The sequence below is a fragment of the Vicia villosa genome, linkage group LG1 (genome assembly GCF_029867415.1).
Source record: "Vicia villosa cultivar HV-30 ecotype Madison, WI linkage group LG1, Vvil1.0, whole genome shotgun sequence".
NCBI classification, from domain to species: domain Eukaryota; kingdom Viridiplantae; phylum Streptophyta; class Magnoliopsida; order Fabales; family Fabaceae; genus Vicia; species Vicia villosa.
Genome location: NC_081180.1, coordinates 69,546,311 through 69,618,399, shown reverse-complemented (window position 1 = coordinate 69,618,399; position 72,089 = coordinate 69,546,311). Strand labels below are relative to the sequence as shown.

Genomic DNA, 72,089 nt, shown 5'->3' with positions numbered 1-72,089 from the left:
ACCTGTTATGTCCTCTAACATCTCAGCCAAGGTGCATGACACCATAAAGTCTTGTCAATGCAAGGATTAAAATCAACGGTACTGATTTTACGATCATCCAAATTATACATAAGAACATCAAAACTATCCCTAAAATAGATGCAGTTCCCTTCATATCCAATTAATTCTTTAGTTGAAACACAAAAGTTACAGCTTTTGCTCAAAATGAAAGCTCTATCACTCAAGTTTTTCATATCAACCCATTTTCCCCATTCTTCATCCAACTTATAAATTTTGAAACTTTCCACAACATCATCTCGATCGTGCTGTCTTCCAACATAGTTTCTTCTCATGTTTTCACTTTCATAGTATCTATCAACAACATAAAGACTCCCACAAGATTCCACCAAATACTTCTTGTTTCCAAAGCCACACAAAGGAGGTGAAAATTGGATCAACTTCAAGGAAGAAATATCAATCCATGAAATAGTTCCCCATTTATCAGTAACATAAAACTGACCCTTGAACACAATAACATCATCATAGTAGAAATTCTTGTCATCCACAAGATTCCATTTTTGATCTCTGTGTTTCATGATTCCTAATTTACCTTCTTCAAATATATAACAAGAAACACAATCCTCAACACCATTCCAAGGAGAGTTAGGATAGAACACAACTTTGCTTACAGAACTTGAGAAACGTATAGGCTTTTCAACTGTATAAGATTTGCATAGTTGAGTGGCTCTATAATTTAACAAATTCAATGGCATAAGCGAACTGTTGTTAATGCTTAGAGGGTAGGATAATTTTCGATCAGAGATAGGACTCAACAAACTCAAAGGTTGATTCTTTGATTCTAGTACCTTAATCAACCAACCTTTGGAAGAAGAAGAAGAAGATGCTAAATTGGAGTTAGAACTTGCATCAGTTAGTTCAATAAGATAAACGGTTGATTGGTAGAGGTAGCTGTTAAGGGATATGTTGAGGGGCTGAGGTATTTGTAAAGGAAAAGATGGAGAATTTGGAAGAGAAGGAGGAATGGAAGATCGAAATAATTTGCAAACGCTGCGAAATCTAAGGACATCTATGTGATCATCAAGATATTTTCCTATCTTAGGCAATAACTCTGTAGGGAGTTGAGACCAATCTACTTTTTGATCCATGGATGAAGAGTTCAAAGATTTGTTGTGATCTTTTTGGATGTTGGTTTTGTTGAAGAGAGAAATGACATTAGATTGATCTATATGGTTTTGATGTTTGGTGTTTAATAACTATATAGGCTTCTTTATTGGAAGAGTTGTTGGAAAAAGTTGAAGGGTAAAGAGTGTAGAAAATACTAGTGAATTTAAATGAAGAAACAACGGAGATGGAGAAGGAAGAGTAGAACTGTTTTGAGGACTTTCTGCGAAGGAAACTAGGAAATACTATGTTTTAGGAATAGTTGAATTGAAAAGTCTTCTAAGTGGTAATAAAATAATCTGCCCTTGATAATAAATTACTGGCAAAATTAGTCTCATTATCCTTTAACTTTGAATTCTTGTTCGGATTACTATTTTTGTTCATTTTTATTTTATTTTTTATGTTATATTCTATTTGTATTGATAGTTTTTTAACAATACTTTTTTTAAAACAAAAATCAGACATTTTAATATTTGATAATTGTTTGCTAAAACTCAATTCCTCAAATTTTTTTCCATTAACCTCTTTTACTTTAAATCTAAATTCTCAAATCTAAAAAACATAAACCAGATGTACTTAATTTTTCGAAATACCCAAAACAAAACAATAAATCATTTGGTTTCTCCGTTGTTAAATTCGAATAACGGCGCAACCCTCTAAAATATTGGAACGAAATAAAAACGAGGAATGGAACAAGCGTTATTTTAGTGACGTGGATACTAATATATTTAATATAAAAAATATTGTTTATAATAGATTTTTAAAAAAATATTTTTTAAATTATAATATTAAACTAATTAATTTATTGTCTTTTATGTGATGTATTTAAAATATCATATTGTTTTCTAATTATAGGATTAATTATCATTATTATTATTTATTTTTCTTGTAAAAAAATAATTATTTTATTATATTTTGAATAGTCAGAAGTGAAGTAGTCCTATATATACTGCTGGTATGGTACGATGAAAAGGGAGGGGTTTGGAACTTTTAAAACAAAAAGAGAAAGTATTGTTTTTTTAATATTGGGGTTTTTTAACTTTGGAAAATGACAAAATTAACCTCTCAACGGTTGTAAATTTGGAAAAAAGGAAAATCGACCGCTCCGACTTGTTTCATGGCTGCTCTGACGTCGCTCGAACCAAATTTTGCGTCCACGACGATCATATGCACCGTTCCGACAATGGGCGACTCGGTTTTCTTCGCTGCTCCGTTTCGCGTTGAGATCTCTGTCATTCTGACCGAGTTTGACAACATGATTTGTTTCTAATTTTAGATATGATTACGGGTGGCAAATAGGTTCGGCTTGACGAATATGCTCGTTTTTCCAACACTTTTTACAGGCACGGCAAGATTTTAAGTCTACATCCTCTAATGTATCCGTCCCATCCTGCCCCATTTTTTTCAAACTTTTGTGGACGCAGACATTAACACTAATTTTTTCATTTTAAGACATAAAAGATGCAGTGTCCGCAGTCTCGCACTATCCCGCCAGGCCAAGATTTTAGATTAGCATCCTCAACAATGTATGTTCTGCCTCATAATTTTTTTGTGGGTTTTTGCGGCTGAACTTCAACGGTATGGACATGTGAGTTTTCCATGCTCACAATTTATTTGTGGAATTTTTAGCCGAAGTTAAACGATATGGACATGTCTGTTTGCCATCCATAATAATGAACATGTAGTCAATGTCTAGTCATAGAACAATAGTTATGCTTAGTTACAAAATGTAACATAAAAAAAACAACAATGTAACAAAAGCATAACTTAATGACTAACTTTGCAATAGAGGATACGAGAAGAATAAAAAGATTAGTCAAAAAAAGTTAAAATTTAAAGGATCACAAACATAATTTTGTTTAAATTAATGCATTGTGAGGGAGGCTTCTGTCTCAGAGATAAAAAAACACCAGAAATAGCAGCGGACCAATGATTTAGGATCTATACTAGACTTGAACATTGCATTTTAACTCAAAATATCAATGCATTAGAAATAAGTCATCTTACTTAGTATATATTAGAAGAAAATTGTAGGATCTATACTCAGATCTGACATTTGTTATTCAGTAAGCATCAACAGGTTATGAGTGAGCCTAAGAAATCTCATCTAATGACTTCTAACTTCTAAGGCCATGTTTGCGAGTTTGGAGGGAAAAGGGGAGGGAGGACTTTGGAAAATAAGAAGAATTAGGGAAAAGATTAAAAAGATTTTGGGTAGGAGGGTTTTGGAGGGTTTGATTTTACTCAAAACACCAAAAACCCCATAAAATTGGGAATTCAAAAATTGTATTGAAGAAGGGTTTTTGAGGACTTTCATAAATTTTCTAAATATCTTTTTGTTTGTTTTACTATTTTGAAACTTAAAAATTTAGTAATAATAACGACTCTTTTATTATTTTAAACAAAATCATTTTTTCAAAAAATGTCAAATATTTTTTTTATATTTTTTTTAAAATTTCATTTTCGCAAACCTTCCCCTCTCATCCCCTCCAAACTCGCAAACATAGCCTAGGAAAATATTCAAGTACCTAAAGGGAACCATGAGGCTTTACTTGTTATTTCCAAGATGTTATGAAGGAAAAGAATGCAAGATTGATAGGATACTCAGATTCTAACTAGCGTGGTGATAGAATCGACAAAAGGAGCATTCTAGGTTATGTTTTTAAGTACAATGATACACATATTTTCTAGTGTACTAAGAAGCAACCTGTCACAATATTATCATCTTGTAAAACAGAGTATATTGCTGACACATTTGCTTCTTGTCAGGCAATTTGATTTGACTCTTTGATGAAGGAACCGAAATATGAAATGCAAAAGTCATCAATGCTCGTGATTGAAAACAGATCATACATAAATCTAGCAAAGAATCCAATCTCATATAGAACGAACAAGCATACAGAGACTTGTTTCCATTTCATTAGGGAACAATTCAAGAAGGGAATGCTTGAGAAGTTTTGCCCAACCAAAGTGCAACTTGCTGATGGTTTCATAAAGGCATTGAAGAATTGACAAATTTATATTTTTAAGAGAATAATTAGGACTGATGTATGTTTGGGTTTATAGATTAATAGGCGTGTTAGTCCTTAAACATGTTTTACAAGGTTGTTAGCTAGTGGATTAACTAACTAACAAGTTAGATAGTTAGTTAGGTTGGTTGAGATCATTGTTTAACCAACAAGTCTCTTATAAGATGGTTGTAATCTTACTTTGATAGTTCAAATTCAATGCACAAATTACAAGATCATGACCCATCTTTCATCTTTCATTATTTGTGAGTATTCATAAACTTGCTTGCACATCAAGAAATGCAAAGTTGAGCCAATATCAACAACATAAAGACTCCCACAAGATTCCACCAAATGCTTCTTGTTTCCAAAACCACACATAGAAGGTGAAAATTGCATCAATTTCAAACAAAAAAAACATCAATCCATGAAATAATTCCCCAATTTACCAGTAACATAAAACTGACTCTTAAAACACAATAACATCATCATAGTAGAAATTCTTGTCATGTACAAATTTCCATTTTTAGGCGCCAATGTTTCATGAATCCTAATTTACCTTCTTGAAAGATAAACCTAGAAGCAGAATCCATAACACTAAACACTAGTCCAAAGAAAGTATAATTCAAGTGACTAACTAAAGATTTAAAAGTAGTTAAATATATTTTTTGTTAGGAATTTTTGAATATATTAGGGAAAAATTGTTAGTCTAAATTTATAATTGAATACTATTAATACTATATTTTTTATATTATTATAAAAAATAAATTTCAGTAAATAATTTATTTTTTTTCAAATATTTTTTCATTTTTTTATCTACCCGATCAGTCCAACTCAAACAACCCATTGTTTCTCGATTCAGTTTGGTTTGGACTTTATCGCAAATATTTGTAAATCCAATCCAAACCAATCCATTTAATTTTAATCGATTTGGGTATCAGATTCTCTCAAAACCGAATCAAACCAGTCCGCGAACACCCTTATTTAAATTAGTCTAATTTGATTTGAAAAATGACTTATTTGACACGTAAAAAGGATAAAAACACATGTTTAAACTTTAAATTAAGTAAAAGATCCTTGTTTCAGAGATAATTGTTTTTGCTTCTCAATATTTATTTCATTTATTTTCAATGTAAAAATGTTCAAATTGAGGTTATTTAATTTTGCAGCCAATATGATGCTCCATATGACAATTCAGAATAGTGAATATCAATATACCATTTCCTTTTCCAACTCCTTGTCTTTGTGATGAGGTTTGGTCTTCTGAGCTTTTCTAGAGGTTCCATCATCTTCAATGTAAGGAACACATTACTAGCTAATCTTTCAATAAAGAGGCCTATTAGTTTGAGGATTGAATCCTATCAGCATGATGGCACACACTCTAGCTTCTTTCTGTCTTGATTCATGGTCAGTTGAGAATTAATTATTGATACATAAGACTATTTTCTTCTCTGCTTGAGCATAACATGATAACGGTTTTCCTGATAAAAAAGAATGATTTTAGATTTTCTAGTTTGAATGTGTCTAAACAGTTTTAGGTATCACCAGATGCTTGCTCATTCATCCATCTGAATGATATTCCACAAGTAACACATGTGATAGACACAAACGATGTGCATGGGTTAATATCTGATTTATTGGTGTAATTATGCAGCCTAATCACAATTTCAAGCAAAACTGATGTATCTTAAGCTTAACAACAAAGTTAAACACGCGCAGAAAGTAAGAATCGGCTCCATTTCAATTTGTACTGAATGTGAAGCACTCACCATTGATACAAGATTGTAAACAGTTTACAAAACAGAGAAGGAGGCAGAATATTTACTTAAATACAGGGATCAAAGGGAAATTAGAGATTCAAATCTACTGTGATTACCAATAGCGTAAACTATTTACATTATGATTTTGATGAATTAATGTGTTTCAGCATTACCTTGGCAGATTCGTGAGCAAAGTACTTTTGCCTAAGCATCACATATGGGTATCCAACAAATGATAAAACATGTGCAGGCTTTGAAAAAGAAAGTATTTCATACCAAACTTGATTGTTCTCATCAATCTCAATTGAAAAGCGTTCTTCTCCTGCCTGTTGCCAAAATCATAATAAATTTTGAATTGATCAGGTTAGTGTTTTTCAATAACTTTGTGAAAAGTTAAATACACAAACTAATCAAGAATAAACAAAATCAGAAATCATTTTCATAAAGATGGATATACCAGCACCATGCCAGTTTCACTCTATTTGACCAGTTTTGCAAGCTAAATTACTATAAGAAACTCCTAAATGCATGATATAATCTAGCATGAGACAAAAGGTTACTAAAGAGCTATGCTTCATTTCATGTGCTCTCCTTACCAAGATCTCCACATGTTCTCAAATTACATAAAGGGAAAATTTGTTCATTTTACCATGATAGATGCTAAATTGCTAACTCAATTTTATCTTGCCTACTGTGACCACTCACTCCACATATTTGTTAGCATAGTCAAACTCATCAAATAACAAGATGCCTTCAAATTCTCAACCAGACACAAAATTAAGAGAAAAGGAAGAGAAAATCAGCAAGATGAGAGAAAAAGAAGTAACCAGTAAGTGACCCTGAAGAGTTCCACTTCCAAAACCAAAGGAGGCCCCGCGGTTTTTGGTAGTTTTAGTTTCATTTACATACACAACCTGAAGTGGCATCATAAGCCAGGGAAGAAACTCCCTGACACAAATACAAAACTTGGCTCCTTGTTGGATTGGTGTTTTCGGATCAACAAATGCCCAATTCATTCCAAAATGCCTGCGACAAATTTTCCATTAAAACAAGGAAAGCAAAAACTCTCTAAAATGAGTCTGTTTTCGAAGTGAGAAAATATCAGAACATCAATCAACCCTTGAATTTTTCAGTAGCATAAAATCAAGATAACTTCAAATTACTATTTCATAAAAAACAAAGATACTCTTCAAATTAAACCAACTTGGAATACACATTTATTTGGTCTATAGTCTCAAAGGTTATCCCTTAAAAGAAGAGAAGTATTGAGAAACATCGATCAGAAGAAAGAGGAGAGAGGACTTGGAGAAAAGTGTAATTTGTATTTGACTGACTAGTCATTAAAATTGTATGCATCAGAGTAAAAGAGCGACTTACTAGTACTAAGCACTAACAAACAAGTGAATTGACAAACTAGTCATTAAAATTGTATGCATCAGAGAGTAAAAGAGCGACTTACTAGTACTAAGCACTAACAAACAAGTGAATTGACAAACTAGTCATTAAAATTGTATGCATCAAGAGTAAAAGAGCGACTTACTAGTACTAAGCACTAACAAACGGGTGAATTGACAAACTAGTCATTGAAATTATGTGCATCAGAGAGTAAAAGAGCGACTAACTAGTACTAAGCACTAACAAACGAGTGAATTGACTAACTAGCCATTGAAATTGTATGCATCAGAGAGTAAATTAGAGACTAACTAGTACTAAGCACTTATGACGTGACATATTAACTAAATACTTTCTCCGATTACTATTATAAGCAACATTTTTTTCATTTAACAACTATATAGATAATTTACATCAGTTGCGTAATAAACCAAAAAAAAAAATCAATTTTACTTATAGTGATAGGAAGGAGTATGTGGCTTCTCCACGTTGATCACATATCCATACTACTACTAGTATACTACAACACCATAGACTCATTTGCCTATTAAATTCAAGTCTTTAAAGGACTAATTTGCCAACAATTAGTCCATGCCTAATAACAAATTTGCAATTACTACCAAGAAATAGCACGGTGTTTACAACTTCGTGGATCAATTAGTCTATTTACTGACTAACAGATTGGCAACTAATTACACTTCTAATAAGAAGTAGCATGATCATGGTTTTAAATTGCGGTCCACAACTGTAATTGGGGTTACAATATTACTGAAACAATAGTCTCTACAACTGCATCGGACCGCATTAAAAATTGTATCAGACAACTTTGCTCATGTTTCTTCAAGTATTTTCGTTAAATCTCATTTGTTTAGAATTCTTAAAACTCAATTTACTTATGATGTAATGAAAAATCATTACATTAAATATTTTCCAACGATGCATTTCAAATACCTCTAAATCAAAATTCACGCAGCAACGGCCACAATGCGTATCATAACAACTGCATTGACCGCAATCGGAACACCAGCAACCACATCCGCAGTTTAAAACCATGAGCATGATGCATAAACATGTGTTATATATGTCTTGTTCAATTTGACATGCATAAACATACCTCCAAGTTCGGAGAGCAGTCTTGCCCTTTTCAAAAGTATCAACACCAGTACCCATCAGAACTCTAGCATTATTGAGTAAAAAACCATCACTGGAGAACCCTTTATCTTGTTGAAGTGAAGACAAGGATTTGGCAGTAGCTCCTTTATATTTATCATCATAATTGAAAGTACCTGACCTGGTAAATAACGTATCTATAAATGACAGAGAGAAAAATAATAACTCAAATTGAGAATGGGTTGTTAAGATTGAATGAATGGTGTGGCACTTACTTGTTTATGCAAGTGTTTTGATCTTGGGTAGTGGGGCGAACCCAGCTCAAGAAAACCATTCTCTGCTAAGCCTTTTCACAAACACGTCACGGGTTTTGTAATAAAAGGACGGAAGTTAACATTACAAGATAATATATAAAAAAAGTAAAATAAGAAAAAGAAGAAAAACTTTTGCTTGCAAATTATGGTTTGAATACAATGTCTTGGGAGATATTAGTGAGAGAAAATCTCAATCCATTCCTTAAATTTTTTTTTCATCCTGCAAAATTTTATTTATATTTTTGTTTTTTTAAATGTACTTTCGAAAACATTTTTTTTAAAATTTGATTTTTTCCATAGACGTATCTACGGAAGTGTTAAACATAGTAAAATTTGAGAAGATCTCAAATTAATTGAAAAATTTTCAAATTAAATAAAATATTTCGTAGCTACATCAAATAATCAAAGTAGTGCAGTTGAGATTTTTCAATTATTTTGATTTACTATAATTTGATGTTCTGTTTTTATTTAAAAAATTGGGGTTTATGAGTGAAATGTAGTTGATTTGAATGTTTCGTAGGTGCATTTACGGAACACTCTATTTTAATGCTTCTGAAAATGCATCTACTGAAAAAATCAAAATTTTTAAAAAAAATATTTCTTGAGATACATTTACGGAACACTCTATTTTAATGCTTCTGAAAATGCATATATTGAAAAAATCAAAATTTTTTAAAAAAATATTTCTTGAGGTACATTTACAAAAACAGAGAGACAATTTCGATAAATCAATTGTGGGTAAGAGATCTAAGGGATGGGATAAGATATTCTCTTAGTGATATACGAGTTGTTGTTTCGGTCAACGGTGATCTTACGATAGATTTTTCGTCTATGTCATCGTCTTGATCCTACTAAAAAGAAAATTAAAATGTTTATAATATTATTTTACTTAAACTTATTATTAAATTTTTATTATTAAATTAGTAACTAAAAATTAATTTAATTTATATATAAAAATTTCAAATATACATTTTCAAAATTCTAATCTCATACTAAAAAAATTATCTAAATTCTTAAATTTTTGTATTTTTGATTATTTCTTACTCTTAATTCTAGAGTCCCAAATATTTAAATAAAAAGGGAAGTTTAAAAGGTATTTTTTAAAAGAGGTTAAAGAGAATTGTAAGACGGGGTTAGGAGTTGTGTAAAGACTATTTATAGATAAAATTAGGAGTGACTCAATTGAACGCTTTGCTAATGTGATAGAGTAAGGATTATGATTAATTAGAAGTAGAATTTATATTATTGTTATTTAATCAGTAATGTTATTTAGAAAGATTTTAGAACCTTAAAATATTATTGATGTCGACTTTAATTAGTTAATGAGTCTTTAGTTACTATCCACTACTACTATATATGTTCTCGTTGAGAGATGGCAAAATTATCAATTGAATGAAAAAGATGTTATTTTAATTTTATTAGATTTTTTTGTATTGTTCATCCTCTTTTCTATTACAAACCCTAGTTCATAGCTTTGATAGAAATTGTTTCCTATCAAGTTATGCTTTCATTCCTGTACTCAAATCCTCCTGTGGATTACCCTTATCATACACTTTCATATCATCCATGGAGCATTCCTCTTACCTATCCCGCAAACCCCTCTTTTACATCTCTAATCACTTCCTCATTTCCATCTTTTCCAAGGGAAATTTTCTTATCTTATTCCACAAATCCACATGTTACAACCCCATATTTGTATTTTAATCATGGGTATACACCACATCCACCTAATCCATATTCATTATCTCATTATTCATACTACTACAATAATTATCATCAACAACTACAACCAACAAAAACATCCTACACAATTAGAAGAGATTTTGAGAAGCATTTGCAAGTGTCTTAACCCTCTTTTAAGAAAAACTCACAAAAAATTCAAAAACCATTCTCACAAAATCCAAATAAACCAACATCATACTCAAAATCATTTCAACCTTCCCATTTTTCAACCAAAAACCCGAACTTCTAGAACTCACACCCACACCAACACCTTCATCTCTTCCTCCAAATCCCATTTTCGGCAGCCCACTCTACAATAAGAATTGGTGAAACCCTCTTCCAAAACCCCAAACCCCATCCTCAAACGCAATGGTTTATACCTACACCCACCGTCTCTCCCTAATTCACCTTCAATTAAAATCGAAACAAATCTGATCTCAAACATTCGCTTCTCATTTCAATAGATAAGCTAAAAGGTTTCCCCAATTCGGAGCGACGGAGGAATCTCTAAGCAAAGCGTCGATGGCGGTATTCCGAATCGGCACCAATGTTCATCTATACGACGATCCCGAAGACATCACCATCGCCCCTCTCCTCGACAACAGATTCGATTTCGGGACTACAAATACTGAGAACTCTCTCCTTGTACCAGATGATGAAGAGGATTTTAAAAACAACCAAGCCACTTACCTCATCGTAATCGACGATGTCGGTGACGTTTCCGACAAAGCTTCCTCTATTGAATCCTCTCAAGACGATTTGTTTGGTGAAATCGACAAAGCAATCACTCTCAAATGCAGAGAGTTTGTTAAACAAGGTCTTCTCAAACCTAATCACGCCAAAGAGGATATTTCCGAAGTCATTCACAAAGAGCTTCAACCATATGAAGTCGATGATGCCGAAGAAATCGAGCGACTCAAGGGCCTTGCAGTGAATTTTGATGAAACTCCAGGAGATTTCACCGAAGATGATGATTTAGGTTCTAATTCTGATTCTTTATTTGATTTATATTTATCTAGTTTAGTGAAGAGTAAGAAAGTTAAAATAGTTGAACTTAAGTTTCCGATGACTTTGGCTGAGCTTTTAGATGAGAGTAAAATGGTTCCTGTTTCGATTTACGGGAATTTAGAAATTAAAATTAGTGAAATTCAACATGATTCTAGTAGTTTGTTTGTGTATTGTGTTGGCAGTAAAAACGACAGACACATGTTCTTGAGAGAGGATGATAAAAGTGGAGTTGTTACTGTTAAGTTAACACTCATAATCGTTACTTCTCTTTGGAAAACTATTAGCTACAAAACCTTACTTCAATCAAAGTCGAAAGCATCTTATATGGATATGATGAAGGGGAATTATCAGCAGCAGAAAGCTTATAGGTTTACAAAGAAATATGTTCTTCATAGGGAGGAATTAAGGAGATGTCATATGAGCCTCTTGGAAAACTATCAGGAACAGGAGCAGCAGTAGCAACAGGTTCCTCCTATTGCGCTTCATGAGTTTCATAAGGTGGAGGGTCAACAGGAAAAATGTTCCCTCGAGAGGTTAAGTATGAGACACACGGCCTTGTGAAGTTTGAGACACGTGAGAATGTGAAGTCAACACTTCTGCATCGAACGAATTAGCACTAATTTGTGGCCTTCAGCGCACTACCTTTTCCCTACGAACGGAGCATGTTGGGATACACAATTGTGCCTCAATCTGTCTTGGTTTTCAACCATTGTTCGTATAATACAAACTAGGAAATCATATCGAAATCAAAGCAAGTAAAATATGGAGATGCATCTCCGTAAAACATGAAAGGTAAAATCTGAAGATGCATCTCTGTAAAAGTGTGCGATTGCAGAAAACGCAGAAAATCCCCTAAACACTAATAAATGTGAATGCATGTATACACAAACTACCTATTTTTTAATGTAACTACAAACTAATACATTTTAAGCAACCTATTTTTATCCAAAATATGCATAACAACTCAAAAAAAGAAAAAATAAGAAACTTACCAATTGAGAGTTGTAGTGCGAAAGCTTGAATAGAGTGAATAAAATATACTGAGATTGATTGCAATAAGGTAGAAATAGTGTTGAAATTTGAAAAATGACGCACCTAATCTTGCTCACGAGCTCTTTAAAAGGTTTTGTTAAAATGTAACAAATGAAGAAAGAAGTGGAAAGAGTCTAACGCGAGTTATTTTAATTAAAACACATCGGAGAGATGTCTCCATAGCTCGAGCGTGAAAATCATAAGTTTTAAAATAAAAGTTATTATGGAAATGCATTTGAAAAATATTTTTTGGGCAAAATAGATTGGCTTACTCACTATAGTGTTCAACATGTTAAATTTAAATGCTACCGAAGATGTAGATCGGAAATATAAAAACTTTTGTGACTTTTCATCGCGGGTAACTTGTACCCATAAGATGGATAAAAGTAATCCCAAACATAGCCTAAATGTATGGTAAGGGGGTGAAGTTTGTGTCAAGTAATTAAGCTTACAATCCAAATAAGAAAATGCTTCTAAAACACAGTGTACCCTTCAGGAGCAAAACATCTCCCCACGTTTTCCGTTTCCTGAATTCTGACATTTCAAAACCAAACATGTTGCCCACAAACAAACTCTCCCATTTCTTTACGCCACTTCCTCCCATAGCGTAAATTAATCAATCACATCAACACAGATACACAATAAAATATTTCATATACACCTACCTTTATATATAATTAATTAAATAGAAGAGATAATTAGTTCAATTTATACAAAAAATTATAATTAATTAATATAATTACATCAAATCACAATTTTAATTATAAATAAAACTAATTATCTATGCACGTTCAATGTCCATATATACAAATACAATTCACATTCCAAACTAAAAGTAAACAAGCCAAAGTAAAATGGTTGAATACCGAAAATGGTTGAGAAACGTTCGAAGAAAAATCCTAAGATCATCCAACAGAGACATAACTCTCCCTCCTCGTATAAGTGTTTGTACAAATCAAAGCGAACAACCAATACTTGAAAATGAATCAACCACCGTCACAACCACCAACAGGGAAGGTTTTATCAGATTACCATCACCACCGCCAATTAATTCTTCATCAACCAAATTATTCACTAAGGAAGACTTTGCAGCAATTAAGATTCAAGCTCATTTCAGGGGTCATCTCGTAAGTAACAGTTATTGATATTTTGTAAATTTTGTACTATATAAACTTTGCTAGAATAATTTGAAAAAAATATATGAATTAAATGTCGGATACTGACATTTAAACACACATTTTTTTCAGAGTTGTGGCTACGAATAGTATCATGTTAATTTTAATTAACTTGATTTGTTATGGTTGAATTGAACAGGCAAGACGAGCACATAAGGCGTTGAAAAGTTTAGTGAAACTGCAAGCATTGGTTCGTGGGGTGTGCGTGAGGAGACAATCGCGTATAGCAATGCAGTGTATGCATGCACTTGTTCGTTTACAAGTTAGGGTTCGTGCAAGGCAATTGCTTGGTACCTTTGATCATACTCAATAATTTACTATACTAATCGGTAAGATAATGATTTTCCTCATATCTCATTTGTAGATTATCAAAAGTTAAAAGAGATGGGATGATAAAATAAATAGTTATAGAAGGAAACGAGTGTAAAATTGTAAGATAACAATTTTGATTTGTTTGAGGTGGAAGAACCAGTAATTTTAGGACTGATGATGTATTTGCTAAGGTTCTTTTGTGGATGTTGTTTATGTTATTTATTTATTTATTTTTTGCAAATGGTTATTTGACCAATTCTGATTTATTCAAATAGGTATGTATGTTTATGAGTTTGGAAGTTGGAAGAATATTAATTTGAGGGGTGCTATGCTTACACCCAACTTTGACACCGTAATGTTACACCGTATTCTATTATGTGAGTATGGTTTTCAAATTTTGTACAAACACATGTTTCAAGATGCAAATAAAATATTAAAAAATTAAGAAACAAGGCACTTTATACGGTGTAGTGTAAAGTTTTGTGTAAGCTTAGCATTTCACTATTAATTTGGTAGTAACCAAATTTGACTATGGTTGCTCTTGCTCCTTCCAATAACAATAATAATATAACATATGCAGATTATTTAATGACTCATATATCATCTTGTGGCACTCATCTTGAGGTGGTATTTATTTAATGACTCATCTTGTGGTACTCATCTTGAGGTGGTATTTTGAGGAGTGATATATAATAAACGGTTCAGTTATAGATGTTTAGCTTTGAGATGATTTTTGTGACCTGAATTTGAAACGGTTGGAAATCTTGGTATGATTAAAATTTGGAGTAGGAATTGGAATTATTTATTTATTTTAAATGGATAATAAATAAGCCCGAGTAAGAATGAATTTGAAATGATTCATTTTAGTCTCATATGGGAAGAAATACAAATATTAGTAGTATATATATTCCCACTTGATCAAATGATGAAGACACAACACCAAGCCATCTATACACAGTCGCGCCACCGCCGTATGGCCGCCTCCGTGCGTCCAATATAGATGAATTAATTTTTGGAATCCGAATTTAAGTGGAAATAAATTATTTATTAATTGATTTTGTGGAAAATAATTATTTATTAGTTGATTTCGTGGAAATTAATTAATATTAATAAACATTTATGACGTGCCACTAATCAAAACCTAGTTTTGACTGAGTTTGCCCTACCCTTCAAGAATGAGCCAGAGTCTGACTTGCTGACCAAGCAAAAACGACATGTAAAGGGCCTGGAATTTTCAACTCTCTCCCACGATTTTTGCTCCACTTAGTTGAGCCTATTCCATATAAATAGAGTTTTTCAATTCGTTGCAAACCACTTCATATTTCTGAACCTTTCGAAATCTCTCTTCTCCCTCATTTTCTTCATCTCAAATTATTTTTCTGTTTTATTTTTCGAGTGGCTTATCGCGCCATTAACTACTGGATTATTTCCGGATACCACGACTGATTTAAATATCATCTAAAGGTGTATTTCTTTGAACGATTCATTACAGTGCAGGTGGCAATCATACTTTTGAACGAGTTATTTTATATTAAAGACGTCATCGAAACTCGACTACATTGCATAATTGTTGGCAGTACGAAAAAAAGTCTTAAAGAAAGCGACCTAGTACGCGATTCGTCCCAGTAATTTTCTTTGTGGAAATTTATTAAAAAAACTTAGAACAACGATTTTAAGATGTTGCTTTAACTGCCATGACTAATGAGGAAATGATCGGTACTACTACGGCCACTGCTGTCTCTGGAAAACCGTTTAAGTTTGAAAGTTCTCACTTCAAACATTGGCAAGCTAAGATGAAAATTTTCTTAACTTTAAAGAATGTTGTCCACGTTTTAACTAAGGATATCCTTGTTGCTCCTTCTAGATTAACCGAACAAACTAATGGTAACAACACTGTGAATTCAGAAGGAGTTGTTAACTCAACTGAATTAGACTCTACTGCAAAAGCTAAAGCTGCAACAGATGATTTACAACTCAAGAAAGAAATCTCCCTATGGCAAGAGCATGACTATCTCTGCAAAAATCACATTCTGAACAGTCTTGTTGATGATCTTTATGATTACTACAGTAATTGTAAGACTGCTAAACAGGTATGAGAAGCTCTATAAAAGAAATATGATACTGAAAAAACAGGTGCAAAAAATATGTTTGTCAACCGCTACTTGAACTATAAGATGGTGGATGAAAGGTCTGTGGAAACTCAAAGCCACGAAATTCAAAAAATTGCTCATGAAATCATAACTGGAGGTAGGCCCTCGATGAACAATTTCAGATTGCTCTTATAATTGACGAACTGCCCCCCCCCCCCCCCCCCCCCCCCCCGGTTGGAAAGTCTTACTTCAACTTAAAACTAAATAATTTTCAATCGAGAGACTAATTACTCGCCTCCAAATTGAAGAGGAATCTCAGAGACAAGATCTGAAAGATGAAATCTTAGTTGTTTCAAACAACAAAAAGAAATTCGGTGTGGTTCTGAAGCCTGTAGGAAAACCATTAAAGAAACAGAACTACAATGCTATGAACCGAATTAAGAATGGGAATCATCTATTTTAATTGTGGAAAGCCAAGTCATATGGCTAAGAGATGTAAGAGCAGGCCTAAACTTGTTGTTGGCTCCAATGCACAAGTTAACCTGACTGATGAGAAATTTATTGTTATGATCACTGGAGTCAACATGGTTGGTAGAAGCGATGGTTGGGTGATCGACACTGACGCCTCTCGTCATGTCTGTTACGATTGTGCTATGTTCAAGACATACACGAATGCTGAAGATAAGAAAGTGTTGTTGGGAGATGGTCACACCACTAATGTTGCTGGAATTGGAGACGTGGAGCTGAAATTTATCTTTGGAAAAACTTTGATCCTGAAGGATTCATGTACGTTCCTGAAATTAGGAAGAATCTTGTTTCTGGTTTTCTTATGAATAAGGCAGAGTTTAATCAAACTATAGGGTCAAGTTCGTACACCATCACTAAGAATGGAATTTTTGTTGGGAAAGGGTACGCCACTGATGGCATGCTTAAGTCGAATGTTTATTTGAATAAAATTTCTACCTCTGTTTACTCTTTATGAGATTTTAATATTTGATATGCTAGACTTTGTCACGTTAATAAGCGAGTTATTTCTAATGCAAGCAGCTTAGGCCTAATCCCTAAATTAAATGTCAATGATTCAAATAAATGTGAATATTGTAGTCAAGCTAAAATAACTAAGACTTCACATATATCAATTATAAAAGAATCATATCTCCTAGATCTTATACACTATGATATATGTGAGTTAGATGAAACTTTAACGAGAATTAGTAAATATTATTTTATCACTTTTGTTGACGATTGTTCTAATCATACTTGTGTATTCTTAATGAAGAAAAAAGTGAAGCGCTTGACATGTTTAAGATGTATGTAACTGAAATTGAGAATCAAATTAGTAAGAGGATTAAGAGACTTCATAGTGATAGGGGAATTGAATACGATTCTGGGTTATTTAGTGATTTTTATAAATAAAAAACATGGAATTTTACATGAAACGGATGCTCCATATTCACCCTAAATGAATGGTAAAGCATAAAGAAAGAATATAACTTTTACTAAACTTGTTGTTGCAATTATGGTAAAGCTTAAATGAACTAGGTCAATCAAGAAACTCTCTCTTTCTCACATAATTACATCGTTGTTGGTATCATTTGTTACAACAAAATAGTGTGGTGAGCATGGATCAAGATGTCGTCAACGAAATATGAGATTGAGAAATTCACCGAAGTGAGTGATTTTGATTTATGGAACTTAAAGATACAAGTTCTTCTAGTTCAGTGGGGATTGTAAGAAGAACTGAAAGGCTCAGAGAAGATTAATGCTTTGTAAGAACAAGATTGGTTATGCATCTAGCCTTGAGTTTTGATGATAACTTTATATGGTATCTTTGAGAATAATTGTATACTCTAATGGTTCGTGTCTAGTGTGTAGCTTTTGCTAAACAGGTTCTGACTCTGGTAAGAAGGCGTTTGATATCATCAAGTTCTAAACTCAACACTCTGGAAGAATACCTTTGGTGTGTTACAAAGTTAAGTCAAGATTCTAGAATGCTTCTTATGCAACAGTTCTAAGGAATGTTAGTACAAGAGATTCTAATGCTTTTGCAAGGAAGCTTTGGAGGCCTTCTAAAGCTTTGCTTATATTGTCCCAAGTTCTGAAGATGTTGAAAACAAGGTTCTGCTGAACGAGTTCTGAAGATCTAATGACATTACTTCTAAAGACCAAGTGTTGAAGACTCTGAAGACAAGGTTGTGTTGAACGGGTTCTGAAGACTCCGAAGACTTAGGTTAAGAAGACTCAAATTATGATATTTCTACAACATGCTTCAATAAACATACATCAGAAGCCTCTGAAGAAATAGAAGATAGGGATCAAGAATGGCTCGCGTGAGATAGTGAGTATAAAAGTACAAAGTACACTGTGACCTCAACTTTAATAGGGGGCGTAAGGATAATCCTTTTTGTACTTGTTATCTACCATTCCCACCATGACCATTAGAGACAAAACAAATGGTTTTATCATTCCTATTATACCCTCCAACGAATCTATTTCTCAGCTATAAAAGGAGAACTTAGAAGAATTTGAAATCAACGAATCAATTCTACAAAACTATGCTAAAGCGTTGCAAAAACTCTTTCGGGATATTCTTTGTATAGTTTTGTATTTTTAGCAAGGAGATTTTGTTCATATCTTTCTATCAACACTTTTGTGTTGTTGTACTTAAACACTGTGTAATCTGCTTATTAGAAGCATCTTTGTATACACATCTTTGTAATCAACGATTTTTGACAGGTTCCTTGAGAGACTAGGTGTAGTCGGGATTCTTAAGAAGACTTTTGTTGTGGTCATCATGGATTAGAAATAAGGATCGACTGACTTGTCGGGGTGGTATACAAGGTTGATCAGACTTATTATGGTTGTCTACAGCTTAACAATAAAGATTGATTGTTAGCGTTGTCAACAAGGTTGATCAGATTTATTGTTGTTGTATGTGGCTTGACAATAAGGATCGACAGACTTGTTAGGCTTGTTAACAAGGTTGGTCACATTTATTATGGTTGTCTATAATTGGTTATTTATAGTGGATTAAGTCCTTGTGGATAAGGCAAATCACCCTACGGGGTGGACTGGAGTAACTTAGTTAACAGTGAACCAGAATAAAAATAATTGTGTTCATTTATTTTTATTCACTTGTTAGCTTTTGTGTTTGAGTTGAGAAAAGATTATATTTGGTTCAACCCAATTCAAAACCCCCCATTTCTTGTGTTTCCCGTACCTTCATGCTTCCTTAATGGAGAATGAGAAGGTGTTGATGATCCAGAAATCCCACAGTGCCATCGTATTAAGCCTTGGTCATAAGGCTCTCTGGAAGGTCTTGAAGGAGAAAAACGTTGCAGGTGTGTGACTTAAAATTGAAGGATTATACATGACCAAATCCTTGGTAAGTCGTCTCTACCTGAAGCAAGATATGTATTCATTAAAGATGCGTGAAGACAAAGTCTTGACAGAGCAAGTGGATATGTTTAAGATCTTTAGAATATTGATGTTACCAAGATCAAGCACTTCATATGTTGTGTGCTTTACCCAAATCTCATGTTCACTTCAAAGAAACTATCTTGTATGGAAGAGAGTCTCTAACCTATGAAGAAGTTTAATCAACCTTGTACTTGAATGACTTAAGCTAAAGAAAGGAGCAGAAGCCATCATTTGTTGGTGAAAGATTATATGTAAAAGGAAAATTCTCGAAGAAGTATGGTAAGTTTGGGAAGAAGAAGTGTAAAGATCAACACAAGTTGAATAGTGTTAATGCTTATGCAATCAGGTGTTATCAATGTAATAAGGAGAGTCATACAAAAAAGGTGTGCCATGAACGCCTGAATAATCATGGAGGTAGGGATAATGGCAACACAACTATTGTGCAAGATGATTTTGAATCATCTAATGTTCTTGTAGTAGTGAAATGAAAGACCTGGGAGTTACCACCAGGATTCTTAGGATTGGCATTTGGAGAGATAGAAAGCATTCGAGATTATGTTTATCTCAAGAGACATCCATAAGGAAGATTCTCGAAAAATTTGTTATGTCGAATTCAAAGTCTGTCGTAACACCAAAGAGCCTATATGAATAGCAATCTATATGGTAGTATAGTAGGTTCTTTAATGTATGATATAGTCTTTACGAGGTTATACATAACCTACTCATTGAGCATTGTAAGCAGGTGTATGGCCTATCCTAGGAAGTCACACTGACAAGCTCTGAAGTGGGTTCTAAGATACATAAAAGGATCTCTGAGTAGGGCATTGGTTTATGGGGGAGCCATAGAATATGGCAAAGCCAAAGCTGAAGGATTTGTTGACTCTGACTATGCATGATATATGGATACGATAAAATCTCTTTCTGGATATGTTTTCACTATGTTTGATACAAAAATCAGTTGAAAAACAACGTTTCAGAAGGTTGTAGCCTTATCAACCATTAAAGCTGAGTATATTTCCTTCATTCAGTATGTAAAGAATAACATTTTTAACCAATCCTATTTTTCTTCTTCTTCTTCCCTCTTCTCTCCCCTTTGTTAACTAAATTGTTTCTCAGCCAATCAAAAAACTCTTTCTTCCTCACATAATTACATGGTTATTGATATCGTTTGTTACGACAGATCTTAATTATGTTAGTTTTTTTAAAGCTAATTTTCAAAATACTTTTATATACAATATCGTTAATGTCTGCAAGTTGATCACTAAAGTTTAAAAAAAATGATGAAATGACTCGAAATTACAAAGAATTTTAATTGGTTTTCTTTAATTAAACCACACTAAAGCAGATACTAGTTGGACCAAGATTATGAGGAAAATCCTGAAACAAAAGAATCATGTTGAAGCTATGCAGCTACAATGAAGACAAATGATGAATACCAGGAAGTTTTCAATGAAGCATGTATATACAACTTTGATTGATGATCAGGCTAGAGTACCGTGGAACAGAATTGTCTGTCATAACATGGCTAGACCTAAAGGCAAGATAATATTTTGGCTTCTTTGCCATGGTAAGCTCCCTACCATGGAAAGACTCAAGCGTTTTGGCATGGTCCACGACAGCATCTGCAGCTTGTGCAGAGCAGCTGAAGAAACTGCATATCACCTATTCTTCAGCTACAGAGTCACTTATGAAATATGGAAGGATATTCTGAATTGGATGACAATACGACATGAACCCTTGAATTTTTTTTTTTGTAATCAAGATTTCATTAAAGAACCAAAAGTTCTACCGAAAAGATTACAAAGAACGGGGCGAACAACAACAAAAACCCCGGAGGAAAATTACAAGCCAAATATAACCTATGAATAATACAAAAAAGGATCATTTGTAAACTCAAAGAAATTATAATTGGTGCGGGTAATTTTCCCGATGATTGACCATCTCCACCAAAGTTCTTTAATGCTCCAAATAATATCGGAAACACTCCAACTATCGTTTCGGAAAATAATGTCATTCCTAACCTTCCAAATAGACCAACAAACCGATAACCACAACGTTCCTTCCGTACCGGCTCTAACTTTGAGCTTTTTGCAAAAAAGAAGCCAAACCGAAAAACTATTTCGAATATCTTCAAACTTGTAATCTTCAAAACCCACCCAACAAGATATATTATTCCATATCACCGAAGACACCGCACATTTAAAAAACAAGTGATTCATAGATTCCCTCTCCAAACCACATAAACAACAAGAATCTAGAGAAGGGATGATAATTCCTCTAGTTAATAAAAGGTCCCTTGTGGGTAATCTATCTAACAAACACCGCCACCCAAAAGCCTTGACTTTAACCGGAACCACCACTTTCCACATCAAAGAATAAACACTATCATACTTATTATAAGGCCCTCTCGGTAAGTGAAAGAAATTAAGAAGATCATAACAACTACGAACCGAGAACATACCGTCCGATTCCGCTAGCCACCGGATGCCGTCCCTTTCGCCCGGCTTCAAGCGCACGCCTTCCAGCTCATGAATGAGCTGCTGCCGCAGCAAGATGGCAGCGCCATTAACATCCGAGTCCGGGATGCCAAGGTCCCCCCACTCCCACGCCTCACCTCTCCAACCTCCCATACCCGCCACGGATACAAACTTAAGCTTCGATATAGAATAAGCCAACGGAAATAACTCCTTGAGACTCCTCCCCTCCTTCCAACAAGAATGCCAAAAGGATGTATTGAATCCATTTCCGATGTCGAACCTACACTTTTCAACAAAAAAGTCATCATAATAAGAATTTTGCAAAGATAGGATATCTTTCCACCACAAAGAATAATAGCTATTCTTGTAACGGTTTTCATCTTTTTTGACAACTTGAATATTGATATCTCCATATCTAGCTTTCAAAACCTTCAACCACAAATCGTCCGCTCCTCTTAAAATTCTCCAACGCCATTTGTTTAGAAGCGCCAAGTTAAAATCCCCTATTCTCCGAACACCGATACCTCCTTTTTCCACCGGTAAACATATAGTCTTCCAACTCACCCAATGCACCTTCCTCTCCTCCCCCACCCCTCCCCAAAGGAATTTACTTTCCATCTTCGAAATCTCCTTTAGAACTTTCTTAGGGTCCTTATAGAAAGAAAGCCAAAAAATAGAAAGACTACTAAGGACCGAATTTAGAAGAGTCAATCTACCTCCAAACGTTAAAAACCGGTTCTTCCAATCCGAGAGTCTATTCTTTATTTTTTTCCAAAATGAAATTCCAAGAAGATAACCTTCTAGGATTGATACCAATCGGAATCCCAAGGAAAGAAAAATGGTTCTCCTCCCTTCCACACGACACGAACGAGGATGCAAAAGCCAAAAAATTCTCATTAACATTTACACCAATAAGCTTACTCTTATGATAATTAATGCCGAGACCCGACACAAGTTCAAAACCACGGAGAATAGCCTTGATTATCCAAACTTGATTCCAACTTCCCTCACCAAACACATGAACCCTTGAATTGACATCGGGAGATAAATTGGCTCATTGGTTATACCAAAGGGAAGGGGTGGAGAGCTTCTATCATGAAGTTAGCAATCATTGAAGACTCATATGGTATATGAATGTATAGAAATGCAATTTGTTTTGATAATGATAGATATAAACACCAAACTATTGAGAAAATTATAGGAAGTATAATTTATAGAGGATGGTAAAATAGAAAGATTAGTTTGTATCTTACAAATCTAATGCTTTAGAGTATAATCGAATTTGGTGGTTGGATTTTTTGAATTAATATATTCTTTGATTTAGTTAAAATAAAATAAAATAAAACCACATTGATCATTTTATTTATTAATGGTAAACAAGTCTTCATATACATTAAGGGGAGGGTGTTAAATAGTATCGGTATAGAGATTAAGGAAGTTTGAAAATTTAACCTCCGTTCTAATATAAGACTAACAATACTATTCAATATTTAGTGTTGTTTATAAAGTGTTAGCTAAAACTCAAATACTTCCAAAATGTTTCAAAGTAAGTTTCCCTTAAAATTATTTCTCTGAAAATAATTGTTGTATTTAATTTTTAATATAATTTTAAATTTTATTTCAATTATATATATTCTAATTAATATTTTTTTTTCATTTTGTATTTTATGTTAATTTTCAATACTAATAATAATAAGAATAATTTGATAAAGATATTTTATGAGAAAAGGGGTGATGCACTGACAGTGTAAAATATTTTTACACTGTCAACCAATCACCACCCATGTATCCAATTAAATCATTTTTTTATTAAAAAAAAACTTAATGACATGGCATATTTATGATTTTCTATTAGATGACATTGTAAAATTATTTTACACTATCAGTGCACTATCTTTTAACTCATATTTTATTTATTTTATATTTAGTTAAGGTGAAATAATTAATCATGACCCTTATTTTAAAACTGAGGAATAATATATTTAATTAAAAAATAGTTTAATTGAAATGGCTGAAAATATTTTTCTTGACTTTTTAGTCATTTTTAATAAAAATATTTGTCAATTTGTACGTGCATTTCATTCAATAAAAAAATAACTGTGGTAGATGAAACAGTGGTGTATTTTTGTATAGGGAAACTGATGCCTTTTCAAGTTTCATGCATTCATATTTCATAGAAACTTGTAGAAGAACCGAATATATGTATAACAACTTTCTCTTAGAAGTAGTGCTAACTCAAATATTTTATTTTTAATTTTAATATTTATTTTAATCATATAAAAATTTGAAAGTAGATTAAATATAAAACAGTGAAATCGATCTACGTGCAATTCATTCAATATAAAAATAATTGTTATGAACATTCAAAAATAAAATAAAAATAAATAATAAGACATTGTGACAAATTAACAAAACCTTTGCGTTTAAGCTTCACTTAGCAAAGATGAAATAGTAGTGAGATATTGGCACGGCTCAATCAAACCCAAAACAAACACCAACACATAGTGGTTTATCATTTGGTCTGAGTGAACCAGGCCAATATCACAATAACTAGTTCAAATACTCCATAACCAATATTCCTTGTTTTCTTTGCATCATGAACTATTTAAGAAGAGAATAGTAAAGAAGCATAGCAAGAACAAGGGAAAGGAAAAGTGTAAGTGTGAGTATGAAATGAGAATATCTTGGTATTTAAGATTTTCACAAGAGGGACTCTGATTCCGTTTCTGTACATAGCATTTAAAACCTCGACTACCAAAGCATAAAGTTGGGACATAGCATTTAAAACCCTAATTCTCCCTCCATTCCTACTTTTTGTTTTTTCCATTTACAACCCTATATAATCTTTTCATTTCTATAACTCAATACTTTTAATTAATCAAATGTGTGTTCGATATTTGACACATCCATATAAAATTATTGTTAATACTAAATATCGTGTTAATTTCAACATGTTCATATTAATATTGTGTCTGGTATCTAAGTATTTTTTTTTATTTGGAGTCGAATTTCTAGTTAAAAAAATTAAATCAACTATTTTGTTAATCAAGAATATGAAGGGCAGAAGTGTAACTAGGGTGAATAGTGGTCATGATGATGGTGATACTTGTTGTGTTGGAGAAACTAGAAAGAGCATCTCAATAAATGAGGGAATCTCTCTCTGAAATAATACAGGCTGCAACATTAATAGGCAAGGTAGTACCCATTAAACTCTCTTCTACGATTGTCAAAACAATTCAGTAAAAAAACTGTCAAAACAGTAAAATAGATAAGAATATACTTAAATATAAGCAAAAATTAAAATATATTTAATTTAAATTTAAACTAAATAATTTTGAGTTTTTTTTATATTTAAAATTGAAGAGACTAAGTGAAAATATTATTTAAATATTTATGAAGATGTAAAATTATAATTAAAGTGAAACAAATTATTTTGCTAAAATATCAGGATGGAGAGAATAATATTGTTTCTCTTGAGATGATAAGTAGAGGCCTGGGTGTGGGGGTTGACCTGAAAAACAATTCTATGAATTAAATGCTTTTTTTATGTTAGCTTAATAAGGTAAAACAGTATCTCTGTCACAATATGAACTCTTGTTTTACATGCACCCATGCTTCAATATGCAGCTTTGTGGTTTGGTTGATATGGAATTTATGTGAACCATTAATAATAGCCAGTACTTTGTTTGAGAAAAATACTACTCCCTCAACTTTATTGTAAATGCTCATTTACAATGTTTATTTTTCTCAATTTATTAATCTTCACTTTATTTTATACAATAAGAGTATCTAATATTAGCAACAATGTCTTTATTTTGGAGCAATAGTTTGAATCTATGTCGTTGATCTTTTGTATGAGGTGTGTGATAAAGGACATAGAATATCAGTCACCTCTCATTGTTGAATAAAAATTGTACGTGATTCACAATATTAGGAGAGCAGTGCAAGTTAGGATATGTTCAGTTAAGCATAAGGTGTATTATATGTGAAAACTTTGTTCATTTCATGCACATGCATAGAAGATGAGCGCATGGTGACATGATCATTCTTGCATAAGTACTTCATGCATTCATTCATATTCATTAACTCATGCATTAGTCTCTATAAATATGAGAGTGCAATATATTGTAAAGTTTTAACATTTTAATCCACAATACTAAATACTAAATGAAGTTCATACTATTGGCTTTGGTTGAAAATATATATGTTGAAGAAATCTTACATTGCTTAGTTTTGTTTACGAAGAGTGAGTCCAAGACTATATATGTATATAGGATTCGAATTTTTCTTTACAAGATGCACCAGTCAAAAGCAATTTTATATTTGACGTTCTTTGTTCTCTTATGCTATTGTATTAGAGTGTTGTGAAATATAGTTAAATATTTGTTTTGGAGGATGTACTATGGGGCCTGGATTAGTTAAGGGTATACAATGTGTTGTAACAGTGTTCACATAGTGTTATTCTCTAGTTGTCTATTGACAACATTTGTGGTTTTTTCTCCGGTTTTGAAGTTTCCACATTAATCTCTTGTGCTGTTATTGTGTTCATCTTTTCTCTCTATGATTTGTTTGTTTTTTTCCAACAACTGGTATCAGAGCCGTGGTTCAGTTTAGTGGGGGAGCGGGAGCTAGATACAGTGTTGGATCCTTTATAGGATGTGAGGGACTCATACTTGTGGGAGGAATGTTGTGTGCAAATGTGAGTGGTTAAAGTCCCATATTGCCTATGAATGGGTGGAATGTTGGATTTATAAGAGAGATGGCTCATTTATCTAACACCTTATGGTTTTCGGTTGACGTGTGGTTTCTTCCTCTCTTGTGGTCCTGGAGCATTAGTTCCATTTGTGCTCCCGACTCTCTCAGACTTCCCAACAACTGGTATCAGAGTTTTTGGTTCGATCCAGGGATAAGTGTTCTTAGTATGCTATGTGGTTGCAGCTTTGTGTGATCTTTCACATCAGAAAAGAAGAGTGGTGTTGTGAAAGAGTTGTTCTGTTGTTGAGCTGTAGTCACAAGTTTCGCTATGTAGTTTGGGCTAGAAAAATTGATGGAAGAATTGTTTTTGACTTATGGAAGATTCTAGTCAAATATGTGTTGATACAATCAAGATTACACAAGATGAAAAATTATGTCGTTGGTTGAAGAGCTTCTTACCAACATGGAAGTTAGACCATAAAGTTTCAACCTGGTTTTCGGCATGTGAAAATTCTTGAAGTGGTTTAATTTCAAGTGAAGTATACTCTTCTTTAAGTGGAGTATAATAGTTTTTAAAACTATGATTGTCGGGGAAGACAATGAAAGTTAATGTATTATTTTCAAACAAGGTGGAGATTGTTGGATTTGGTTGAAAATATATATGTTGAAGAAGTCTTACATTGCTTAGTTTTATGAAGAAAGAGAGAGTCCAAGATTATATATATGATTCAAGTTTTTCTTTACAAGATGCATCAGTCAAAAGCACTTTTATATTTGATTTTCTTTGTTCTCTTATGCTCTTGTATTAGAGTGTTGTGAGATGTAGTTAAATATTTGTTTTGGAGGGTGTGGGTGTACTATGGGCCTGGATTAGTTGAGGGTATATTATGTGTCGTAACAATTATCACATAGTGTTATTCTCTAGTTGTCTATTGATAATAGTTGTTGTTTTTTCTTCGCACGTTAATCTCTTGTGTTGTTATTGTGTTCCTCTTTTTTCTCTATGCTTTGTTTATTTTTTCCCAAAAACTGGTATCAGAGCCATGGTTCGGCTTGGTGGGGGAGCGGGAGCTAAATCCGAAGTTGGATCCTGTTAGAGGATGTGTTGGACTCACACTTGTGGGGAAGAATGTTGTGTGCAAGTGTAAGTGGTTAAAGTCTCATATTGCCTATGAATGGGTGGAATGTTGGATTTATAAGAGAGATGACTCATTTACCTAACACATTAAGGTTTTGGGTTGATATGTGGTGTCTTCCTCTCTTGTGGTCCTGGAGCATTGGTCCCATTGGTGATCCCGACTCTCTCGGACTTCCCAATTGTAACTGTTTTTTGTTACAATTGTCACAACCTCCAAGAACTGCATTTTCATCATCTTCCTTGATATTGCTGCCATGGGTGAATCATCTCCAACTACAAATGTTGGAAGTTTATTTCAACATTCGCTAGCAATTAGCATAAACACTTCTAATTCATCTTTGTCGCGTCACTTTCGTCCAAAATCCTCTATTAAACTTCAACACAACAACTACCTCGTGTGGAATCAATAAGTTGAATGAGTCATTCTCACTTAAAGAGTGCACAAGATCATAGTGAATTATCAAATTCCATAAAAATTCAATTCTGAACAAGATCAGATTAAAGGTAAGGTGTACGGAGAATAAAAAGCTTGGATTGTGTAGGATCAAACTGTGTTTGTATGGCATATCTCTACCAACTATGAATTGTTACGATGAGTGTTATCGTGTAAGCATGCATTTGAAGTGTGGGATAAGATTCACAGGTACTTCAATGCTCATATAAAATTCTGAGTTAGATAACTTCGTGTTGAGTTGAAGTCCATAAAGAAAGGCAACAAATCCATCCCTCAATATTTGCTTCGAGTGAAAGATATTGCAAATTCGCTTCTATTTGTTGGAGATTCAAACACACAGCAAGATCAAATTGATTTTATACTTGATGATTTACAGTAGGAATATAATCTGTTTGGCATGCAAATATATGGAAATTCTAGCCTCTAACTCTTTTTGATGTTGAAGCTCTTCTCTATGTGCAGGAAGTGCAACTTGATAAATCCAGGCAAGAATTGTCTAATGTATCTATAAATATGTCTCACTCAAATCAACAAACATATGGGGTGCGTGAGACTTTGCATGCAACCATGGCTGGGGACTTGAGGGTCGTGGTAGAGGTTGCTCCTCATCGCGTAATAGACCTAATTTTCAGTTGTGTGGCAAATATGGCCATGTTGTTGAATGTTGGCATATGTTTGATGTAGCATTCACTCTATCACATGCTCAGTCTAACCTCTGACTCACAGAACATAGTTATGATGGCATATGCTCATGAATACTTTTACCCTAAGGAACTTGAAAAACGAGTGTGGTTTATTGATTCAGGTGCCTCTCATCATCTTACTCTCTATGCTTATTTCTTGCACACCAAGAAACCATATACAGGTCATAGTCGTGTGTGTGTGTTGCAAATGGCCAGTCCTTAGCCATTAATTGTGTAGGATTTTCTTGTGTGATTCCCAAAAACAATCATATATTTACTCTTGTTCTAAGTGATATACTCTATGTTCTTTGCATAACAAGAAACTTACTTTCAATTTCCAAATTCTCAAAAGACTATGGTGTTGTAATTTAATTTATTATTGATAAACGTTATGTTAAATCTCATGTTTCTTAGCTCACTCTAATTGTAGGCTACCTTGATTCAAGTGCCTTGTATTGCTTTTCACAATTGGTTGTGAAACCTTCAAGGTGTTGTTTTCCGAGTCATTATAGTTATGTTTCTTTGCATAAGCTTGTTAGTTCAATTCGTGTTCTATATCTGATATAAATAAGCCTAGAACTAGTTAATTGTGGCATTATAGGCTAGGTCATGCTCATTTTCCTGCCATTAGGCTTGCTTTTAAACACTCGACATTTCATGCCTTATATTACAAGATACCCAACTATCAGTCTTTTAAAATGTTTGGTTGTTCCTGCTTTCCCTTTACAAGATTTTATAAAAGGAATAAACTAGAATTCAAAAGTCAAAAATATGTATACTTAGGAGTCCCATCCCAACACAAAAGATTCAAGTGTCTTAGCAAAACTGGGAAGGTGTTCATCTCCAAGGATGTTGTCTTTCATGAGCTTCGCTTCCCTTTCCTTACCATGTTTCCATCTGATCACTCAAATTTAGGTCAGGTAACAGATCTCTCTAAATCCATCGTTTTTCCTCATTTGTCTCCTCATCCACTTCCCACTAGAAATCATAAACTCATTGGTTAATAATCTTGACCAACACGTTGTGTAGGATAGTATGCCCTGTTAGACTTGAGACTTCACATACAAGAGGGGGTAAATTACGTGGTTTTGAAAAACTTGGTTTTGAAAACTTTTGGCAAGTCAAATCAAAGTTTAAAAATATTTTCAAAAACTAATCAACAAAAAGTAAATTGTAGAAATTAAATTATTAAGGGAAGAAGAAGAACACCAAGAATTATATAGGTTCAGTCAATAACGACTTAGTCCCGGCCCCAAGAATTAGTCTTGAGAGTTTCCAATAATAGTTGAGAGCTTTTAGTATGAAAGGCTCACGAACCCCCTTATATAAAGAAATCATGGTTGATTTTCAACCAAATATTATAAGACGATAACTATGAGAGTTTGCATTTTTTCTTCATTATATTGCTGAGAGTGAAGTGGAAAATCTTCCTTCCCAATGGTGGATTAAACGGTTAGTCTCCTTTCCGCGAACAAGGACCTTGGAGCGGTTAGTCTTTAAGTTCCAGAATATCTGAGCTTAGTACCTTTGGTTTTACTAGGACAAACCAAATAACCTACAAGATTTTGACCGGGCTGATCTCTAACTTATGAAGATTTTAAGATCAGGCTAATCTTCAACTTATCTTGGTTTTGAACATGCTAACCAAGAACCAATAAATATTTTAACTATGGCAAATCTTTAACCAAAACTTAGAACATATCACGCAATCCCCAAACCCAAGATTTTATTGGTTTTAGCTTTGAACCACAAATAATTCCTAATTGGACAGTATTCGACCAATGTGTATATAAAAGATTCCCTTGATGAATTTTACAATTCTACCCTTTCTAGAATTACAAAATTATCCTCACTCACAAAGAAACTTTTCTCACCAAAGAACTTGGCTATAACATCTAGTGAGAGACATTTACATAAAACTTTAGAGGGAGAGAGTGTGTAAGAGATGGAAGTGTCAAAACATGATTCTAGATGGTTTAAAATAAGAAAAGGAGTCTACATTTATAGGCTTGAGGTTTGCCAAAAAGGAATTTGCAATCAATGCATTTTTCCATTAGCTAATCGATTAGAAGTTAAAAAATTGATTATAAGTTCTCAAAATGAAAGTTTAAGATATATAGTCGTTGTATAGAATAAAGGTTCATTCAAACTAGATTGGGCCTCAAGTTTGTGCATTTCTAATCGATTGGCTATTTGTTCTAATCGATTAGAAAAGTCAAAATTTCACTCATGGCTATTTTCTCTTGATTCATCTAATATAACTTCCATATGTTTTTCAAAGTGTTTTCTTTTGGTAAAGCGTTTTGAAAAAGGTTTTAGTGTGTGTATACTTATAGTCTTATAATTTTATGGAAAAGCGTATTCGCTTACATAAGTTCACTCACTAAATTAGTAGATTAATTCCTTTTCTACAAGCTCTTTGTCAAATACTATCTTTTGAGTTGACACTTCTTGAGATCACTTGAGGCTTTAGACTATTTCTACTTTGTTTGCCTTATTCAGATAGTCAAGTTCATTAAATCATAACACTTTTGTTTGCATATTTAAATGCTTAAGTACTATGCTTGACTTATCATTTGTTGTCCTTGTAGTTGTCATCATTAAAAGCCGATGTCTTGGTTAAAGGTTTATCACTTGTAAAACAAGGTTCCACATTCTCCCCCTTTTTTTATGATGACAACGCGTCTCTCATGGGAGGTGGTAAAAGAAACAATATGGATATATTTTGAGTGATTAGACTCCTTCTGGGTTAGATAGAAAATTTATCCTCCTTGAGAGTATACTTCTCCACCTTTGTCAAAATCAAAAAGGCGGGTAAAGATGCATTGCGAGAAATTAATATATAAAACAAGGGCATTTTAGAAATTTAGGAAAAGAAAAACATCATACTCGTATTATTATGAATAATTCAAAATACAAAAGAGAATATTGCAAAAAAAACTTAAACATATAAGTGGGTTCATGCAATTCATCTCCTGAGAAAAGAAGAAAGGGTATGAGTTAGAGGTGTGGCCCATGTTACTTTTATTGGGCACCATTGTACTGTCCAAAATAAGTACAGGTGTGTGCGTATTCCCCTTGCAAGGGCATGCAGACTCAAAGCCCTAGTAGCTATATTACACGTTTGGGGGTGAGGGCTAGCCCACAGTGGCGAGTAACCCTGTTCAGTGGTTTTTTAGGATGTAAAGGGACCAGCTCACGTGAGGTGAGAGATCCTGTTGTTAGCTCGTTCTGCTAGGTCGCAGGCGGGCGATTGGAGTGATATTGTTAGGGTTACTCAAACCACAGTGCTCTCTAAGTGGTGTTTAAATGGGTCTAAGTAAGTCGTTACTTGAGAGTTGTCCCCCTCTCCTCTGAAGGATGAGGTATCTGTAGGAATTTTGAATTCCTAGGACTTTCTTGAAAAATGTTGTCGCCCGCCTGGTTAAAAGGTAGACAGTTGAATTCATACTCCCAAGGGATACGTGGGTCAGTAGTTATCTTGACGTTTCCACTATCCAAGACACATCTTATCATATGTTTCCTCTTCCCATGGGTGATGAAAACACAGTAGCCAGGAGGTATATCCCTTCAGGCAACCTTGCACAGTCGCTCTTTTCGAGGGTGGTCCTGAGTTATCGCCCTAGGCAAGGTTATGTGCAACATAAAACATTATAATAAACAACAAATTATCTTAACAAAACAACAACATACCTCAACAATAACTTAAACAAACCTAATAAAAAAACATCTACAATAACACAAACAACAATATTTATAAAAAAAAACAACTTACATTAATATAAATAACAAATTACCTTAACAAAACAACAATAACTTAACAAACCTAATAAAAAATATCTACAATTACACAGACAACAACATTCATAAAAAACAAAAAACAACAACTTACCTTAACATAAGCAACAAACTACCTTAACAAAACAACAACATACCTCAACAATAACTTAAACCTTTTACTAATTCCAACAAAAACAATAATATAAAAACTACAATTTTGGGCGCGGTCTATTCTGAACTAATATTAGTTAGATTTTAAAGGAATTATATTTCACTATGGTTGATAAAAAGAACCGTGGTGAAATGTTATAATATTTAACTACGGCTCTTAATATGGACTGTGGTGAAAATTGTTTAATTTTTATTTATAAATAGAAATTAAGAAAACACGTCATTTTTTTAAGAAAAATATATAAAATTGCAGGTGTGCAGATTCGAAGCGTGTCACTACTTCACATATCACAATGGTTATTTAAAAGAATTGTGTTATATGTTATTTACAAATAAAAAATAAAGGCGTCTAACGAACGTATATTACTTTAGTTGGTTAAATAGTCGCAGTAATACATTGATATGAATGTATTTTTTATAGTAGTGATGCATGAATTCAATGTGGGTTATGTGAATATATCTAACTTTGTTTTTGCCTTCCGATGTAGCCTTGCAAATAGAGAGCTCTCGAGAGAAAAAGATCTCTAAATTCCCAAAGTTTTTTTGGTGAATGAGAAATAAACTATGGTAAAGCTAGGGGTGTTCAAAACCAAACCGGCCCAATAGAAAACCGCAAAACCGAACCAAACCAAACCGAAACCGCAAAAAAACGCATTTGGTTCGGATTTGTTTGGGTCATTTTTTAACAAACCGCGCAGTTCGGTTTGCGGTTTGTATTTTACAAACCAAACCAAACCAAACCAAACCGCATTATGTTACAACCCCCAAACTTCAATTAACTTATATCTAATCCAATATCAAACCTATTATGTCTTAGCCTTACGATTACGAATGATTTTCTCTTTCTCACACTTAAGGTTTCAGTTTAAGTCTTCTCAAATCCCTCCAAGCGGTATTGCACCTTCTTCTCATATTATTTTCTAGTATTTCATCTCTTGAGTACTTTCTTTTTCATCTTATTATTATTATTCTATTGTTCTCTCTTCCAATTACGTTTTTGATGTTCATCTTCTTAACTAATTGCATCTCTTGTGTTCTTTCTTTTTCATCTTCTCTAATATTTCATCTCTTCTTCTTTTTTTTTATTATAATATTTTTGATATTATTTTATGCTACTATTTTATGTTTTTTATTTCACTTTTATCTATTATTTATTTTGTATATTAAATGGAAAGTTATTATCCAAATATGATGAATTTTGTTGTTATTTGATAATGCATAAATGACTAAATACAAAGTTATGTTGTCATCAATATGTGTATGTATGACTCAATAAATTTTTGTAAAAAAAAAAACCGAACCAACCGAATCAATCCAAACCGCATTGGTTTGGTTTGGTTTGGTTCGTTTTATTTCTAAAAGTCAACCGAACCAAACCGAACCGCGCACTTTTTCCTCTTGCAGTTCAGATGATTTTTTACGTCAAAAGTACTCAAACCGCACCGCGAATACCCCTAGGCAAAGCACATGGCTAGTTACCAAATTTAGTATGGGGACTTAGACAATGACAAATACCTAAAATTGAAACATTTCCCTAGTTCACTAATTAAATGTGTTCAATTGATTCACCATTTTACCTCCTAACTCGATCCCTAATTAGGGTCACTTGGAAATAATTTTCTATGAACAATTTTTTTAGAGGCGAAATGAATGCTAACATCACATACTTAGCCTGCATGCAAAGAAAATCAAATGAGTCTTTAGATTACTACAATAGTTAGAGGTGTGCAAAAAAACCGGTTACCTACAACCAAATTGCTAACCAAATTGTTCCATTTTATAAAATCCAACCCAAATACTAAAATTTGGTTCTGGTGGCCCATTTGTAAGAATGTTGGTAAACCGGTACCCATAAATTTGGTTATTGGGTAGCCACTTTTGTTTTTCATTGAATTTTTATGCTTTTTCAGGAAAATAAGCTTTGTATATTTTCATAAATATTGAAATACTGATAACACTTTATTTTAAATAAATCTAATAAAAAAGAAGATGTTTAATTATAGTAAAAGAAATAATAGTATAAAAAAATAAAATAAATATAATAATGTAATAATTAATAAAAAAATAAAATAAAAATATATATAAATTAAGTAATCGGAAATGTACATTTTCGTAGAAAAAAAGAAATAATTAAAGTCATTTTTAATTTCCATTTGATAATCCTTTTTTTAATACATATTGTATATGATATCGTATAACAATTTTTTGTAACAGAAATAATTTTAGTTGAATCGAGCAAACTATTAATTATTTTATTGAATTATGTTGTTCAAAATAAAATTGTAAGTCAACAATTGAGAAATATGTCTTAACTGACCGATACTGTTAGACAAATAGAAAAATTAAACCTAAAAAAAATGCTAGAATAGAGAGAAAGATTTTCTTGAAAAGAGAAGAACTCAGGGCCGTCTTTGAGGGCGTGCAAGGTGGGCTACCGCACAGGGCCTCAAATTTTTTACAGTTAAGCCGTAACTAAATAGGGCCTCATAAATCTTTTCCACTTTTAAAATGAGGTTAAATAGGGGCTCTAATTATTTTGTAATGATTGAAATATGACTAATCTACATAGGGCCTCCAAAAAATTGAGACGGCCTTGGAAGAACTACTATGTAGTGTTAAATGTTAATTGATCAAGAAGAAAAGTAAAGAAGGCTTGAACTAAAACCAATGTCGCCATATAAGTTAGATCAAATATTTGATGTCTCACTCAAAGATAAAAAATTATGTGATGGCTACAAAATACCTCCCTAGAAACAAAATACCCCATACATAACTGACTAGTATATTATGCATGAAACGTTAAAAATCGATATTGAGTACATACAAAAGCTAAAGATACAAGATGTTCCATATAAAATACAACACGAAATTCTAATAAGAATTACAAAACATATGTCTTCAATGGATCTGCACAGCGGAAAATGAGATCTGACGGGGTCTCCGAGCCATCACCACTTCCAAGTCTTCAGTCCAAACCTGCTACTGACCAAACCACTACTAAACTGCACCTGAAAAAGATAATTTGATTGGGGTGAGATTACTAAATCCCAGTGAATCCGCCTATCCTATGGGTCCACTCGGTTCTACAGGGTACATGCATCATAAAACGAATCCACCATTGATTCGGGGTTTATCCTCACATCCAGTACACAAACGGAGCAAACACATGAATCGTCCACCATAGGAGTCATCATATCACAAGTACACAAATAGTACAACAAACACGTATGCAAACCCATACCCATGTACGGGGAATCCAGAAGCGCTTTAATGCCTCGACTAGGTTATAAAATACACACCCTCGATGAGTTACACCCATGCCTATTGCCAAGAGACTCGTACAAGCACACTGCAAGAATAATTAAGCGGGTTCGCACAAGCCTATTTGGCCGTGAGATGACATTAGCCAAAATGGCGTCATTGTCTCGGTAACTCGCCTCTAGTGAAGTCAAGTAGACTAAACACTAGGCTATAAGGAATAAGACATTTTTTTTAATTTTAACTCCATTAATTACTTCTTTATTAACTTACTTTTATAAATTAATTAATCTTTACTTAAAACAATTTACATCTTCTTCTCCGACCAATAATAAACATCCTAATTGTTAACTAACTCTCTCTATTTAAAAGTAAATTTGTAATAATATTGATTTTTAACAAATTTAATACTACTACAAACTTCTTATTTATCATGATGATTCATTCTATATGAAAGGTCATAGAGATTAAAGTTAAAAATTTATAAAACTTAACTCAACTAACAAAATTTAAATTATTAAGTTGAACAATTTTATTTAATTCAAACTCACAAATTTAAAATTCTATACGTGAATCTCACCATTATTATTATTTCGTCTAACTACTTAAAAAAAGAGAATAAAGTTAAAAGAAGACAAGTTTTTGTGTTTTCAAATTGTATCAAAGGTGAAACATCACAATTTTATAGACATATAGCGATTCAAACTAAGTCTATTGCTTCATTTATGAATTGACAAGTCTTGTCTTAATCACAAATTACAACACAAAAATTGACTTAAGGTGGAATTTTATAAGGAAGCTTAGAGAAGCTCAAATTTAGGCTTATTCTAATAGTAAAACTATCAATTGAAATTTACTACGTCACCAAACAATGCCCAGCCACCTCAACAAGAAACCACAACTTTGATGATTATTCCAAAGATACCTTTAGAAAAATGTCAAAATTTATTATACTATATAGTGCAAACTAAACTCCACCAACTAGAAAATTTCCTCAAAACGTGATTTTTTTCATTACATTATGATTTTCAATTCTTCTAAGTATATTTCCTCATTTCCAGAATCACTTTTACCAAACGACTTATCACCCGAATGGAACAACAAAGCAGACAATGCATGGCAACTAACAGCAGCAACATTAGTGGGCCTGCAAAGTGTTCCTGGGCTTGTAATACTTTACGGCAGCATGGTTAAGAAAAAATGGGCCGTGAATTCAGCCTTCATGGGCCTATATGCATTTTCCGCTGTGTTAGTTTGTTGGGTTTTATGGGCCCATGAAATGGCATTTGGGAACAAGCTTTTGCCTTTTGTTGGAAAGCCCGGTTTTGCAATGAATGAGAAGTTTCTGCTTTCAGAGGCATCAACAACATATTATTTACCAATGGCCGACTTTGTTTTTTACCAATTTGCTTTTGCTGCAATTACTCTTGTGTTGCTTGCAGGGTCATTGCTTGGGAGAATGAATTTTTATGCATGGATGTTGTTTGTGCCCATGTGGCTTACACTGTCTTACACTGTTGGTGCTTTTACTATATGGGGGAATGGCTTTCTTGAGGGGAAAATAATCGATTATGCTGGGGGATTTGTTATTCATCTATCCTCTGGTGTTGCAGGTTTCACTGCTGCTTATTGGGTAATTGATTATAAATTTATAAGTAATATTTTTGTAACAGTTTAAGAAATGTGGTTCATAAAACTCCAATTTGTTTTGTCACAGTTGAACTGTGACTAATAACTTACACACGACATCCAAAAATTCAAGACGGAAGCTTTGATTAATAGTATATTAGTAATAATTGTTGAAGATGAGTCCTTAATAAAATGCTGATATATGACAGGTTGGTCCAAGAAGTTCAAATGATAGGAAAAACTTTCCACCAAATAACATAATTCACATGCTTGGAGGTGCAGGGTTCTTATGGATGGGTTGGACAGGTTTTAATGGTGGAGCACCATTTCAGGTTGGAGAGATTACATCATTGGCAATATTCAACACTCATCTTTGTACTGCCACAAGCATACTTGTTTGGCTTTCTCTAGATATGATTGTATACAAAAAGGGTTCATTGATAGGTTCTGTCCAAGGAATGATCACTGGTCTAGTTTGCATCACACCAGGAGCAGGTAAAGCTCACATAAGTCACACATTAAGTAGTTGCAATCAGTGTCGTCTTAAGTTTTGTAATAATAGTGTAGTTTAGTCACGAATAAGGTCCTATTTTACCACAGTTTAATCATAAGAAATACTTTGAGGTCCTTTTTATCCATGATTTAGACGTGTTAGATTTTCGAAACTGTGCAGTAACTCATCTTGCACGCCTCAATGACGGGCTTGGTTGTGGTCATACTAGTTTGGCAATAATTTTACCTATATATGTGAGCAGGATTGGTGGATCCATGGACTGCAATATTGATGGGAGCTTTATCAGGTTCAATCCCATGGTACACAATGATGGTATTGCACAAAAGGTCATCATTCTTTCAAAGTGTAGATGATACATTAGGAGTCTTTCACACCCATGCAGTAGCTGGTATTCTTGGGGCAATCCTTTCTGGCGTCTTTGCTAAACCCAGTCTTTTGAAGATGCTCTATGGGCCTGAAACTTCTTATGGGCCTGGCTTATTCTACAGTTATTTTGATGGTAATGTGGGTCAAGGAATCAAGCAAACATTGTATCAATTACTAGGAGCATTTTTCATCACTCTTTGGAATGTTGTTATTACTAGTCTTGTTTGTATTATTGTAAGTCTCGTTATAGATCTTTGAATGCAAGAGGAAGATCTTGAAATTGGTGATGATGCTGCTCATGGAGAAGAAGCTTATGTTTTATGGGGTGATGGAGAAAAAAGGATACTCCCTCTTCGTATACATATAAGTTCTCCAACAATTATTTCTATTTCTCACCAAAGACATTCAATTCCTATCAATAAAATTGATGAATAATCTTTTTATTGTGGAAGTGTTAAGTGTGAGTAAAATGTGTGTCAAATAACATATAAGTGAAACAAGATTGATATAATTGATGAAAATGCGGTCTCCAAACCATTCCTAATGGAAGAGACACATAGAGCAACCGAAAAAAGTTATTCTAATATCACTATTGTATACTTATCTCATTTATGTTACATTTAGTGTTGAGTTAATGGGTGACATATGTTGAAGTTAACATAGTAAGTGAAAGAGTACTTACATATTCAATACTTTAAGTTGTTCTTCCAGCCCTTACTTGTTGGTCTGCAATTACAAAACCGAAAACCTCCAAAATGCATCATGAAAGTGAAGCTCAAAATCAAACATTAAGTCAAAGAATATCAAGAATTAAGCTTAAACTCGAAACAACTAGGGATGTCAAGTTGCCTCCATTAGCAGGGATCCCCGTGGGGATTCTCCGTTTGGGGCCCCAAAGACGGGGATTTTTTTCCCCGCGGGGATGGGGAACAAAGTCTCCCCGAAGGCACTTCGGGGACGGGGGTGGCGTAAATATCCCCCGCCCCGTGGAGTCCCCGCCCCGCCTAAAGTAACATAATGTCCTTAAGTTTTATATAATTTTAAATTATTATGGAAGTTTATTTGTCATTTCATATAATTAATCTTATACATAAATTTAAAATATATATGTATTGTTAGTAAAAGAGTGAGATATAAATGATTATTTCAATTTTTTTAGTTTGAAATTTTGGTGGTCATGACACTCAATATTATAGATTAAATATTGTTAAAACAATATATTTATCATAAAAGAATAATCTCTAAATTTCTTGTGGTTAGTTTTTAAGCTTTTACTATTAATTTGATTTAAAATAATAAATAAAAAATTATGTTTATGAATCTCCGCATGAATCATGGGGATCCGTGGGGACCCGTGGGGATCCGCGGGGATGGGGATGGGGGACAAAATCTCCCCGTAGCGGGGACCCGAAGTGGGGATGGGGAATAGATTCGAGGGCGGGGATTGTGATGGGAATGTATCCCCCGCCCCCGCCCCGCCCCATTGACATCCCTAGAAACAACTTGTTGTCTTATAATAGATCAATTAATCTAAAATATTCAGCACAATTGTAAATCAGCATTATAATCATTTTTTTAAGCTCAAAGCCAAAAACCACAACCAAAGACTAACTACCTTTCTTTTCTCCTCTCACACCCTCATATATCTTTCCCAAATCTTCATAACAGGGACAAATGTAGACAACGGAGTAAGCAAGCTTTAACCAGGTAGAGAAGTAAAATGTAGACAGCCTTATATAAGTTCGTAATTGTAGTTACCTTTCTTTTACTGCGTGAGTTGATATACTGTATATTGAGTATGAATATCACTTAGAAGTAATATCACAACTAAGAAAACGGCTTATGGAAATGTTGAGCTGATTGGCCTAAGGGTTTGCATTATCTGCGGTCGCAAAACAAAGTCATTGATCGCGAATTCAGGTTTGCATTATCTACTGTCACAAAACAAAATTATTGATCACCACTTCATTTTTAGATCAAGCATTGGCAGGATCTTTGAAAATATTATCAAATCTAATTTACAACAACACCATTGGTGATCTTGAGAAAAATACAAGCTTCAAATGAACTGAATCTTTTTTTTTATTTAGCTCTTCAAGCAGAATGGGTGAATGGGCAGCAGCAGATAAAACCATGCATCCCAGATCTTGCAAATTGATGATCATCTCCGAGGACAAAGATGTGACTATCAGTTCTTGATAACTAGTATCAGTTATCCAACACAGTTAGATGGTGTATCCCCTTGTCCTCCATTTCCTAGTTCCTACAAAATGGCATCACATCGAGTGCGAGCTTCTTTACCCATTATCCTATCTAAGCTTACCAAGGTCTCAAAAATTTGTGATGTTAATGGATGAGCCTCATCATTTACCCCAAATTTGTATGACCGGATTCCAGTTCTACAGAGCTATAACCAATTGGCTTCTTGATTTCTTTCTCCCTGATTACTTTCCTCAATCTGGCTGCATCCTGCCACCGACCTTCATCTTCGTACATCTGTGCTAGAATCACATAACGCCCAGCATTGTTAGGGTCTAAAACAAACAACTTCTCTGCAGTCAATTCATCTAGTTCCAAATTCTTGTGTATTCTACAGGCCCCCAACAAGGCGCCATAAACATTTTTCCCTGGTTTGATAGGCATACATTGAATAAACTCCACTGCTTTTTCCAGATCACCAGCTCTTCCCAAGAGATCCACAATGCAAGCATAATGAGCCTCTCCTTTCGCAACACCATAAGTTTCCATGGTCTGGAAAAGGTGCCATCCCTGTTCATGCATGCCTGCATGACTGCAAGCCGACAACAAACACAAAAATACAATGTCGTCCGGATGCAAGCCAGAATCAACTAATTGCTGGAACATACTCAGCGCCTCCTGCCCAAAACCATGCATCCCATAGCACCTAATAATTGCATTCCAAACAATGACATTTCTATTTGATATCTGGTCAAAAACAGCTCTTGCCATGGCTATATAGCCACAATTTGAGTATAATGTTATAAGACCACAACCAACAGCAGGATCAAGTTTCATCCCTGTCTTAACAATATAACAATGAACCCAATACCCTGCATGAATATCTGCTTTATCAGCAAATGCAGGGAGAACAGTCACAAGTGTGGCACTATCATGAAAACCAATATCATCATCTCTCAACATATCATAAAATAGCATAACAACATCATCCACATACCCATTCGTGAAAAATCCTGACATCATGGAATTCCAACTAACAATATCTTTGTTAGGCATTTCATCAAACACTTTTCTTGCTGCTTCAATCTCCTGACACTTTGCATAAAACGCAATAAGAGCATTACCCACAAACAAATCAAAGTCCAACCCACACTTCACAGCGTGCCCATGAACAATTCGTCCCTTTATATAATCCCTCTCGGCACTACAAGCCTTCAGCACAAAAGGGTAAGTGTAGCGATTCGGAGTAGTACCACTCGAAAGCATCTCATCATAAACGTTTAATGCTTTAACGAAAGGACCCATATTAGCGTAACCCTTTATGACAACGTTCCAAAAGAAAACATCTCTTTCGGACAAATTGTCAAACACTTTGCGTGTGTGTTCAACGTTGGATCCGCCAAGCTGTGCATATTTGTCAATTAGTTTAGCAGCGATAAATGGGTCTTGTTCGTGGCCTCTGATAACGATTTGGGTGTGGGTTTTTTAATGCAGTCGGTGCTTTTGCAATGCTGTAGTAGGTCGGTGTAATGAAATGAGGTTTCGTGAGATTTTGGTCCCAAAAATTGGTGCAGTTTTCGTGATACGCGGCGCATTGAAATTCATTGAGGTGTTTGGAATTTTTGGTGATGTTGTTTGTAAACTAGTATTGATATTGAAATCTGCAGAGTTTTGGTGCACATTGCATGATGAGAGAAAATTATTGCGGTTTTTTTTAATAAATAAAATGGCCTAGAAGCAGTGGAGAAGAAAACTATACAAGAAGCAAACGGGGGTGTTAAACCCAGCAACATCAGCTAAAAGTAAAGTCTAACTTTTTTTCTCACTTCTTAAACCTTTCACAAACTTATAGTTTTGATAAAAACTAGTAACAAACCCGTGCGTTCGCACGGGTTCTGATACGGGATGCGCATTTGTTTTAGATGTATATTTTTTAATAAAAAAAATATCTGATTATCCGTGAGAAAATAATAATTGAATGCATAGTTAATAAAAAATATTTTGATCAGTAAATCCATGTTCCCGTTAATAATCAATATTTTGATCAATAACTTCATGTTCCCGTGTATAAATATTATTTTTATTTAGGTAGTGTTATCAAAAATATTTGGATCAATAATAAATTTTTGTAGATAAAAATATTTAGATCAATAATAAATTTTTTCCCGTATATCATTTTTTGATAAAAAATATTTAGATCAATAATAAATTTTTTCCCGTATATCATGTTTTGATAAAAAATATTTAGATCATAAATACCATTTTTTATATAAAAATATTTAGATTAATAATAATTTTTTCATCTTGTTTTTATGTAGTTATAGAGAAACTAATGTTTCCATCTTATTTTTATGCAATGCACAAATTTATTCACATATGCACGAGTTTTATCTAGTATCAAACCCGTGCATACGCACGTGTTCGGGTGTGTTACGCGCATTTGTTTACATAATATATTTATTTTAAATATAAGATTAAAAAAGAAAAGAAAGATATTTAGATCAATAATAAATTTTTCGCATATAAAAATATTTAGATCAATAATATTTTTTTTCATATAAAAATATTGGTTTTGTTTATGTATTATTAAAAAACTCGTGCATACGCACGTGTTTTGGTCTGTTACACGCATTTGTTTACATATTGTATTTATTTTAAATACAAGGTTAACGAAGAAAAAAAAATATTTAGATCAATAATAAATTTTTTGCATATAAAATATTTAGATAAATCATAGATTTTTCGCTGTAAATTATTTTTATATAAAAAATATCTGATCATAAATACCATTTCTCGTATATAAAAATATTTAGATCAATAATAGATTTTTTTCATATACAAATATTATTTTTGTTTAAGTATAATTTAAAAAACTATTTGGATCAATAGTAAATTTTTATATATAAAAATATTTAGATCAACAATATATATTTTTTCGTATACAATTTTTGAATAAAAAATACTTGGATCATAAATATCATTTAAATTTAAATATTTAAATTGAATATTTGTGGTATCTTTTTAATATAATATAATATATTATTTTTAAGAAAAAGATCTTGATTGCAAAGATAATAAAAATGACATAGTAAATTACACAGTCACAATTATGAAAAAACGCTGTAACACTCTATTAAATTTTATTAACGTGTACATTAGTTAAACTCTCTACTACTTTGTTTTCTCTCTCCAACACTCTGTTTTTAAACTTAATTATTTTTTTTACCATCATTTTAATCAATAAATAAATATTCCATCAAATTTTATTTATTTCTTTCTTTTTTTTCTTTAATTTATTTCATATATAAAAGGGTATTTTTCTATAGTTGTTCTAAAATATTTATATACAATAATAGTAATAAAAATCAATTAATTTTAGGTTAATATACACTTGGGGATTAAATAAATTTTGAAATAACTTCAACATTGAAACAGACACACTTTATTATGATAATAAAAATAATTAATTTTAAATTTATATACATTTTATTACCAATATCTATTTCTCAACAATTGTAGACACATTTTAATAGATTTTAGGCTTAAATGCACTTTTGACCCCCCTATTTTCAATTTTATGAACTTTTGATCCCCCTTTTACCAAATTCGTTATTTTGATCCCCCAAACTTTCATTATTTTGGCAATTTTGAAGTCCCTCTCCCAAATTGCATATGTGGCACATGAGCTGTCTAAAATTCATTATGCCATGTCATTTCATTTATTTAATTTATAATTTATAATTTATAATTTATATTCTAAAATTCTAAAATTGCTTCTGAATATAATTTATAATTTATAAATCCAAAATGTTTCCTAACCTAACACAGAACCATCCCCAAATTGTAACGTCTCCCAGATAATTTTCATCGTCGTTTTCGTCCATTCGCCCAAGCATCGGAGAAGATGAGCATTCCGCCATCATCATCAAAGACGACGCGCAACATTCCACCACCATCATCAAAGACGACGCACAACATTCCACCATCATCAACTTGCAAAGAGGATGTTCGATTCTGTATGAGGTTTGTTTTCTTAAATCGTTAGGCTTAAATAACATTGTTTACTTTGGTTAAGTATTCTGAATGTTCATCCTTTGTTATTTGTTCAGACCATCTAAAAGCAACTACGTTAAAATAAGGCTTCATCATAGGGGACAGTTAGTAGAGAGTCCATGTAAATGGTATGTTAATGGTTTGGTGTCTGAACTGGATTGGGAATGGGATACGGACTACATGTCGTACATGGATTTAGAAGCTTTGATTAAGGATGAGGGATATATAAATATCAAATGTATGTGGTACTGGAACCCTAGGTTTTCCTTTGGTCGTGGCCTTAGACCCTTAAACTGTGATAACGATGTTCTTAAGTTTGTTGAGGATATTAAGGGCTTTGAATTGGTGGATGTGTATGTTGAGCACACAATAGAAGAGACTCCTGTTGTTGAGGATGATGTTGATGGCTGTCCAAACTATGCTGATGATGAAGCTGAATCAGATGTTGAAATTTTAGGTAATCCTGTTGAAGTTGAAAAGGAACATGTTGAGGCTGAAGTTGAAGGTGGGGGTGAACATGTTGATACTCAAGAGGATGTTGGAAGTGAACATGTTCAGACTCAAGAGGATGATGATGATAGAGACTATGTTGCAAGTGAGGGTGAGGTAAGTAGTTCTAGTAATGAGGTGAATGTTGAACAGCCTGTGGATTTGGATTGGGCCACTATAATTCAATGTGATGAGGGTGGTGATAAGGATAGAAATTCTGATGAGGATGATGACTCTGATGTGTTACAAACACCTAATGGAAGTGGTAGTGATGAGGAACAAGAAAAATTTCCCTCTTTTAAAAGTGAGACCTCAAAGTTTGAACTAGGAATGGTATTTAGTAACAAAGAAAAGATACACCAGGCTGTGGCAGATTATGGCTTGAAGATGAACAAAAATATCCATGTTAAGAAAAATGATGCAAAGAAGATGGTGATGAAGTGTATGGAAGGCTGCAATTTTCACATGAGGATTAGCAAAAGGGTTGGGAATCAATTTTGGCAAGTAGTCAGTTTAAATGATGAACACAATTGTTCCAGAACTCCAGGTAACAGACAAGCAAAGACTACTTATTTGGCTAAGCAGTTTGGTCACATAATTAGGCACAACCCTGATATGAAGCCAGCAGGTTTGATTGCTCAAGCCATTGAAAAATGGGGAGTTAAGATATCTCGTGATCAGGCATATAGAGCTAAAAGAAAGGCTATGGATTTGTTACAAGGTGCTGCTATGGACCAATTCAACCATCTGAGAAGCTATGCCCAAGAGTTACTAAAATCTAACCCTAATAGCAGTGTTGTCATCAGATGTTCTCCTTCAAATGAAGGCCCTGTCTTTGAAAGGATTTATGTCTGTCTAGAGGCTTGCAAATATGGGTTTGCAAATTATTGTAGACCATTGATTGGATTGGATGCCTGTTTCTTGAAAGGTGACTTTGGAGGACAACTTATGGCTGCTGTTGGGAGAGATGGAAACAATAAAATTTTTCCTATTGCTTATGCTGTTGTGGAAGCTGAGACAAAAGATTCATGGGATTGGTTTATCAAACTTTTATTGGAAGACCTAGAAGCTATAAACAAAAGAGCTTATGTTTTCATTTCTGACCAACAAAAGGTAAAACTCTAACTGACTTTTTATTGTCTTCCATTTCTGACCATTTAGTTACTGTAATTGACCTATTATTTTGTTAGGGATTGGTACCTGCTATTCAAAGTGTGAGTGAACATGTTGAGCAACGCCTTTGTGCAAAACACCTATATGGGAATTGGAAGAAGAAAAATCCTGGGCTTGAATTCAAAGAGGTAATGTGGAGTGCGGCTAGAGCTACAACTGTACCAGCATGGGAAAGGGCAATGGCAAAGATGAAGAGCATGAAGCAATCTGCATGGAAGGATATGATGGATATCCCTGCCCATTATTGGAGTAGATCTCACTTCAAAACATATTCTAAATGTGATCTTCAAGTAAACAACATGTGCGAGGCTTTTAATAGGGCAGTTCTAGAATATAGGGATAAACCAATCATCACATTGTTAGAAGGGATTAAGCACTACCTTACCAAAAGGATAACTAAGCAAAAGGAAGTCATGACTAACTACAGTGGTGACATATGCCCCAGAATACAACTTGTGCTTGAAACCAACAAGAAGGATGCACAACATTGGACTCCAACATGGCATGGTGATGATGACATGGCAATATATGGTGTGACTAATGGAAGGGACACTTATGTGGTTAATTTGAAGAATGAGACTTGTGCATGTAGGAAATGGGATTTAACTGGAATCCCTTGCAGTCATTCCATTACATGTATGTGGCAACACAAGAATAAACCAGAAGATTATGTTTCTCAATATTACAGGTATGTGACTGTCTTATAATGTAATTGCCTTCTTTGTATGTGTTACTGTTTTCTAACTGTATGACTGGTTTCTTTGTATGTGATACTGTTTTCTTGTAGGAAGAGTAATTACAAGAACACTTACTCCCATATTATATACCCTACTAATGGTCCACAGCTTTGGCCTTTGGATGAGCAATCTAAAATGAATCCACCAATTATGAGAAGGGCCATAGGTCGTCCTAAGAAAATGAGGAACAAGGCTAATGATGAACCAAAGAATCCGCATGTCCTTCCTAGAAGATTTGCAACAGTCACATGTACTAAGTGTGGAGCAATGGGACACAACAAGAGGAGTTGCAAGGGAAAGAGGGCAGCTGACAGAGCCATCCCAAAAGGTGGAAATACCAAGACTAAAAAGGGTGGTCAACAGAAGAAAACCAACACAAGTCAAGTTGAGATTGGATCCTCATCACAGGAACCCCAACCAACTCAACAATCTCAGCATGAACAGCTATAGTCTAATTATGTTGTCTATATAGACCTTTTGTAACTGTCATGAACAGCTGTAGTATAATTATCTTGGTTAGGTTTGTAACTGTCTTGAGCAAGTTTTTTGGTTAGGTAACTGTCTTGAGCAAGTTTTTTGGTTAGGTAACTGTCTTGAGCAAGTCATTTGGTTAGTGTTGGAGCTGTCATGAACAAATCTGTTATGTATATTGCAGGAAACTATTGCATGGTACTTATCTGGTTATGATGTTATTATGTATATTATGAAGACATTTTATATCAGGTAGTTAAGCAAAATTATAAGGATCACATGAATGCAACATTCAGTAGCAAAATTATAAGGATCACATGTGATCCTTAGAATTTTTCTACTAATTACTATGTCCAGCTTTTTATAGTTACACTTACAACATATCTGCAGGTTTTACAAGTTCTTGAATCTGTATTGTGTAATTAGTGACTTGGTGGAATTTTGACTTTTTACACTGTCACAAATTCTGCAGGTTTTTGTTGAATAAGGTGATGGTGTAAGTTGGGATTATGAAGGTTGATGATTAGAGGAATGATGATGAATTTTTTAAAGTGGTGATGTTGTTGAATGAAAATCTGATGAAATTTTAGTTCATGATTCTGTGAGTTTGTTTAGTTACATGTTTAGTGTTATGGTTAAAAGCTGATAATGAATGACAAATTTTTTTGTTTACATGAGATGAAGGTAGTGTTAGAATTTATGAATGGTTTACACAGGTTACAAAATGTGTAGAAAGTTCGTGAATTGGTGGAAATAGGTACAAATTTTACTATGTGAATGTATGTACAGTGTTAGAAAATTGGTAGTAATTAAGCAGTAATTAAGCAGTGATCCTTATAAGCTGGACATAGTAATTAAGCAGTGCTATAAAAAAATTCTAAGGATCACATGAATGCAACATTCAGTAGCAAAGCAAAATTATAAGGATCACATGAATGCAACATTCAGTAGCAAAGCAACATTCAGTAGCTATAAAAAAATTCTAAGGATCACATGAATGCAACATTCAGTAGCAACCCTATTAATCATTCATCTAATTTTGAAGCTTTTACAGCATTTTTCTAGCACCATGGTTAACCATAAATCATTATGAATGTTATCCTAAAGGCAGTAGCCTAAACATCTTTCAAACCCGTTGTTTGCAGCTTAGGCAGCTATTATGCTATTTTAAATTCGGGATATTTCATGAATTGCAAAACTTCTACTCAAAATGTTTCAGAAGTTTGTTGCACATACAGATCCCCATTTCATACAGTTTTGATCCCCTGTTTATAATTACTTCCCATGTACAATATCAGCAACATCAGCCAAATTTAACAGCAACATCAGCCAAATTTAACAGCAACATCAGCCAAATATGCACAGTTTCTAAAATACAGATTATATGGACACATTATATGGACAGATTATGCAACAAACAGAAAGGCAATGATAAGCACACATAACTATGATACAACCAACTATGATACAACATGTGCAACAAACAGATTTCATTGATAAGCATATTAGTACAATTTGTCTCATTGATAAAGTATTACAACTGGAAATTAAGACTGATACATAACTACTTCATTACAAATCCTAACACTAGTCCTACTACTAAAACGACAATAGACGCAATCGAAATCTTCAAATACTTTATCTTCATGTTCAAATTACTGATCTTCTTGTTCATTTCATCTTCTTGGATCTTCCCTGCATCAATTTTGAAATTGGCAATTTTCAATTTCTGGTTTAATGTTGAAATCATCTCTTTTGCTCTAGGGCCCATCTCTTCATCATACCAAACAAAGTGATTACATCTCTTGTACCCCTGGATCTGCAGAAATTTACAGAGGGAAATTAGGATGGAATTTAGGGTTAGCTCACAACTAAAAATTATAGAAGAATAAATGCTAACCTTATACATCCCACACCCGTAAAAACGGCGTCCAGGGTTTGAATCAGTCCAAGAGGTCATCAAAGGTGCATCAAGACCACACCTACATTCGCCATGGACGGAAGGGGATTTTGTTCGACTACTTGCTTCAGAATAATGAGACATGGAGAAGAAGAAGAGAAGTCACGGACAAGATATGCTGGAAAACGAAAACGAAGATGAAAGTCACGAACAAAATGAAGAAATCTTGATGGAAATGGAAGAGAGGTCGCGAGCAACATGTAGGTCACGAACAAGATGAAGAAATTATTTGTTTCTGATTTATAAAAAGAGTATTAATGTTATTTAGGATATTCATAAATTGTTTTCTATTTAAAATTATAAATTAAATAAATGAAATGACATGGCATAATGAATTTTAGACAGCTCATGTGCCACATATGCAATTTGGGAGAGGGACTTCAAAATTGCCAAAATAATGAAAGTTTGGGGATCAAAATAACGAATTTGGTAAAAGGGGGATCAAAAGTTCATAAAATTGAAAATAGGGGGGTCAAAAGTGCATTTAAGCCTAGATTTTAATAGGCTCATAAAGTAATATTTACTGATAAAATTTTTAAAAAAGTAATTAACACACTCAAACCATAAATCATCTTTTAATTTCATATAAATTTTTTTATAAAAAGTTAATTAAAAAATAGGGTTTTTCTAACCTATGTAACATTGCATAGCATAAGGGCAATTAATAAACTATTTCTTTCCATATAAATTATCATATTAATTATTTTTCTGATGAAAAGTAATCTTTTATATTTTTTCTCTCCTACCCAATTAATGGATGAACATAAATAAATATAAATATGGTAATTTATATTTAAAAAGTGGTGTATTAATTATCTCTTATCCTATGCAAGGTTGCATAGGTTAAAAAAGTGGTGTATTAATTTTTTTATAAAAAGTTAATTAAAAAATATAATGAAAATACGTTAAGTCATAATTAAGTCATAATTAGACTAAAAAAGACATTGCGATGAAATAAAGATAAATAAATAAATTTATTAGTAATGTAATATAGAAAAAAATTAGAAACGTGTGAAGTAGTGGTAAAATATATTAATAAATTAATTTAATAATGAATTAATATACAATGATATATGAACAAACGTGTTATAATGGATCATCTATAATATATTATATTTTGACATCTATGTAGTATATGCTACTACAGGTTGATTTTATATTATTTTAATTAACATAATAATTTCATCAATATTTTAAAAACACATATAAATGGATAATTGAAAATAATTGATTCGATATTTTTAACCAAAAATAAAGATTACTATTGTTATATTTTCTATAATAATTAATACATAAATTAGAAATTAATAATAATAAATAAAATTTAAAAGACATACACTGAATGTAGATTTATGATTTCATATATTGATATAATATTTTTTATAGTATTTTTATATTGAAAAAAAATGTGACATTCTAATAATTAAAAACTACATTTAATTCCATAACTATCCTCCAACACAAGGTTTATACAATTACTGATATGAAAAAGTGATAATGGTGACAAAATATTATAGAAAAGTTTTTTTTAGTTTTGTTAAGTTATTTATAGAAATTCTATTATGATTATGAACCATTATTAATGAAAAAAATTAAAGAGAGATTTTGTACGTCATTTATAAATATTTATTCACATGGTAAAAAAGGAAAATTTACAATGATAACATTTTTAATCTATTTTATTCTTGTGAATGAACTATAATTAAAAATGATAAATAATATTAAAAATTAGAAGAAAAAAATATATAATAGTATTACACCTACTAATTTTCTTTTAATGACAAATAAAACAACATTTTTGTTATGGCAAGAAAACTGCATATTTAAATTATGATGGAATCATATTCATCGGTTCATGTGTATACTCATTCTATACAAATGTATTGTACTTAATTTGTAGACACAAAGTAACTTAATTTGTTAGCGTATTTAAAATGCCGCAAATTATTTTTATCAATAAATTTATTGCATTCTAATTATTGTCACAAATTAACGTTTATTGCATTTATTTCAAAACAATAACAATTTAATTAAATCTCATTTAATATTCCTTATCCAGTGCCCCGGAACCTTGGTTAGCAGGACCCTATAAAAAAAAAAGACTTTTACATGTTCTATCTCCCAGAAATAGTTGAACTAAATACTTACATATTAAAAGGAAGACTCTAAGCAATATAAGAGTAACTTTTTTATTATTGTTTTACATGATGTCCTATAGCAAAACAGACCTAAATTGTCGCAAAACAGAAGTCAAATCATGCAAAAAGTAACAGCCAATTGTCATAGCTGATAAAGGTAGCAGGTCACAATTAATGATGAGTTAACCCTTGCTTGCAGAATTTTCAAAAAAGCAAGAAGCTATCAATTCTTTTGACTGGTTTCAAACTGCATACAGGCTGAAATAGATGTAATTTTCTGTGTTGGAGAAAATTCAAAGAAAAAGAAACCACACCAAAACAAATTTATAAGTAAACCCATAAAAAATAACATTAAAAAATAGCATCAAAATAAAGAGGATGGTGAATAAAGTAATAAAAAACTAACATTTTTATGTAAATCCAAAAAGAAAAACATTTAACTAAATGTGTAAGCCCTATTTTTTTATTATAAATTAACCATAGAAGAACTATAAAGACAAGATTTGACTAATATAACAAAAATATGTGATTTTTTTTAAAAAAATAGAAAAAAAGAAAAGATAAACATACCTTAGAGATGGATGAAGAAGATGAACAATATCCTCCATAAGCATAATAAATCTGTCAGAAATTCAAAACACAAAATATTTAATCAACAAATTATTGTTCAATTAACAATAAATCATATTTTGGTTGAAAGATACAACTTTAGATTTGAAAAACCAATACCAAACTTTTCTGAAACTTCGTATTTTCAAGATCTTTTTTTTTTCTTTCGACTCTCCAGATCTGTTGACAACCTAAAACAAAATAAGAGGAAAAGTATGTGCACAATAAGGTGAAAAAGAGCAAATAAAGATAAGATTTGATTAATATATAACAATAAGAAGTGATTTTTATCAAGAAGTTAAAAATACCTTTCAGAGTTAGACGAAGAAGATGAACAATATCCTCCATAAATAGAACAAAACCTGTCCGAAAATCAAAGCCCAAAATATATAATCAGCAAACCATTTTGATTTTAAATTTGGAGATTTTGATTTCAAATTCGGTGGATTCAGTGGTTTTGATTTGAGATCTAGTGTTTCCGCCATAAGTCATTTCAGATCGGAAAGATGAATGAGAGAAGATAAATATTCACTGAAGAGTGATGAATAGAAACTGAAAAACATAAAACAAAAACTGAGTTAGTTAGTAAAACATACAAAATAAATAAAGGTTTGTAAAATAAAATTTACTTCATTGATGATGAGTGAGTTGATAAAGAAGATGATCTCTTCAGTTGTAAACTGATAAGTGAAAAAGAAAAAAAAAAAGTAAAGAGAGGTTTGAGAGAAATCTCAGAAGAAGAGAAAATATAAAAGAGACTTGTATGAGCAAAAAGAAGAAAAAGTAGGTTAGACAGAAGAAAAAAAAAACTAAAAAGAAACAATGTATTGGAAAATCAAAGAAAAAAAATGCAAAAGTTAAATTGCATTGGAAATTGGAAAAGACACAGTTGATTTGAAATGAGGTTAATAAAATATGTGGAAATATGAAATGTTACTAAAGAGCATTAAATGCAAGAAATGTACTATACAATTGAAAAACAAAATTGTGTTAATATTATCAGCATTTTCACTTGAGGTAACAAAGTAAGAGTTGGAGAATAGAGAAGTTAGACATGTGGCACATTGTAGAAGCAGAAGGGTATAATAGTATTTTCTAGAGCAATTGATTTTCTTATATTGTAGATGTCTAACTCAATATAGAATTTATTATAGAATTTGGAAGTTATTTTTGAAATCTATAATATAAGAAAAGAAATGGCTCTGGAAAACTCAAATTTAACTTTTTTTCTTTATCCTCCACCTCATTGATTTGGGGGTAAAATGTGTCCAAAAAATACTTTTTCTAACCAAATTGTACTATTAGTTACACATCTAACATATTTGATTTAAATAGTTCAATTGAGACAAAATATTTCTTCTCAAAGTACAAAATTTCATGTCAATAGTTCATGTGAGACAAAATAGTTGATATGGAAGTACAAAAAAGATGAACCAAAAAGCATTTCACGTTTTATATTTCCTAGCAATTGAAAAAGGTGGTACAGAAGCCCTATTTTTCTGCAGCCAATTTCAAAAATTTGTCCTTCCTGGTTGCAAATTCAAAAGGCAAAATTTTGAAAACAAGGCTAAACCGCTTTGTTCCTTGTCACTTCCTTTTGTCCACCGGGTATATGTAACATGGAACCCTTTTGTCCATCGTGTCACTTCCCTTACATCTATTTTATCACGTCCCTTTCTGCAGCATTTCAACTCTCTCCTTCAATAAGCACTTTCTCTCTTCAAACACCAAAACCTCTCCTTAAGGCTTCATCTCTTCTTCACCTCTACAACTTTCTGCCTTCTGCAACCTTCAGCTGCGAATATGGCAAGACCGTTTGAGTTGGTGAAAGACATCAATGACACAAAGGAGCTATGGAAAGTAGCTGTGAGAGTCCATCACAAATGGACTGTTGTGTCCAAGAATAAGGAGCATTTTGAGATGTTATTGTGTGATAAAGAAGTAAGAAACTTTTCTTCATCTGTTTTCTGTTCATATTCTGGAAAAAAAATCGTTTACGATGTTATGGTTTTAGGTTTTATGTTTTTGTTGTCAATAAACTTTCGTTTAGGCTTGTGCTGGTTTTAGGTTTTCTGTTTTTCGTGTGATTAAACTTTTGTTTTTGAGTTTTATTTTTCATATCTTTATTGATTTAGAGGAAGAAATCCAACTAAAACCAAGTCAAAAAACATAGCAAAGGTTGTATTCAGTTTGCAGGGAACTTAAAGTTGTCTCCTTTTGTTCGTTAACCTAGCAACCTCATTAACCTAACAACTTTTCCTTTTGCAACCAAATGAATATTTTTTATCTTTAAGGAGTTTTCAATAGCTTTTAACTAACAATCTTGATGCATTTCAGGGATCTGATATACATTGTAGAGTTCCTACAATGTATAAACAAGCTTTTGATTCAGTCTTGACAGTTAATGGCACTTTTACAGTATCAAACTTCCAAGTTTCCTTGAATGATTTGTTGTTCAAGCCTTCTGATCACAAATACCTATTGACTTTTAGTGGCGGCACATCTGTAACTGACATAAACAAGCATGAGATACCTCCTAAACCCTTGAAATTCACACCTTTTGAAGATATTCTTATTGGAAAATGGAAAAGGGGTGTTTTAATAGGTATGCAATATTATTTATCCTTTTATTGTTATGCTTGTATGCTTTCATGTTCTCCTTAGAATAAGGATGAGTTATCTTATACTAAACTTTGTTGCTTGCTATGTTTAGATGTAATAGGAATGGTTTCAGATATTGGTTACACCCAAATTCAAGATGGAAACAAGAAACAACAAATTAATTTGGTCTTGAAGGATTTAGGGTATGGATACAATTTAAACTTTCAATAGCCATTGTTCAGTTCTATTAATCTCATATTATGTTCTTATGTTTGCAGTAATAACATTCTTAATTGTACTTTGTGGGAGGGATACACAATGCAATTCCATGATTTCCATAAACAAAGGAAATATGCATCTTCACCAATTGTTATTGTTTTGCAATTCGCTAAGGTCAAAGAAGAAGGTCTACATTCTTTTCATTTTATTGCATTCTCCATTTCCTTATCCTTTATCCATAGAGTCGTAGAGGACTAACCATTATTTTTTAATGTAATACGTTTCATTCTCTGTAGGAAAGTATCCTGTATGTGTGTCAAACACTTTTAATGTAACGCTGTTGCACATCAATGATGATGCTGCTGAAATTAAACAATTCTTAAACAGGTTTGTGACTGTACCATCTCATTTCCATTGCATTCAAGCCTCTCTGTTTTTCATTTCCTTACTACTGTGTTTTATGTTTTGCTTGGTAGCATCCCAAACCATTCTTTAAGTGATACATCCAGTCATATTATGACGTCAATGTCCCAACTATCTCAGACATCTGGTAGCTCCCAGCTAAGCCCGTATGATAAATTTATGTATAAGGCTACGGTTCTCCCGCTAAGTGATGTTAAAAAGCTTACCAGTGTGAGTGCTTTTTCCCTTATCATATTGTACTCATTACTTGAACTTTTATGCCATAACACTGTCACACATCATTACCACGTATGACTTGTCATTCGGCCTCCCCTTTTAGCCCACTCAATGTGTCACCAATGCTAAAACACTTCAAGTCAAAGCTTCTCAAGGAGGTTGGTATTACCAAGCATGCCATGCTTGTCCAAGTAAAGCTAATGGAAATCAACCCCCTATGTTTGCTTAAACAAACACAAAACAGAAACTGAAATTTACAGGTATATGATTTTCCTTCTTTTAAAAATTTTAATCGGTTCCTACAACTATATAATCATACAACTCATTTGTTATTCATAGGTATAAAGTTCTCATTGAAGTTATCAATGACGGATGCAAAGCTACATTTGTTATGTGGGATCGCGAGTGTTCACAACTACTGGACATTACTGCTGCTCAGTTGCGTAACACAATGCTTGAGGTCCGTTAGCCTTTTGTATGGCGTAATTAGTGTTTTGTTCAACAGTTTTACCTGCTAATTTTTCAATAACTACAGGCTGGTATCACAGACCCATTGGATTATCCTTTAGGATTGGATAATTTGGTGGGGTTGACATTGGCATTAAATATTATCTACAAAGACATGTTGATGACAAACAATAACTATTGCAGACAATTTCAGTATACGTAGCACACACTATTAAGCATTCTGAAATTCAAACAGAAAACGATTTCTCAATTAAAACCTACATGTTATCTAACATAATTTTGTGTCTACTAACATTTTATGGAGTATAATATTATAACATCAAAGTGTTACCTGATACTTTCAGAAGATATGGAAATATACGACCTTTTCCCATTGCCTTTCTCATTACAAACATCAATGGTCACTCCTTTCACCATTTTTCCATCCCTAACACCAGAACGCGATTTATCGTCTGTCACGGTTAAAAGACCTTTGCCTTTGTCCGCATCTTTCTTTGACACAATAGCTTCGGGAATCAAATCTTTGGTCTTCCTATTCACCGTCTTCCCAAAGCCCTTGCTGGTACTTGAAGCTCTGCGAAGACAACATACATGCATCAAAGAAGATAGTCAATATTTCAAATGTATACGAAAGCTTAATGTTGGTGTAAACAACTTAAATACCTAACAATCATATTGTGTGATGGTGTAAACTTCATGTTTTAGAAACTTTCTCTTTACACGTTTCAACTACCACCGCCAATATGACCGGCTTTTTCGCAGAAGACGGTGCCTTTTCTTTCCAAACCTGTTCCGTTTTGCTTTCTCCAAAATTAAGTTTTGACAATGTCTTGGTGGGAGAACGAATATAACTTATAAGATTTTAATGGGCCGAACAAAATACATCACTTTTGGCCCAATTTACTACACATAATGATTCTTCCAATGCTAAATCCCTACCTTTCAGCCTTCCAAATCTAAATACATAATGAACATTGACACGTTTTTTCCATCTTCAATTTCTATTTCATGTTTTCTCAGTAGCAAATAACATAATTCTTTCTATACAAATCAACTTATTTTAACATAAATTAATTAACTTATAAGAAACTCCCACATTTAATAATTCAATTTATTTTATAATTTCTATTGACACATTAAAACATTCTAAACAATTTAATTTTATTATAACCTATTATAAAATTAATTCACTTATAACAATTCTTTTAAATTATTATAACTCCCCTACTTTTAAAACTACTTATATCGTTCAACCAACTTTCATCTTTTTTTTTATTGTTTAAATAGCAATTTCATTTTTTTCGCAACAATGCGCGTCGAACACCAGAACCCGTGCGAACGCACGGGTTTGTTACTAGTTCGGTACAAAATTGTAAAAAAAATTACATTAAAAGTAATATTTATATTTTGTTTTAAATTTAATTGATTATGTTTTGTGTCACTTCATACATCATGAAGTATTTCAATCTCATTTTTAATATTAGAGATAAGTGTAAATAAGTGATAGCCCAACACCTATTAAATAATAGTGAATTTTCTTGAGAGTAAAAATGAATAGATTTTTCAATCATATACAATGGTATATTGTAAAAAGATTGAAATACATAATAATAATCAAGATTTCAAACATTTCATCATTGAGAGCAATATTTATGCATGCTTTCTTGTTTCAATATAACCGATTGTGTCTTATTAGAAGAGAATTTATGCATGACGATAATGGAAAGCATGAAGTTCATGAAAGAGTGTTAGAGTGATGAGTGAATGTGCATGATATTCATGTACTTGAGTTTCTCATTCATTATATGTATTAGTTAGCTTCCACATATATAGTTGTGATGGTTAGTTACAATGTTTAACTAACTCTAACAACTTTCTCTAGTTAACTATATCTCATAAGTAACTAAATTTCCACTTCTTAAATATATCTCTAATATTCTTCGTCACACTCATGAAGAGTGGGAGAGCATAACATTGAGTTTGGTTCGAAAATCATAAAACAAAGTTGTAGGTACAGGTTTAGATAGCATATTCTCAATATGAGCATGTCTTAGAACATGTTGTATGTTTAGTTGCTGTATAACAATTTGCTCGCGAACAAACTGATATCGGGTTCGATGTGTTTGGTACGTGCGTGCAGTATAGGATTGTATAAAAGTAATATTGCGCTCAGATTATCATAGAGCAATGTATGTGTGAAGTAATTGATGTGAAGCTCTACAATTAGTGATCAATCCACATAATTTATGATGTTGTATGTGTTACAGCTTGATATTCGGCCTCCGTACTTAAGCGTGATATTAACAACTACTTCTTTGAGCTCCAAGCAACAAGATTTAGACCAAAGTGTATGCACGAGTATGACGTAAATCTTCTATTGTCTGGATCACTAGCCCAGTTGGGATCATTAGACACTTGTAATGACAATTGATTAGGATCGGGAGTAGGTGACAACAATAATCCATGTGTGATTATACCACTAAGATACCTAAGTATTCATTTCATCAAGCTCCAATGAGATTCTAGAGGTGCTGACATGAATGAAATAGCACACTTTGCTCATACAAAATGATATATCAGGTCGGGTGAGAGTCACATATTGAAAAGCATATACGAATGATCTATACATAGCTGGATTCGATAGCATGTTTGTCCACTGTTTACTCAGCTTGCAGTGACTGAACATTAGAGTGGGGACTCCATTTGCACCTGTCATGTTAACCTTTTGTAAAAGATCCTTGATCTATTTGGATTGCTTGAGTGACATTGAACCACTTGATTAATATTAAACTTCAATCCCAAGAAAATATTTTGGAATTCCAAGTTTCCTTAGTGTAAACTTGTCATGCAGCTTGGTGATAAGTTCATAAAGAAATGAAGGAGTTGTACCTGTCAGGAGAATTTCATCTACATATACAAGAGCATATAATGTGACTCATTGATGATTATAAACAAAGAGTGGCGATCACATTTTCTTGAGACAAAGCCAAACTGAATGAGGGCTTGATGCCACTTTTCATATCTGGCACTTGATGCCTATTGTAAATCATAGATCGCCCTTTTCAATTTGCATACTAGTGTAGTATTTGAATCAACAAAGCTATGAGATTATTACATGTAGACCTCTTCTTGAAAATCTTCATTGAGAAAAGCGTTATTTATGTCTACCTGCTGAACTTCCCACTTGTAAGTGATTGCCAAAGATAAAATCATTTGAATGGTTGCTGGTTTGACCACCAGAGAGAATGTTTCATGGAAATCAAACCCTTATTGTTGTAAACCCTTTACTACTAGTCTTGTCTTGTATTTGTTTACATTACCATTAGAACTTTCCTTTACTTTAAACATTCACTTGAACCTTATAGGCTTCCTATTATGTGGAAGTATGGGTAGTGTCTAAGTGTAATTCATCAATAGTGAGTCATATTCTAACTTTGTAGTTGCATGTCATTCAGGATTAGCAAGAACTTTCTTGGTGTTGCTTGGTTCAATATGAACAAGGAAGACTTTTGGTCTAGATTTGCCTGTTTTGGCTTTAGTCATCATGACACTTCATAAAGTATTTCCAATCACATTTTCAATATTAGAGACAAGTGCAAATGAATGTTAACGTGATATTTAAATGATTTTATACATCTCAATTAAGCATTATGTGCATTATCCTATATGCTACTACAATATAGGACAATGGAGTAATGTGTATGACTTTTACTTATTTTGTAATTATGTTTTCAACTAAGAAGATTACACTAGTTGCATTAGCCTATATGCTACTACAACATAGGACAATAAGACATAAATAGACAATATCATATGACCAATATTTAATAACAAGAATGCTAAGTTGACACCAAATTTTTACATTACACCATATTTTATACGATTTTTTAATTTTTATAATATTTTATTTTCACCTTAAAATATGTGCTTGTATTTAATTGTATCCAACTCTCACATAATATCATACGGTGTAGCTTCAGATGTAAGTTTTGGTGTAACTGTAGCATTCCTCATTTAATAAAGCAATATTTATGGTTTATACGTACAAAACACATCATTGATTGTCTAAAATACTATAAGACTGTAATATGAAAAACACACAATTATTCTAAAAATATAACTTTGTGATGTTGAACTGAACATACAAATTTTATATAGATTATCTATTGTATTTTCAATTTTTATATTTATGCCACATATATATATATATATAATTAAATTAATCCAAACCAAGTGATCTAACCTGATCAGAATGGATCGTCACGGCGCCAGGATCTGGCAAGCTGGACAGAATGGGGGGTACCTGTAAGGTTCTCCGATGCCAAAGTAAGTAGCGATCAGAGATAGCAAGTAAGAGTTTTAGGAAGTAAAGAATGAATACCTGAACCTCTAGTGAAAGAGGGTATTTATATCCCGCAGCACCGGGCCAAAGTTTCCTAATTGGGCCAAATCCAATTGGAGGCCCACGTGCTAGGACACTGCCAGAACACCCTCTGCTAGGGTTGAGTCAGCAGGTGGCTCACGTTCTGGGTGAGTGTGGCGTAGGGTTCGGAGATGGTTGATCGAATCCTTCGTTGTGGTGTTATCCACGTGGTCTTCGCGTGTGGTCAGTCTGTAACGGTAACTAGGAATTGGGCCCAAGTAGATTGGGCCTGTTCGGCTAGCCAAGGTTTTTGGGCCTGCTCGGTCCAGTGGTGAGTGTTGGGCCTGCTCGGCCCAGTCCAGAACAGGAGCCCCCCAAGTCGTTGTTCTTGTGGGAGCGACGACTTTCGCTAAGGGGCCTGACCGAGTATGTGCTCGAGCGTGTGCTCGTGGTGAATTAGGATCTTCAAGTTGGTAGCGTCCTCGAATCGAGGGAAGCAGAATTTCTTGAGAAAAACCGTTCTGGTCGAAGAGGCGGCAGACACAATGAGTGTGACGTTTGGCCGAGGAGGAGGAAGGCGTGATCGTTGGTCCTGAATTGAAACGTTTTGATTCGATATGTCAGGCTTTGGCTAATACGCTGCAGTCACCCATGGTGTTATTATTACCTAGAGCCGCCTTTTGACCTAGGTACTAATGATGCCTTTTGAGCTTCCTAAGCACTTATAACGCCTTTCGTGTTTCCCCATGTCTAGGGCCGCCTTTTGGCCTGGGCAATAATGGTGCCTTTTGAGCTTCCTAGGCAATCATGACGCCTCTCCCGATTCCCCATGTCCTTCTCTTATATAAGGAGTGGGGAGGCCACTCATTTGTTATTTTATTCAAAGAATTCTCTCAAGGTTCGCTCAGGGACTTTGTCTCCAGCTTCGTGTTCTCCCTCCGCCTTCTCTCAACTCACGTAAGTGCTTCTCTTTCCCCTTTTTATTTACATTCGCCTGGTAGTTGTTAAGGAATTAGGAGGTTTAGCGATGGTTTTGCCGAGCAGATTAGAAATTAGTGGGTGTCTTATGTATGCGTTTGTCGGGCACACGTTGAATGGGACGAGGGAAAACATGTTTGAGTCGAGTGCGACTTGAATGCGGCGAAGAAAAAACTCGAGAGAGTATTGTATTTCCGATCGCACTTTTGAAGTTGTCGAGAATGGGTTGATCGGGCTGAGGATATCGTCCGGAGAGATATAGGCTTTGTCGTGCGTATTTTGAGTTTTGACGTCGAGGGTTGGTGGCGTCAGCATGCGTTTGTCGGGCAGGTTTAAATGTTGTCGAGGAAAGTCCTAGTAGCACCGGGTGTTTATAAGATAGCCCTCGTCGCCTGTTCTTCTCGCCCTTTCACTTGACTTGCGGTGGAAGGGTGGATTTGACAAGTCAAATTCACTGTTTCCTCTACTTTTCAGGTAAATGGCCGACAACGCTTAGAACAACATTGTGCTTGACATATCTGACGAAGACCAAGCTGTCAATCGTTCCCTAGACGAGGAGGAGATCCCCGTTGTAGAAGTTCCTGCGAAGAAGCTCGAAGATTGGGTGGCGATCGCCCCTCAGAGCATCGCTTCGCGCTTTTCGACGCATGCTAAGGAGGCCTTCAACGTTATTGAAGATCTTGACCTGGGTATAAGGTCGTCCTGGGGGACCTTTGCGCCGAAGCCTCACCATAGGATTTGCTCGTCGTATCTTGGTCCTAAGTTTGTGATGTACGAGTTCGTGTTTAAGGAGACCGGTCTGAGGCTTCCCTTTACACATCTGCAGCGGAGCGTCTTCAGGTGGTTGCAGTTGTGTCCGTCTCAGCTTCACCCCAACGCATTCGCCTTCTTGAGGGCCTTTGAGATTGTGTGTGGATTTTTGGAGGTTGAGGCCACTCTCCCCCTCTTCTTCAGGTTTTTTCATCTTCAGAGGCTGCGTGATCCTGATGGGAAGTTCAGCTGGGTATCTTTTAAGCAGCCGAAAAAAGTTGTTTGCCATTTATCAGGATTCCATCAAATATTTCAAGAACCGATATTTCATAGTGAAACCTTTTACTCCTGAGGCCGAGGATCATCTGTTCGAGATCCTCGATTATGTTCAGGATGGAGAGAAGAAGAGGGAACCATCTACTAGGTTTCCTCTAGAGTGGCAGTACGACCATTTTGAAAAGGGACGAATGCTTACATCTTCAGGGACGAGGACCTGAACGAGCGGGATTCGGTGGGTTACAGGAAGCTCGTCACCTTTGTAGACGGTTTCTTGCCGGCGACGTGCACGCTGCCCAATGGGGATCCTTTGTTTGACGAGGATGGCGAGCCTCAGATTGAGGCTCGATATATAAATACCAAGGCTATCCTCGAGTGCGAGACTGACGGGGAAAGTATGATTTTGCTTGGTGAGGATTTATTTTGCCTTTGTTCTTTATATATAGGCTTAAATGCACCTTTGGTCCCTGTAAGTTAGCGAGTTTTTGATTTTCGTCCCTGTAATTTTTTTTCTGGGTCTGAGTCCCTATATTTCACTTTCGCGTTTGTTTTAGTCCATAAAATCAAAATCCGCAGGAAAATTCGCAGGAAAGCCTGCAGATTTTCCTGCGGGTTTTGGCTTTAGGGACTAAACCGCAAGCAAAAAGTAAGATATAGGGACTCATACCAACAAAAAAAACTTACAGGGACGAAAATTAAAAAGTCGCTAACTTACAGGGACCAAAGGTGCATTTAAGCCTTATATATATATATATATATATATATATATATATATATATATATATATATATATATATATATATATATATATATATATATATATATATATATATATATATATATATATATATATATATATATATATATATATATATATATATATATATATATATATATATATATATATATATATATATATATATATATATATATATATGTATGTATTTGGTGTTAACTCTGTTTTCGTCTTGTAGGGAAAATGGCTGATTTACATGACAAAGTCATGAAAATGAGAGCGAAGACTAAGGGGCAGCAAAGGTATCGGTGAAGAGGAACCGTGTTGATGAGATCAAGGCGGCCGCTGCGGCTGGCGTCGGCGGTAGTTCTCCTTCTTCGGCCGGTACTACGTTGGAGAAGAAGCAAAAGACTGACGGGGGGTCGGAGTTTCTCCCTATTATCAATGATAACCCTACTGATGACGACGTCGTGCTGCCTTCCTACACCCTGCATTAGGGGCTTTTCTTGAGGAAGAATTTTCTGCTGCAACGGGAAGAGGTGAGGCATATCATTAAACGGGACAGAGTTACCCGTGGAAATGATCTGGCCGATGACATCGAGGAGGTGATGAGGGTCGCGGCTCTGGTGATGACTCTCAATGCCCAGAGGGTTTGTCCTTAGAAGGACTATGACGCCCTGGAGCGGAATTATGAGACGCTGGAGGGTGAATTCGAAGCTTACAAGGATAAATATGAGATCCACACCCGTGTCGTCGAATACCTCTGCAAGGCCCAAGACAAAGCCAGGGCTTTGGAGGCCAAGGAGAAGAAACTGCGTGAGCGGGTTGCTGAGTTGGAGGAGTCTAACCTTCCTGCCGTGGATGAAACAGAGGACGAGAAGGTCTTGGAGACTCGTTCTCAAATGTTGGGCAAAGTGGGGGAGCTCGAAGTGGATTGTGTCGCCACCTTGGTAGTCGGGTTCAAAGCGGCGGTCGAACAATTGAAGGTCGTCAACCCTGGATTGGTCATTGCAGGGATAAGTTCGTACTACAAGGTTGTGGACGGAAAAATACAGACTAACCCGGATTTCGATGAGTGGGACGCCGAGCAGGCTGAGGAATACGACATGGGTGAGGGTGATCACGAGGATATGTGATCGGATTTTGTTTAAATGGGCATGTCCCTTTTTGTATTTGGCCTGCGTGTCACTCTTTTGTCGGTCTGCGGGCCGTTTATAATTTGTTTGTACAATGGGCTTCTACCCGACACATTTTGAGGCCTATGGCCGTTATAATGCATTTTTTGCTTTGAGTGTTTCGTAAATTAATGTTTATTTATGCTGTGATGAATTTTTTGTATGCTCGATCTGTAGTTGTCATCCGATCGTGGGTGAAACGGTTCGGGAGGCCGGGTTTGATTCCGGCCACAAGCGAGCTCGAAGATGCGTTCGGAACCAAGAGCTCGTAGCGCGAACTTTCCCATCACGAGCTGGGTGTCCTGTCAGGCGGGTACTCCGGCGGCGGAGCTAGGTGTAGGTCTCCCCACCTAATCAAATTGCGGCTCGGTGTAAGTTGCGATGCGATTTTTGGGCGAATATGAGAAGACTGCGTTCGTATCAAGATGTGCTTCTTGGCCATCCCAACGGCGGTGTTGTCGTTCCCTACTCGGTCATATGCTAGTAGTTTTAGATGTAGTATTGTCGAAGTTTTTTGGCATTCCATGGTCGAGCAAGTTTTTCTCCGAGTAGGTTTTCGAGGTAGTAGGCTCCGTTCCCAGTTTTATCATAGATACGGTAGGGGCCTTCCCAGTTAGGAGCAAGCTTGCCCTCGCGTGAGTCTTTCTTGTTTCTGAGGAGGACGAGGGAGCCAACCTCAAACTCGCCTTTTATGACTCTCGCGTCGTGGCGAAAAGTGATTTGTTATTTTATTTTGGCTTCACGGAGGGATGCACCTAGGCGAATCTCTTAGACCATGTCGAGTTCTTCTCTCATGGCTTCGTCATTAAGCTCCTCTTCGAGTGGGAGTTCGGTGCGTCGGGATGGTTCTCGGATTTCGACCGGGATTACTGCTTCGGTTTTGTAGGTTAATCTGAACGGTGTTTCCCTTGTGGTCGAATGAGGAGTTGTTCGATAGGCCCATAGGACACTGTGTAGTTCTTCGACCCAACCTTTTTTTGCTTCTCCTAACCGCCATTTGAGTCCTCAGGGGATAACATGGTTTGCGGCTTTGGCTTGCCCGTTAGTTTGGGGGTGCTCGACGGAGGTGAAATGTTGTTTGGTGCCGAGCTTAGTGACGAAGTCTTGGAATTTTCTGTCTGTGAATTGCGTCTCGTTGTCGGTCACGAGTGCCTGGGATATTCTGAATCGTGCGAGCACGTTCCATTTATAGAACCGGAGTATGTTGAGTGATGTGATTTTGGTGAGGGCTTCAACTTCGATCCACTTTGTGAAATAATTGACGACCATGATCAAGTACTTGTTTTGGTATGAGCCGACGGGGAACGACCCTAGGATGTCCATTCCCCACCAGGCGAAGGGCCATGGAGATGAGAGCGTTTTCAGCTCGTGGGGAGGAGCGAGGTGCATATCGGCATGGCGTTGGCACTTGTCGCATTTTTGGACGTGATCCTTGGCGTCTTGCTGCATCGTCAGCCAGTAGTATCCCGCTCGGAGTGCTTTTCGGGTTAACGAACGTCCACCGGGGTGTTGCGCGTTGATTCCCTCGTGGATTTCTTGTAGACTTCAAGGGCCTGGGTGGAGTCAGGGCATTTGAGTAGGGGAATGGAGAATCCTCTTCGGTATAGTTTACCCTCTATCACCACGTAAGAATAGGATCTTCGCTTGATTATCGCGGCTTCTTTCTGGTCGGGAGGAAGCTCATGTTTCGTTAGGTAGTTGTGTACTGGGGTCATCCAGCAATGGGCTTAGTCGATGGCGTGGATCTCTGGAAATGGGGGGGTCGCTTGTACGCTCGGTCGGGGAAGGGTTTCTTGGATTACGGATTTGTTGCCCCATTTCTTTCTAGTGCTCACTAGCTTGGAGAGAATGTCCGCTCGGGTGTTATGCTCGCGGGGGATATGTTCGACTTTCGCTTGGGCGAAGCCTTTCAATTTTTCTCTGACCAAGGCTAGGTATCCGATGAGGAGCTCGTTTTTGGCTTGATAATCGCCATTTACTTGGGACGCGACGAGCTTGGAGTCGGTGTAAATGGTGATAACATGCGCGCCCAGGTCTTCGGCTAGACAGATGCCCGCTAGGAAAGCTTCGTATTCGAATTGATTGTTGGACAACGAGAAAGATAGGATGAGGGAGACTTCTATTATGATACCCTCGGTGTTTTCGAGGATAATTATCGCTCCGCTTCCGGATGAGCTGGATGCTTCGTCGACGAAGATCGTCCACATATCGTGGGTGGTCGTGTAGGTTTCGTTGGTCTTCATCTCGGCGACGAAGTTAGCTAGGGCTTGAGATTTTACTGCTTTCATGTTTTCATATGGGATGTCGAATTCGGATAATTCGAGAGACCATTTAAGCATCCTTCCGGCCATATCGGGGCGTCCGAGTAACTGCTTGATCGGTTAGTCGGTTCTGACGATGATGGTTTGGGCTAGGAAATAGTATAGTAGCCTTCTTGCTGCGATGATGAGCGCGAGGTCCAACTTTTCGATCTGCTGGTACCTTACCTTGGGCCCTTGAAGGGCTTTGCTAATGAAATATACGAGTTTTTGTTCCTCGTCTGTCTCCCTTATCAGGGTCGTGCTGACTGTCTCGGCGGATACAGCGAGATAGAGGTAGAGGGTTTCTCCGACTCCTGGTCAGATGAGGACAGGGGGTTGCAAGAGTACTTATTTTAGATGGGATAAGGCGTTCTCGCACTCATCGGTCCATTCAAAGGTTGCTTCTTTGCGTAAAAGTTTGAAAAATGGGAGAGCATGGTGGGCGGATTTTGCGACGAAGCGGGATAGCGCGGTGAGCATTCCGTTTAGGATTTGAATTGATTTTTTTGTGCTCGATGTGGGGAGGTCGGCAAATGCTCGGCATTTGTCGAGGTTGGTCTCGATGCCTCGTTCCGTCAAATAAAAATAGAGGAACTTTCCCGCCCTTACTCCGAAGGTGCATTTCTCGGGGTTGAACCTCATTTTGCACAATCTTGCTCGGGCAAAGACTCATTCGAGGTTGTCGGTATGTGTCATACCCCAAAATTTGCCCATCATATTTACTCATATTTCAGTCTATCTAACTTTCAAATGCTCAAAGAAATACAAGAAGGAAGCATGCAGTCTCTCTCCTAAACAATAACCCTCAAACTAGGGTTTTGATCTTCTCAAAGTATAATCAGTTTCTGACACCTCAAATGGACTTCATAGCTTATCATATACCTTAAAGGATCCTCATGCCAACTTTCAAGCTCTGATTCACAAGATTGCTTAAACAATAGTTCAAATAGTCAACAGTCGACTAGTTCGCCCTAAAAGTCAACTGTAGTCAAAGTATAGTCAAAACTCCTGATTTTTTGTCAACAACCTTATTTGGAAGTATCATTCACTATTTGATCAAGGATTGATCATGGTTCATCAAGAAAAGATCAGAAATCAACAAATTCAAAAGTTTCTAAATTAGGGTTTTCATAGGAGAAAGTCAACTGAACTTTGACCAGCCATAACTCCCCCATGGAACATCAGAAATTTTCCATCCAAAGCGTATTTTGAAGGAAGTTGAATTCCCTACAATTTTGTTTCTCACATGCCAGGTCTAAAAATGCATCATTTGAGAGATATGGATCAAAACATTATAGGTCTTTTTTGAAAGTCAACCAAAAGCAGTTTTCTGTCAAAGCCCATATCATCAAGATAAAATCCTCAAATGAAAAAAAGCTTCCAAAGTGGCTTGTAAAGGACATCATGAGGTTTCCAAAAAGTCCTAGAACTCCTCCATATCTTAAAAATTGAGGGAGATATGCCTTGTCAAAGTCGGTCGATTTTAAGAGAAAAAATGTGAAACAAAAGGCTTCAAATTGAATTTTCTTGCAAAGGGACCCAACCTTTTTTGGCCCAATCCTGTTCCTTATGATATCCAAGGCCCCAAATCCAATTGCCACGAATTATTAAGTTTTATTTGATTTTATATGGATTTTATTAATTTAAAAAGTAATATAATTCATATAAATCAAAGAAGGAATCAAATAGTTTGTTAGAGATATGATATGGATCAAATCCAATCAAATATTATACCTCATAATCATCCAAATTTCGTGCAAATTGGAATTGGAAGTGATTGAATCAAGTATTGACCAATTTAGAAAGATTTCATGCAAGAATATCAAATATTTTCTCCAATCAATCTCAAGCTCTCTCTTCAAGATTTCTAACCTAATTTCACCCTATATATATGAATAAACATTGCAGCCCCAAGGGGACGAAAATTAGGAGAAAACACAAGGATTTCAAAGCTACCAAAATATCAAAGAAAGTGCAAGTTTCGAATCCTTGCCTCAAGCGATTTCAGAGCTCCCCAAGCCATTCAATCCTTATCCCAAGGTAGTATAGGGTAAGATTGATGCATTAAATATGCCACATACCGCCCCTAATGCATGTTCCATGTTCATAACATTCTTCATGTGAGATTTTTTGTTTTCGATATTTTGCCGTGTGTTAATGAAATATAATGCCATGATTGAGTTCCTTGTGTCCTTTAGATACGTTCTGGACTAATGGTTTGGAGCCTAGAGGCATAGAGTGTGAAACGCCATTGTTAGGGCAAGAAACAACTTCGTTTCGGTCTCATCGCTGCAGGCAACCTTAGTCCGTAATAACCCCACCACCAAGCTCGTAATGATCCGTAAAAGGGATTTGGGCACTTATGTTTTTGGTTTGACGTATTTTGTTGAGTTTATGTTATGCAGGTTTATTAGCTATGAATTATTCAGCAGAAACCGTAGCAAATCAAACGATGATTCGTAGCAAAATATATGAAAGTGATGATGAATAGTGAAGGAGACTAGTTGACTGGGCGTGTCACGTTTCCATTGGCTCATGAAATCAGCAATCTCTCTCTCCACTTTAATTGGGCAGTCAACGAGTCAGATTACCTCTCCCTCTTCCTGATTCGCTGGTTCATGATGCGTGGGCCCCAGCGCTGACCAAGCGTTTGAATTCCCCAATGATTTCTATTATTTATATTTATTTTATTTGAAGCGTATTAATAATAACTAAGCATCCGGAGCCGGATGGAAGGAGGGGTCGTTTTGTGATCCTCAAGTCCTGGGTTCGAACCCAGGCATCACTAATTATTTTTTAAGTGTATCTTGCTTGCAGATCCGGTGTCGCTTCTTATTGTGAGCTACGGTGCGCCCTCAACGTGAGCCCTTGGATATCCAAGGAACTCAAATCTGACGAACCAAATGATGCTTCCTCATCATAGTCCTCCATGAACTTGCCACACCAAATCAGACGCCCCAGCTATGTTTTTTTCCTTTCTTTCCTTTCCGTTTTTTTATTATTTATTTAACTTATTTATTTTTTATTTATTGTTTCAAACCAAATTCACCACTTAAGAATAAAAATTAGGATTAGTTAATTAGGTTAGATAATTAGATATTAGTACTTAATTTTAGGTTAATTAGATAAATAATTTTATTTTAAATAATTTAGGTTTAATATTAATTCTTAGTTAAATAATTAGAAATTAGGTTTTAGTTAATTAATTAAGATAACTAATTTATTATTTAGGTTAATTAATCTTAATGTTAGGTTTGTTAATTTTAACCACTAATTAATTTTAGGTCTTTAACTTTATATCTGTTCAAACCTTATTTAGGTCACAACAAGTTTTGTTCTCCTTTTATTTGCCTGTATTTATTCTATTAACCATGATTAACTTGTGCCCTAATCAGGTTTGCAAGGTCTGTCATTAGATCACTCATACACTAACGTTTCTCTTCTTTGTGCCTAATTTTCAGGATTTACCAAGATCTTTCAGCCACGCGCCATCAATCGAGAAGATAAGTTTCTAACTCTTTCTTTGTTTAAATATCATTTTAATTTTTATTTTGCCTCAATAGCCATTGAATCTGTAATACACTAACCATTATTTATTTTCCGTTTAATTCTTTTAATTTTCAGAGTCGATCGAGGGTTCGAGGAAGATCAAAGCGGCCAAGGATGTTTAAAACTAATTATTGATCCCTCTTATTTTTCCGCCTTTTAACTCCCCCTTCCCCGCAGGTGTTTATTGTAATAGCGTAGGAATTTACTTTCTGCCTTTAATTTCTGCAATTTTAAACTGCGTGGTTAGTAACCCTAGGGAGTGCAATACTATTAATTGAATATAGATCACTAACTTACAAGATAAATATCATCGAAGTTAACCACGTGATTGTTGCATCCACACACCTTTAGGGTAATCCCTCTTGTTGCCTTTGTTGTCTATTGCCTTATAATTCTGTTGCCTTTAAGTATACTAAATAGTCAAAGTCCCTCGATTCCGAGGATACCTAAAGCAAATGTTGCCTTCAAAGTTATTGAAACTCCCTCGAAGCTGCCTCGGTAAAATGTGATGATTGTCCCAATTGCTAAGGTATTCTCGCATGATGCCTAAAAAGATAAATGACTATTATATCTTTCCCTTAGACTACCTGCCCTCTTTATGGCATGGGACAGTCTTATGGCGAACGATTATTCTCGATGACCCTTAAACATCCAATTGAAAGACTTCCTGCCCTCTCATGGTATGGATAGACCCTTTCGCCCTGAAAAGCTAAAAGAACAAATTTCTAAACTTAGGGTAGTTGCTATTAATTGCTTGCTCTTTTTCAAATTCAAATTCAAATTCAAACTCTTTTTCCCACTAATTTTCAAATACTTTTCAAAAAAGACTACGCTTATTTACAAGCTAAAGTTCTTATTCAAATTCCTATTCACACTCCACTTTTTAAACAATTCAAATATTTTTGAAAATAAAGTGAGCTAAGCAATTAAGAGCCCATGGATAACCATGGATGCAAAGGGTGCTTTACACCTTCCCTTTGTATAACTTACCCCCCGAACTCAAAATCTTTTTAAAAGGTCTTCTTCTGTTCTTTTAGCCTTTCTTATTGGATAAAATAAAAGTCGGCGGCGACTCTTGCCATCCGCATATTTCTAAAAGTCAGTTCACCGTATTACAGTATGCTTCGCCTCTTCTCGAGACTTGACGATCATGTCGTCCATGTAAACTTCAAGGGTGTCCCCGATTTCTCCTCGGAACACCGTGTTCATCATTCGCTGATAGGTGGCCCCGACATTCTTTAGGTCGAAGGGCATTACGTTGTAATAGTAATTGCCTGATTCGGTCATGAAAGTCGTGCACTTCCTGTCGCATTCCGCCATGGGTATTTTATTGTAACCTGAATAAGCATCCATAAAAGATAAGAGTTTGTAGCCGACCGAGTTGTCGACCAGTCTATAAATGTTAGGCAATGGACGGAACCGCTGTCAGCTTGGCGATGGAGGGCCTCCCTAGGATGCAGTTGTAGAGGGACTCACATTCGACGACAAGGAATTGGGTTTTGATTACCCTGGAGGTTTCCTCTTCGCCGAGTGTCAC

General features: G+C 34.6%; 4 protein-coding genes and 2 pseudogenes across 6 annotated transcripts in view; 3 read left to right on the top strand and 3 right to left on the bottom strand.

The window, feature by feature from the left end:
- LOC131608892 (F-box protein At2g26160-like) overlaps positions 1 to 1,401 on the bottom strand; it is a 2,868-nt gene extending 1,467 nt beyond the window's left edge. The window contains exon 1 of the mRNA XM_058880480.1: positions 1 to 1,401. This exon is cut by the window's left edge and continues 1,467 nt beyond it. Coding sequence (XP_058736463.1) covers positions 15 to 1,145 — 1,131 coding nt within the window. The 5' untranslated portion in view covers positions 1,146 to 1,401 and the 3' untranslated portion in view covers positions 1 to 14.
- A 3,586-nt stretch (positions 1,402 to 4,987) lies between these two features.
- Positions 4,988 to 8,858, bottom strand: LOC131641057 (UPF0548 protein At2g17695). 3 transcript variants are annotated; one of them, XM_058911393.1, is made up of 5 exons: positions 8,707 to 8,858; positions 8,436 to 8,612; positions 6,757 to 6,955; positions 6,206 to 6,255; positions 4,988 to 5,650 (listed from the first exon to the last, which is right to left on the bottom strand). In XM_058911393.1, the coding sequence occupies exons 1-5, from the start codon at positions 8,763 to 8,765 to the stop codon at positions 5,593 to 5,595; spliced, it is 543 nt and encodes a 180-aa protein (XP_058767376.1). In that variant the 5' UTR covers positions 8,766 to 8,858; the 3' UTR covers positions 4,988 to 5,592. The 3 variants fall into 3 exon arrangements, with proteins under 3 accessions (XP_058767376.1, XP_058767370.1, XP_058767372.1); XM_058911387.1 differs by having other exon boundaries at positions 4,992 to 5,650; positions 6,103 to 6,255; XM_058911389.1 differs by lacking the exon at positions 4,988 to 5,650 and having other exon boundaries at positions 5,893 to 6,255.
- Positions 8,859 to 13,308: 4,450 nt separating this feature from the next.
- Positions 13,309 to 14,350, top strand: LOC131608882 (protein IQ-DOMAIN 20). The gene is made up of 2 exons (XM_058880470.1): positions 13,309 to 13,634; positions 13,822 to 14,350. Exons 1-2 carry the CDS (start codon positions 13,362 to 13,364, stop codon positions 13,993 to 13,995), a joined length of 447 nt encoding a protein of 148 aa, XP_058736453.1. The 5' UTR covers positions 13,309 to 13,361; the 3' UTR covers positions 13,996 to 14,350.
- Positions 14,351 to 37,181: 22,831 nt separating this feature from the next.
- LOC131608872 (ammonium transporter 2 member 3-like) lies at positions 37,182 to 39,104 on the top strand (annotated as a pseudogene).
- Positions 39,105 to 40,633: 1,529 nt separating this feature from the next.
- LOC131608864 (pentatricopeptide repeat-containing protein At3g24000, mitochondrial-like) lies at positions 40,634 to 42,651 on the bottom strand (annotated as a pseudogene).
- A 2,121-nt stretch (positions 42,652 to 44,772) lies between these two features.
- On the top strand, positions 44,773 to 47,772 carry LOC131644981 (uncharacterized). Its single transcript, XM_058915620.1, has 4 exons — positions 44,773 to 44,891; positions 44,978 to 46,523; positions 46,601 to 47,271; positions 47,371 to 47,772. The coding sequence occupies exons 1-4, from the start codon at positions 44,773 to 44,775 to the stop codon at positions 47,768 to 47,770; spliced, it is 2,736 nt and encodes a 911-aa protein (XP_058771603.1). The 3' UTR covers positions 47,771 to 47,772.
- Positions 47,773 to 72,089: the final 24,317 nt, after the last annotated feature.

Coding starts and splice junctions, on each gene's coding strand:
- LOC131641057 (XM_058911387.1), bottom strand. CDS start 8,765: ATGGTTTTCTTGAGCTGGGTTCGCCCCACTACCCAAGATCAAAACACT. Junction 8,613..8,706: donor CAAAACACTTGCATAAACAA/GTAAGTGCCACA, acceptor GTTATTTACCAG/GTCAGGTACTTTCAATTATG. Junction 5,651..6,102: donor TTGCTCACGAATCTGCCAAG/GTAATGCTGAAA, acceptor CTTTTTTATCAG/GAAAACCGTTATCATGTTAT.
- LOC131608882 (XM_058880470.1), top strand. CDS start 13,362: ATGGTTGAATACCGAAAATGGTTGAGAAACGTTCGAAGAAAAATCCTA. Junction 13,635..13,821: donor CTCATTTCAGGGGTCATCTC/GTAAGTAACAGT, acceptor TGAATTGAACAG/GCAAGACGAGCACATAAGGC.
- LOC131644981 (XM_058915620.1), top strand. CDS start 44,773: ATGAGCATTCCGCCATCATCATCAAAGACGACGCGCAACATTCCACCA. Junction 44,892..44,977: donor GATGTTCGATTCTGTATGAG/GTTTGTTTTCTT, acceptor TTATTTGTTCAG/ACCATCTAAAAGCAACTACG. Junction 46,524..46,600: donor TCATTTCTGACCAACAAAAG/GTAAAACTCTAA, acceptor TTATTTTGTTAG/GGATTGGTACCTGCTATTCA.